At 36.6% G+C, this 71,863-nt stretch overlaps 5 protein-coding genes across 8 annotated transcripts in view; 2 read left to right on the top strand and 3 right to left on the bottom strand.

The window, feature by feature from the left end:
- Window positions 1–8,571: 8,571 nt before the first annotated feature.
- On the bottom strand, window positions 8,572–12,887 carry LOC136230738 (putative E3 ubiquitin-protein ligase XBAT34). The gene is made up of 9 exons (XM_066019904.1): window positions 12,450–12,887; window positions 12,099–12,213; window positions 11,900–11,980; window positions 11,687–11,775; window positions 11,489–11,580; window positions 11,210–11,291; window positions 10,450–10,552; window positions 9,867–9,952; window positions 8,572–9,560 (listed from the first exon to the last, which is right to left on the bottom strand). The coding sequence occupies exons 1-9, from the start codon at window positions 12,576–12,578 to the stop codon at window positions 8,799–8,801; spliced, it is 1,539 nt and encodes a 512-aa protein (XP_065875976.1). The 5' UTR covers window positions 12,579–12,887; the 3' UTR covers window positions 8,572–8,798.
- Window positions 12,888–37,085: 24,198 nt separating this feature from the next.
- LOC136229860 (rho-N domain-containing protein 1, chloroplastic) lies at window positions 37,086–40,085 on the bottom strand. The gene is made up of 2 exons (XM_066018737.1): window positions 39,856–40,085; window positions 37,086–38,554 (listed from the first exon to the last, which is right to left on the bottom strand). Exons 1-2 carry the CDS (start codon window positions 39,911–39,913, stop codon window positions 37,410–37,412), a joined length of 1,203 nt encoding a protein of 400 aa, XP_065874809.1. The 5' UTR covers window positions 39,914–40,085; the 3' UTR covers window positions 37,086–37,409.
- A 2,372-nt stretch (window positions 40,086–42,457) lies between these two features.
- LOC136230707 (mitochondrial ATP-independent inner membrane protease subunit 2-like) lies at window positions 42,458–47,097 on the bottom strand. 3 transcript variants are annotated; one of them, XM_066019868.1, is made up of 6 exons: window positions 46,933–47,097; window positions 45,734–45,906; window positions 44,368–44,551; window positions 43,062–43,168; window positions 42,848–42,973; window positions 42,458–42,760 (listed from the first exon to the last, which is right to left on the bottom strand). In XM_066019868.1, the coding sequence occupies exons 1-5, from the start codon at window positions 47,002–47,004 to the stop codon at window positions 42,892–42,894; spliced, it is 618 nt and encodes a 205-aa protein (XP_065875940.1). In that variant the 5' UTR covers window positions 47,005–47,097; the 3' UTR covers window positions 42,458–42,760; window positions 42,848–42,891. The 3 variants fall into 3 exon arrangements, with proteins under 3 accessions (XP_065875940.1, XP_065875942.1, XP_065875939.1); XM_066019870.1 differs by having other exon boundaries at window positions 42,858–42,973; XM_066019867.1 differs by having other exon boundaries at window positions 42,458–42,973; window positions 46,933–47,096.
- An 8,432-nt stretch (window positions 47,098–55,529) lies between these two features.
- Window positions 55,530–59,205, top strand: LOC136229792 (TOM1-like protein 2). 2 transcript variants are annotated; one of them, XM_066018682.1, is made up of 5 exons: window positions 55,557–55,675; window positions 55,831–56,069; window positions 56,239–56,771; window positions 58,075–58,359; window positions 58,603–59,205. In XM_066018682.1, the coding sequence occupies exons 3-5, from the start codon at window positions 56,286–56,288 to the stop codon at window positions 59,017–59,019; spliced, it is 1,188 nt and encodes a 395-aa protein (XP_065874754.1). In that variant the 5' UTR covers window positions 55,557–55,675; window positions 55,831–56,069; window positions 56,239–56,285; the 3' UTR covers window positions 59,020–59,205. The 2 variants fall into 2 exon arrangements, with proteins under 2 accessions (XP_065874753.1, XP_065874754.1); XM_066018681.1 differs by lacking the exon at window positions 55,831–56,069 and having other exon boundaries at window positions 55,530–55,675.
- Window positions 59,206–71,030: 11,825 nt separating this feature from the next.
- Window positions 71,031–71,863, top strand: part of LOC136228707 (structural maintenance of chromosomes protein 1) — a 13,868-nt gene continuing 13,035 nt past the window's right edge. The window contains exon 1 of the mRNA XM_066017160.1: window positions 71,031–71,723. Within this exon, the coding sequence (XP_065873232.1) occupies window positions 71,286–71,723 (438 nt within the window). The 5' untranslated portion in view covers window positions 71,031–71,285. The remainder of the gene's footprint in view (window positions 71,724–71,863) is intronic.

Raw genomic sequence — 71,863 nt, 5'->3', positions numbered from 1 at the left:
GTCCATTTTTTTTGTTTATTTAGAGTTTATAATTTTATTTCGTTGTTCATATCTATTATTTATTATTATTAGTTGTTTTTTATAGTCGATAAAAGTTATCTAATTTTCTTTCAAAATAACTATAAATAGTTAGTTTTTAATCTCGTAAACATTTTTATTTTATTATTTAGAATGAAAAAAATAAAAATAAAAATTACAAAAAAAAAGAACCAAACAGTAATTTAGTCCCAAACAAAAAAAACAGTAATTTAGTCCAAGATAAAGGTCAACCATACCAGTAAGGCACAATGGATTAATACACTCCAAAGCTTCACATACGTGATTTTTGCAGTTTGCAATAAAAAAATAAGCGAATTCTATCAATAAAAAAATACTGGTAGATAATTTACAAAGTCACGCTTTATATTTAAAATAATTTACAAAATTAATCTTTATATTTATCCCAAATCCTTTCCTTTAAGAGTAAATAGTTACACATTAAATTATAGTAAATTGTTTATGAGTTAATAAAGTTTATTGTTAAACATAGCCTAATTTTTCCACCCTTAGCCATCCGAAAGGATGAAAATGCCCTTTCAGGTATTGGGGTGGGGAAAGAGGTTATTTTTTTCCCGATATGCGAGCGTGAGGCTATTACGCCTCACCACAAAGTGAGGCGTATGTATATTACGAACATTAGATTCCATTATGATCAAATTCTCCAATATTTCAGATCTCTGGCCCAAAATTCTATTTTCTGGGTACGGAACGTGTGCACATTGTGCACATTGTGCTACACCACTAGGTGGGGTGTGTGAACATTGCTTGCGCCCCACCTTGAGGTGGGGCGTGTGAACATGTGGGACGCAATGTTCACACGCTCTGAACCCCGACAGCCATGATATTCAAAAATTTTTAACGAAAATATACCTCAAGTTCAGCGGATTGGTCGTTCTCATCTCTTCCCAGGGATGACAAATTACTCGTCATTATACGTATAATCAAAGGTTTAAGAATGAATTGAGATTTGAAAGAGTTAGAGAGGGTTTAGGGTTTTTAAATATATAGTAAGGGATAGTATTGTCTTTTTCCAAGATTGGGTATATGAATTTGGGGCTGAAAATAGTAATCCACTTGATAAATGGAATAAACCACAACTATTATTAATTTTATATTTTATCCTAAAAAAATTCAGGGTATCTATAGAATTAGGGTGTTTGAGTGTATTTAAGAGCAGGTCTCAAAAATTGAAGCGTTGTAACCGAATCAACCAACATTAGTTTTACAATAACACAACAAGCTCGACCACAATCACTAAAGCTCATTATTATCATCAACTTTCATATTCAAATTTTGGGGAATTTTTTATTTTTTTTAAGAAAAATTAAGGGAAAAGTTAAAAAAAAATAAAAAAAATTATAACCAATTTGTGAGTAGAAAAATATGATTTTTTTTAAAGGAAAATGTGGTTTTCTTTGAGAATACAAATATAAAGTAGACTTCGGTAATACTATTTGACATATCATCGAGTTAATATAATATATCATCAAATCAACATGTCTCATTTTATTAAAGCAACGTGTTGCATTAGTAAAAATCAATATTTACTATGTTATATCAGTAAGGCTAGTTCGAAAATTGACGAGTTCGAACTCGAGTTCAACATCTTGTTCTTGAACTACTAGTGAGGAGCTCGGTAATTATGTTGATGAGCTTCGCTTAAAAACATTTGAAATTTGTTTAACACAAAATTATATAGTTTTAAAACCTACAAAACTAATTAAAGTTTACACAAAATTATATTGTTTTACATTTTCCCTCTTTATAGAAATATCATTATTAAAAAAATCGAATTAAGTTTGTTTATAAACGTGTTCATGGACATTATCATCGAGATTGTTCTTGAACTTATTCACAAACCTATAATCGAGCTGATTGCGAGTTTTCGAGCCAAGTTTCTCCATACTCAAACTCAACTCTTTTATAAATCGAATCAACAGAGTCGAGTTTTTATCGAACCGAACACCGAACCACTCAGTTGGACTCATTTACAGCCTTAAAAGAGGAGTGGTAGCTTTTAGTGGTGGGGGTAATCCCCTGATGTGATGGAGGGGGGAGAAATAGATGAGAAGGACAAGTTAAGCATTGAGGTATTCTATGAAGCAAAGTAGCAAGGCATGTGATAAGTTTCAGTCTGTTCTTTCAACAAGAACAAAAGGTGGGTAGTCAGTCAATTAAGGTAAAAAGTATTTCCATCTGTTAGTTGTAAAGACTAAAACTAGACCTTCAGTTCTCATTAAAGCTGTGTAACAATTAGAATTGTTGCTTGATTGTTATTAATGTGTAGAACCAATATATATACAGTACAGTTTACATAACAGTGAAAGACTGAACCTATATTCTAGGCTAAAGAATAGGGAACTTAGTTAAGTGATATCTTTACAGATAGATACAGATACGGAATAAATACTATTCTAATACTCCCCCGTAGTCGATATGTTCGGAGGCCGAACATTGAGACTAGATCGAAAATCTTCAAAAAGAGGAGAAGGCAGTCCTTTAGTGAAGATGTCAGCTACTTGATGCCGAGACGGGACATGAAGAACTCGGACTTCACCTTTAGCAACCCTTTCCCGAACAAAGTGAATGTCCATCTCTACATGTTTGGTCCTATGATGCTGAACGGGATTACCTGTGAGGTAAACTGCGCTGACATTGTCGCAGTATGCTACGATGGATTTTTGAATGGGACAGCCGAGCTCAAGGAGGAGGTTCCGGATCCAACAAGTTTCGGATACCACATTCGCAACTCCACGATATTCTGCTTCTGCACTTGATCGAGATAGCGTGGGTTGTCTCTTAGCTGACTAAGATATGAGATTATCACCGAGAAATACACAGTAGCCTGAAGTGGATCGACGAGTGTCAGGGCAACCCGCCCAATCCGCATCGGTGTATGATGTCAACTGACTAGGAGAGGATGCGATGAGAGTGAGGCCGAGATCAAGGGTACCTTGAACGTACCGGAGTATTCGTTTAAGAGCTGCCATATGTGATGCCTTTGGATCATGCATGAATAAGAAGACTTGCTGAACGGCATAAGAGATGCCCGGCCTTGTGAGTGTAAGATACTGAAGAGCACCTACTAATTTTTTATATTCAGTTGGATCATGGTAGGTGGATCCTGAAGAAATGCTTAGCTTTTGTTTGGTGTCTACAGGAGTATTCACGGGGTTGCAAGGTTCGAGACCAGCTTTAGCAATTATTTCTGATGCATATTTGCGTTGAGACAGGAATAGAGACCCTGGTGAGTGAGTGACAGAAATACCCAAGAAGTAGTGCAATTGGCCCAAGTCTTTCATTACAAATTCTGATTTCAATTTGGAGAAGATTGAAGTTTGAAGTTTGTCAGAAGAGGTAACCAGGACAATGTCATCAACATACAGGAGGATATAAGCTGTGTCTGTGCCATGGTGATAGACAAATAATGAGTGATCTGATATGCTGTTGACGAATCCCATGGAGGTAACATAGGTGGCGAACCGTTGGTACCAGGCCCGTGGGGCCTGCTTAAGACCGTATAACGATTTCTGAAGCAAACAGACATGATCAGGATGTGTCGAATCACGGAACCCCAACGGTTGGTGCATGTAAACTGTCGCACTGAGGTTACCATGCAAGAAAGCATTTTTCACATCCAATTGGCGAAGATTCCACTTTTTGGAAAGAGCAATACTAAGAACAGCCCGAATGGTGGCCGGTTTAACCACAGGGTTGAATGTTTCACCACAATCTATGCCAGCCAATTGTCCTGACCCATTGCCCACTAGTCGTGCTTTATACCTTTCGAACGTGCCATCAGATTTAGTCTTGTGCCTGAAAATCCACCAACTACGAATAACATTAGCATTTTTTGGACGGGGTACTAGTACCCACGTCTTATTTTCTATAAGAGCCTCAAACTCATCAGTCATGGCTTGTGACCAATTTGGATCATGCAATGCAAGGGCTGGTGTTTTGGGGATGGGAGATATGTCAGTGGATACGGATGTGGATAAATTAAGCATGCGACGTGGTTTGTGGATTCCGTGCTGTGCACGTGTGGTCATTTTGTGAGCGGTAGGCTGGGGAATGGCGGAGACGGAAGGTGCGACAGTCGAAGCTGTGCGAGGAGAGGAATGAGTAGAGCTACTGATGGATTCTAGGGAATTTAGTGATGATCGTGGACTGTTGTAATTGGGGCCAGGAGATGAAGGGGACGACACGGGAGCGACGGACGACATGGATGGGGAGGGCGAGTCGCACTGTTTTGACGAAACAGAGGGGACAGAAGAGGACGGGACGCAAGGAAGTGACGATGTAGAATTAGGGGACGCAGGACTAGTATTGGACGAGATGGAAGGAAATGGGACTGGGGCGTCAGACGAAAGACGAGCTGATGGGTAGGAATGAATGGCGATAGGGGCTAGTAGCCCGTCGGACGGGTTCGGAGATGAGTGTGTCGAATGACTATCAGTCGGTGTATGTGAGAAAGGGAATTTAGATTCGTCGAATACGACATGTCGTGAAACAATGATTCTGTTTTTAGACGGGTCAAAACATTTATACCCCCTGTGATTTGACGGGTAACCGAGGAAGATGCACGGGTAGGAGCATGCCTCTAACTTATGACGAGACGGAGAGGGAATAAGTGGGAAGCATAGGCACCCGAATATACGTAAGTGTGAGTAAGACGGATCCCGTTGATATAGAATTTTTGTGGGTGAATCATAGCCTAAGACTTTGTGAGGATATATGTTGAGTAGGTAAGTAGCAATTTCTAGACCATGATGCCAAAAATTAAACGGGACAGAGGCATGATTCATAATTGTGCGAATAACATTGTTTATGGTCCGAATTGTACGTTCCGATTTCCCATTTTGAGGAGAAATGTATGGACATGAAAACCGAAATTGAATGCCATGATTTTGACAGAATTGACGGAAGGAGTTATTTTGAAATTCGCCCCCATTGTCGCACTGAAAAACTTTAATGTCACGTTCAAATTGAGTGCGTTCAAAGGTACGAAAATTAAGAAAAACAGAAAACACTTGTGATTTTTGAGCCAGTGGAAATGTCCATAGAAAATTTGTATAGTTGTCTAAAAAATCACATAATAACGATGACCACTAGAACTTAAGATAGGAGATGTCCAGATATCACTGTGAATTAGATCAAATGGCATGCAAGCAGAATTATAAGAGGGCTGAAACGGTAATTTAACTTGTTTTCCATTGACACAAGAAGAGCAAACAGAAACATTCTTATTCCTATTACAAGAAATCAAATCTTTATTCATCAGGGTATGCAAAATCGGTGGTCCGGGGTGGCCCAAACGACTATGCCAAATATCGGAAGACAAAGCAGTAAGTGCAGAATGAAATTTTGGTGAGGCGGAGGAAGTAGACATGACTGGATAGAGATCTCCCGTACTATTACATCTCATGATAAGTGTCCCCGTCTGTAAATCCTTCACAGAGAAACCCAAGGGATCAAATTCCACAGAAACTTGGTTATCAACAGTAAATTGACGGACGGAAATAAGATTTTTAATGAGTTGAGGGGCATGCAAAACATTATTCAATTTTAATGGCTGATATTTAGTAGGCAAAGTTGCATTACCAGAACCACAAATAGGAACACAATTACCATTACCGATAATAATTTTACTATTGAGGCTCGAATGAAAATAAGGAGTGAGCGTACCTTTGTGAGCCGTCATGTGAGATGTAGCTCCTGTATCCATGTGCCACTGATCAGGAGGTGGTGTGATGGTCATGGTGTGCATAGCGGCTGCTATATCAGTTGGAACATACGGTGGATTTGCAACGGTGAGATGTGCTTGAGGCATAGGAGGTCGTGGTCCAAGGATTCCTTGTTGAGAGGGATGTCCGGAGGTCGGTTGAGGAGCCCAAGACCCTGTCGGATATGGACATGGCGGTGTAGCCCAGGGCTGTTGCGGCGGCCATAGTGAGTAGGGAGTCTAGGAGGGACTCTGCGGGTGGCGGTACCCTGAGCCAGAGTGGCGCGATGAGTAACGCCCCCCGTGTCTGCCGCGGCCTGATCGGCCATGATATCGGCCCCCGCGATAAGGCTGAGCGGGATGGTAGTGAGGCGGCCTTGTGGGCTGATACGGAGGTGGTTGATTCTGGGAATCGGATGCCGCTGCCGTAAGGGCGATTGTGTCCGTGGTTGGGGCAGATTTCTTAGCTCGAGCTGTTTCTTCGAGTATTAGCATGGAGCGAGCTTTGGGAAAGGTGGGGAGATGATCTCCGTGCCAAATTTGAGTTCCAACAGTATCGTATGCATCGGTTAATCCAGAAATGAGCTGTAGAACCATCTGATCATTAGTAACAGGGCAGTCGACATTAGAGAGCTGATCTGAAATAGACTTGAGGTGCTGGCAGTAGGAGGAGATGTCTGAGAAATCATCCAATTTAATTTTGGAGAATTCCTGTTGAAGAAATAGAGCACGAGAGTGCTTGTTGTCAGAGAATATTTCTTGTAAGCGGGTCCAGGCTCTGATACCATGTAACAATTAGAATTGTTGCTTGATTGTTATTAATGTGTAGAACCAATATATATACAGTACAGTTCACATAACAGTCAAAGACTGAACCTATATTCTAGGCTAAAGAATAGGAAACTTAGTTAAGTGATATCTTTACATATAGATACAGATACGGAATAAATACTATTCTAATAAGCTGCACATTTTTTATTTTGCCAATTTGCTGTTTCTTCTTTTTCTTAAAAGATTCTACAAAATCTAATTACCTCGCAAATCAATCACAAGAAGCACCTCTCAATCACGCTGACAAACTAACTTTTTTTCCTTTGAAATCTATCCACTTTTGATATCTACAGATTTACCTCTAACATATAAGGTTTATGCTAACTAATGCGAAACCAGTCCTAGAGAGACCGGTTTCTAATTTGCATAGAAAGTGAACTCAAACAAACAGGTTTCAAAATCGCTTGAACTTGTCATTTTTGGTCATTTTGTCTCCTGAACTTATGAGATGACCTATTTGCCCCTTCAATTCTTTAAAAGTTGACAGAACCAATCATGACATGTTTTTCTTGTAAAAATTACATATAGTTTTAACTCATTCTAAATTATCTACATATATACAGGCCAGTTCCAATACTTCCATGAACAATTGTATTAATGTTGGAACTTCATCTTGTTTTCGGTATAATAAAAAGAAGGGGTTGCTAATACCACTTTTAAATAATTGAGGGGGCAAATAGGTCGTCCCGTGAGTTCAGGCGGCAAAATGACCAAAATTAACAACAAAAAATTTATCGACACGCTGAAATAGTTTCGTGCATTTTGTTAAGTTGTTTGCAATTGTCGAAACACTGAAATAGTTTCGTGCATTTTGTTAAGTTGTTGAACTTATATATGGTAGATTTATTTGTTGATATTTTGGCAGGTTATTTGTAATTGTGATTGTAACACTAAACATGTTTGATATAATTTATGTTGAAAATGTCTGATATAATAATTAAATGACCGGTCTACTCAAATTTTTTATTAGGTATTATGAGTAAAATTGAGTTTGACCAGAAAGGTTAAAAGTAATATTTTACTATTTTGTTCGTCTGAAGTAAATCTAAACTTTCCAAAAATAACAAAAGGAGCAAATTTAGACCTTATTCCTTTCCTTTTTGATATTGTTAATAGTGTGAGCAAAAATAAAAGTTTGGAAGCATTAATGTGTTAAAATTTATATACTACAAGAATTAATTTATACCTACATGCCTTCCACATTCCTTAATGTTGCCAAATTTGGTAATATTTTTTATACTTACAATATTTACACTGATAATCAATCCAGATTCGACTCGTGATTCGAAATCTCATTTTACGAATAGGGACTCGTGAATCGAATCATAAGATTCGGATCAAATTCAAAATGCTATAAAAAAAATAAAATATTAATTATATTTAACTTTATATACTAGTCCAAAAATTCAATTTTAATATCTAAATAGAAATTATATCAAATTATAAAAGAAAGTAGAGACAGACAGAACATGGAAAATAGAACGAATAAAGAGTAGAAGAAGATAATAATAAATAGAGTAAAGAGTCATCTAATTGAAACTATTTGTGTTTCATAACTTGTGTATGTTTTTTTGTTTTGTTTTGTTTTTGTAAAGTGAATAGTCATCTTCTTCTGCTCTACATTTTTTAGTAGTTAAAAATTGATTTTTTTTTAAATGGTGGCCTGAATTGACCGACTCGGGTGACTCGGTGACTCGATGAATCGGCCGAATCGGTAGTGACTCGGCCGATTCATGAAGCTTCCTAGTCGTACCATAGATATGACTCGAATTCTTCATGAATTGAATCGTACGAATCGACTCGTGACTCTAACAACTATACTGATAATGTTTTAATCAATGTTAAAATACTTGCTCAATCTCACTTCCATGAAGAAGTGATTCAAAGCAACCAAAAGACAGGCTCCTGTTCTCGTTCATTAGAACAATCCAGCCGCCTGCAAAAGTCACACTTCCTTCAGTTCTATGCTGGATTCCAGATTGCATAATAGTTTGTCACAGGATTCCTCAAAAGAAATATTTTTGTTCTTACATTTCTAAAGAAAAAAGGCCTCAAAAAATTACAGTTGAATCCAAAATTCCACACGATTTTTGCTTCTGTGTCGTGCAGCATTGCTAACCTAGTTTGAGTCTTCATATAAAACTTTATAGAGCATTTTGAACGAAATATCCACAGACCACCTGCAATTCAAGTACATTCCGGTTTTTCAAACAGCATACAGCCTTATAATCTGCTTTATTTTGGCTCGGCAAACTGGGCAAACGCCTTTATTCTTCTTGATCTCATTCAAACAAGCCATGCAACCAGCCATGTGACCGCAAGGGATGCACGCACCTTCAACTGGAGCTTCCCAACATATTATACATGAGGAAGAGCCACCTCCGTCGTCGTTCTTCACAGGAGCTCCATGCTCAACAAGTGGTACAGGTGAATCCACTAGTCCCTCGATTGAAGGATAGCGGATTAGACCTTCATCAATAGTCTCTTCAGGAATAAAGGGAGCTGATGGTGCCGGTGAAGCCCATCTAGTGTTTATGCCACTTGCATGAACAATATTAGTATCTTGAGTTTCGCTACAACCTTGATTGTTGCTGCTGCTTGCCTCTGACTGCGCCGAAGCAACAGTTAGGCCCCATCCGTTGTGACTTGCTTCTTGTGAGGAACTTCCCCATCCATTTGCGTTAAATGTTTCGGAGCCTTGGTGAGTATTCGGAGATGCTGACTGTGCAGCAGCAGCAGCAGCTGTGCCCCATCCATTGTGAGTCGCACCCTGCGAGGAACTTCCCCAGCCATTTGTGTTAAATGTTTCGGAGCCTTGGTGAGTATTAAGAGATGCGGGCCTTTCTTCTGCTGCAGACGCAATTGAAGCACTAATGGCCATTGCCAATTCCAGAGCATCTGCAGACTGTTGATGTCCAATGCGAGGAAATGTTGTTTGAGCATCATGATTAGCTGGTGGAGGCATAACCTGAAACAAATGGTACTGAAACATTAGGTGGTGATTGCAACTTGTAATACAAACTATAAAATGCAAAAGGCGAGCAAATGCCATTTTTTGGGACAAATCTATCGACTGGCGCTAGACATACAAAAGCAACTCGTTAGTAACTGACCAACCGAATACCACATTTTATGTGATGCTTCAAATGAGAGCGAAAACAAGTTTATTTTTGTTCCAAACCCATAATGATCTACATCAACCAATTCTTAGGACACCTATCAAATTTCAATTGATGAATCATAGATGCAGCAGAAAATGAGAATGGAAGAATACCTGATTAATTCCTCTACATGCATCATAAAATCTGCGAAGCTGCTCTTTGTCCTCCTCATTGTGTGATGCAAATTTGTATCGAGTTTCTGGTACATGAACAAAAAATTCTTCAGTTCAGAGGTTAATGAGCACTGGACATATCAGAGGAAGTGTCATACAAGTACAAATGCAGTAGAATTACACTGTGTTCATATGTTGAATTCTCAATTCAATCATCAGCCAAACATTCATTTTTTTGTACTAGGATAATATTTCAGAGATACAAAAGGCGTCATCTTTGAAAGAAACGAATGTCAACAAAAGAATCAACGAGTTCCCGTTTTCCTTCACATTAGAATATGCAAAGTTATCTAAATGAAAAAGAATTATTGCACATGCCAGTTGCAACTCTGCCCAGCCCGCCCCGCCCTCTTCTCCTTTCTTAGACATTGCAAGATGACAACTTTTGATTAAGATTAAGAAATCATGCATTTAAGGGAGAATCAGATCCAAACACAATGCTATCCAACATATTGCTACAATAACGAGAAGAATTTCAGATGAACAACAAAGATAAAGTGGAACATCTAACAGATTGACTTACTCGTAGAATTGTCAAAAATTATGAACACTGGATCTGTTCGTTGAAAATTGGGCTCCTCAATCTTTGCCTTCCAAAGAGCAATAAGACTACGAGGTTGACTGTCCTGTTCAATCCAGATTGTGATTGAAAGATTCACAGATTACTCGATACAGATATAGCTGAATCATTTAAAGAGCTTGAGATAGTCAATTCAGAATTTAAAGTGCACGGTGTTCACAACTAAAGAGAAAGAATTGTTAGACTAATATAGGTTGTCAAACCATTTAGCTGCCTCAGTGGCCTGATTCAATTATGATCAATTTAATGCCCGAAAGGAGTATAAAAACAATATTATGGAATAAATGTGTCTATAGAACCGCAGTGTACCAACGCAAAAAAGTAGCAATTCAATCACAAGCCAATAAGAAGACTGCCAATATTGCAAGTAGACACCGCTCTAGCATGTGAAAAAGAACTGCGCAAGCCGTCAAATCACTATAAAAATTTATAGAAAGAGTATATTTTCTCAAAATCATTTTCTTTCAAGGAAAAAATTTATTTGATGTAAAATGTTATCAAAACCAATAGCTACAAAATTTAATCTTATTATTTTCTTTTTTATTGAATTTTCTGCAGCAGGTCATCTAGTAGAGCTAAGGGTCCAAGCTTTAACTACAGCAATTTTCTAGAAAACTTGAAAACATTGTTCGACTAAACCATACAATAACAAGCTTACATATCTTCAGAAATATTTTACAGAATAATGTTGAGGTTAGCATACCTGCAAAGTAGGATAAATAGCAAGTTCCAACTTGACAGGCTTCCCGAGATTACTGGAACTACAAGGTGTAACAACAACCCAACTGCAAGCAGTGAGCCATAGTCAGCTTACAATTAATATCATGCTTCCTAAAAATGGTGGAAGAAAAATCACACAGCTTAAGGCATATATATGTACATATGATTCTGTAAAAGCAATTATATCAGAGCAGGGGGGGAAGGGGAACAAATGAAGAGTATAATGGAAATGAATTAATTATGAAGCAGAAATTGTACAAACATTTTTCTTGATAGCAATTGAGGAGCTAATGCTTCCAGAAAGCTAGGACCATGTAACTCTCGCAGCCATCCAGAGAAATAGCCAATATGATTCTAAAAGTGACAAAAAAAAAAAGAACTTTAGACATACCATTAACTCGTTTTCCAGTATAAATGAAGAAATTGGGTGAATTTGCAATACTGAAACTCTCAAGCATACCTCAATAGCACGGACAACAGTGGTATGGCCTTTTAATCTAGCAACATCCAAAGCTGTATGGCAATCGTCATTCCTAACTAGAGCATTCGCTGAAACATTAATAGAATAACTAAATCACATTACTTCCAGGGCTTATACAGGAGTATCAAACACAACTCCATGTTTTAGGATTATATAGAAGCCAAGCAAACTCAAATGGGCTAAAAGGCATACCTCCACTAGAGAGAAGTAAAAGAACAGTCTGCTGTAGGCCTCTTTTTGCTGCGTGATGCAAAGGAGTACCAGCATGACGCCCTGCATATTAGGGGTAGGGGGATGCGCCTTATTAGTTAAGCAATTGATAAACCAAAATATGAAACCAATCATATATATTATGATTACAATGCAGATAGTTTAAAAAATAGAAACTAACCAGGACGATAAGCATTAACATTAGCTCCCACTTCAATCAAAGTCCTAGCAACATTTAACAATCCAGAATCCATGGCAGCCACAATAAGAGGGGTTTTTCCTTCTTTATCAATCCACTGCACCCATAAAAAAATCTTAAAATCCTCAACTTTCTCCATAAAAAAAAAAAAAAAAAAAAAAAAAAAAACAGAATTTCGAATTGCAAAATCAACTAATCAAACACCTCATTGTAAATAAGAAACGTAATTTTAGCCTAAACGGTCAAAAAAGTAAATAAAAAAGAAGTATGAACATGTGAGCAACAAATTGAAGAAAAACGTAATAAAAAGTAAAGAATAAGTTATCTATATACCTCGAGATTGACAGCTTCTCTACAAAGGGCTTTAATGGCTTCCACATTGCCAGTATTAACCAACTGATACAACAACTTGTCTTTGGATTGGTTTTGGGTCATAGAATCAAGACTTTGATTCTGACCCATAATTACAATAAGGTGTCTTATACCTCTTTTTCTGATGATTGTTGCAGTTTTTTCTCTTTTGGAGAGAAATCAAGCAAGAAGAAATCAAGCGATATGAGGAAGATAGAGATTGTTAATAATAATTGAAATATAAAGATATTTATGGACGGCGATAGAGAGAGAGAGCGCAATGTTTGGATTGGAATCAAATCTTAGCTATTAAGGGAAGCTGAATCAATTTCTTTCGCGGCGGAAATTTCCAATCAGTTTCGCTAATGGGTATTTTATTTATATTTTGTGTAAAGTTATTTCTTGTTTCTATGGAAATTTTCCTTTTTTTTTTTTTTTTGGAAAGCTATGAAAATTTTCCTTGTTGCCTAAAACTGCCTACCAAAAATTCTCATCTTCTTTATCTAGATTTTGAAGATACGGATTTATGATATTGTTGATACGGATTCAATGTTCTCTAAAATACATTTACATTGTACTTATATCAATATTTATTATTTTTACTATGAATTAAACAATTATTTTTGTTCTAAAAAGATCTTTAATTGGAAAATTATTTTTGTTTGACTTAATTTCTTTTAAATCACAAATGTAAGAAAATAGGAAAAATAGGAAAAACATTTATAGTAGGAACCTACCCCTAGATTTGATTTGGATATATTTAGGGTCTGTTTGTTATTGTTTTATCTACTATTTGTTGTTACGATTTGCTGTTTCTTGTTGGAAAAATCTGTTTTTTCAAAAAACAAGATTTTCTGCTTTTATAAAATGATACTTTTCAAGAATAAAAGGCAAACACCTAAAACTCTCGGTTTTGAAATAGAAAGACAAAACATGAAAATCAGCTACCAAGCACTCTTATATTGAATTAGAAATCTATAGGTATTGAAATTGGGAGGTGATTTTATCAACATTTTGAGATTTTACTTAAATTTTAAAAAATCACCAAATAATCATATCTGAGTTGAACAGTAGAGGAGAGCCACACGAATCCAATGGACACCTTGCCAACACAATATACGCATACCATACCCATTCCATTATACCCTCCCTCCGACCAGGTTGCATCAACAGTAATCTTCATAAACAGATCACATAGTGGACTCTCTATGCTCGGAGGGTCCTGTTATTTTATGGTCCAGATGAAATAAGAGATAAATGATCCTTAATAAAAATAAAAAATAAAAATAAGGTACCAAAATATGTATATGGTTTTGGGAAATATCAATTTAGGCTCACGTACAAAATAACACTAATATAGGCTTAAAGTTTAAAAAATTGTACTAATTTAGGCATCGATAATGGAACGTAATATGTCATTCATATGACTTGAAGCTAATTCGCGAAGTGGTATATAACAAAAAATGGCAAACAACAACGGATTCTAACATTAAAATCATAACATTATCAAAATTTACAAGAAGATTGCCACAATAACAACATTCAAATCATAACATTATCAAAATTTACAACAAGATTGCCACAATAACAACATTCAAATCATAACATTATCAAATTTTACAACAAGATTGCCACAATGAACTCTCCTAACGAATCATTTCAAAGTGAACCTAACTAATCCTGTACCAATCTTGAAACGGATGAGTAATCTTGGTGGGCACCGTAAGACACATCCATCCCAAAAGGTCTGGACTTCCAGACCTTTTGGGATGGACGTGTCCCACGGTGCACACCAAGATTACTCATCCGATTCAAGATTGGTACCGGATTAAGTTAGGTCCACTTTGAAGATTGGCACCATGGGATGGACGTGTCCCATGGTGCACCCCAAGATTGACAAAACCTCTCCTAACCAACCACTTTAGGAGTGAATGTGTCAGTCTTGGGGAAGTTTATCCCTATACAGGAAGGAAAATCATCTCTCCTGCAGCCCAGTACGCCGCCTTCCAGAAAGGGATGTTACGTATTCAACCATCTACAGAAAAAATTAATCTTGTTAGGCAGGGAAAAAGACGATTTTGGCTTCACGAAATGAAGATTAGCGAAGCATGCGAATGTAAATGTGCAGGGTTTTACTTCGCATATCGATGCTTTCGCGAAGTCTACGAGGTTAGAAACGTGACTATCTACGTCGCATATCGATCCTTTCGCGAAGTCTGCGAGTCTGAAACGTGAGGATCTATTCGCAGACTTCGCGAACTAATCGATTCGCGAGGTATATCCATACTGTTGAAACACCTTTCCACATAATTTTGATTTGACAAAATTGTTTAAGTATAATATATATACATATTCTAAACACACTAAGTTTAAATGCTTTGATTTAATTCTACTAATGTGTTTGTTCAATGTTGAGTTAAAATATTATAAGACATAAGAATCAAAAGGCCCAAGCCCATTACGGAAGCCAAGGCCCAAGTCAAACAACTCAGTACACTCGGCCCGCGTATGTCAAGACGTTGCCGTTTTTGTTCAAAACGCAACTCAGCAATCGGAAGGATCTAAAAGACCTTCGGGAACAACTTCAAGATGAAGCTGCTGAGTAGTCTCGACAAAGCGTACAAGACAGCAGCTGGCAAAGGAAAACTTCCAAACAAAGTGTTTCCTCTTTTGGCAAAGTTCAGACGACACAGTATGCTGTCCAGTTGACTTTACCATAAAAGGAGAGACCATATGCTGAGCTGACCGATGACAGAAGATACACGATTGTGATTGGCCGAGAGCTCTGTGCAAGTCAGGGTGACAACGACACATAGCCGTTTCCCTCCAACGGTTATTTCGAAATTCGAAATGACCAATGACCCAGACGTCTCTATAAATAGTGCCATCACAAGCTTCACAAGATACAGAACTTTATCAAGCCATTACGCTGACCAAATCTCTACAAGTTCTGCAAGCAAAAAGCAAAGCAAAATTCTTACACTACATTTTCCATATCTGTGTAAAAGTCTAGAGTGATTGTAAATCGTCTAAAGTGTCTTAGCACATCTTTGTATTAGGACAAAACACTTATCATTTCTAGAGATAGAAAGGAGAGGCTGAGTACTCGGTTTTAAGTACTCAGCGGAGAGATTAGGATTGAGTAGAAGTATAGAGGAAGGTACTCTTGTCATACTCAATTGCTGATATTGTAAAAGGTTTGAGGCTCTACCTTTAAAGAGCTCAGTAGAGGATTTGAAATCTCAGAACGTGTTCCGGGGACAGGACGTAGGCTTAGAAGAAGCCGAACCTGGATAAATCTGCTGAGTGAAGTATTTCTAAACCTTAACTCCTTATTTATATTGCTTGCTTAAATAAACAAAAACTGACCAAGTAAAGTGGTCAAGTTGAGTTGTGCGCATTAAACGTAAGAACTCAGGAATAGACTCTAAGTGCTATCTCCTGACTCAAGCTAAGAAACTGACCTAGTCACCTGTTGACTAAGCCAGTATCTTGATGTTTACTCAGCGCCGCTATTCAAACCTTTTTCTTTAGAAAAAGAAGTCTGCCTAAATTTCAAAAAAGTTTAAATAGTTCCTAACCCCCCCCCCCCCCCCTTGGAACTATACTTGCAACTAAACAAGGGACCAACAAGTGGTATCAGAGCTTAAAACCTCACTTCAAAAGGTCTAACAAGCTTGAGCTGATCCCTACCATGGGCGAAAATAGCACTCGGTTTCTCCCTGGAAACCAGACAACTCAAATACTGCTTGAGGAGCTGTCCATTACTAGGCCTCCCCTATTCTTCGGGTCAAACTATACCTTCTGGAAGAATAGGATGAAAAACTTCATTCAGGCTATAAACATGAGTGCCTGGCTATCTATAGTCCAAGGCCCGTTTGTACCTGTCGAGGTTGTGGCTGGCCAAACAGTTATAAAAGTTGAGGCCAAATGGACAGAGGATGATCTTAAGAAGCTTAAAAACCATGCTTCGGCTATCAATATGCTTCACTATGCGCTCGATGATGTAGAATATAACAAAATCTCAGGTTGTGAGTCGGCACAAGAGATCTGGAAAAAGCTGGAAGTCACCTACGAGGGAACTGATAGGGGTCAAAAACCCCTATCTTTGGGTACGGTTTTAGGACGGTTTTTAGAGTTATTTGGTTAATAAGCGAGCAATTCTCGCATTTAAATGCTTTTGTGTGAGTTAGTTAGAAATTGGAAACGTTCTATTTACTTTTCGTCGTTTAGGCTCGTTTTGTGATCAATTTAGGCAAATACGGCCGAAATAGCATGCATATTAGAATTCTGTTATCTTTTGAAGCTAATTGGTCCGTCAAAAGTCGCACCAAACGAAGCGTTTGCTCAAAATAAGCGATTGACGGATCAATTTGGCTTTTGGACTAATGTTTTCTGGAGTTTTTATGCGTGTGCAGGTGTAAGTTCGGACGAAAAAGGGTATAGAAGTCACTCGGCACGGATCGAGCATGCTTCGGGCGAATTGAGCATCGGCGCGCAGCCCGGGCGCTGCTCAGCGAGCAGCCCAGGCACTGTCCAGGCACCGCCCAGGCACTGCCCAGGCCGCCCAGGCACCGCCCAGGCACTGCCCCAGGCAATGCCCAGGCACCGCCCAGGCACCGCCCAGGCACTGCCCAGGCACCGCCCAGGCACTGTGCCTGCTCGCCGAGCAGGCCCCTGGAGGCCTGCTCGGCGAGCAGGCCACCAGGCGCCTGCTCGGCGAGCAGGCCACCAGGCGCCTGCTCGGCGAGCAGGGGCTGCTCGTCGCAATCCTGCTCGGCGAGCAGCCTTTCCTGCTCGGCGAGCAGACCTGCGGGAATTGGTCAAAAAGACCAATTCCGCCCCCACGAAGCCACGTTCGGCCCCACATCTTCCTACACCAACAAGGACACGAAATTAGGTCAAAACGAGACCCGAGACGCGGCTATAAATAGGAATTTCCAATTGTAAATTAGATATCTTTTGTTTTTGTAATTTTCTTATCTTCCACCTCGAGAAATCCTCTCCACCTCCTCCAAAAACCTTCAAACCTCCATTGAAGACGCCTCCGAAGCTCCATTCACCGAGGATTGCTCGAGCTCCATCCTTAAGTCCTAGGAAGACGCCTGCATTGGTTGACAGGTTCCCTGAAAGGGATTTTTCTTCTTTTATAACTTGTTTATCCTATGATACATGCTATGAATCTTAGGCTTATTGTAACTTCGTGACAATGTTCTCCATCTTTGATTAATATAATAGTTTTGTTTCTTCAATTGTTTTAATGCTTTGAATCTTTGTCTTACGCTTTGTTTGATTGGTTTAACTCATTCGATAATCCCAAAATCAAGTTGGCACATATTGCGAGCTGAATCTGACCTAGTCAGTGCCTATAGGATTGACGACCCTATAGAAGATTAAGCCCAAATTACTGAGCCTTAGAGCTAGTTTCGGCCTTACAAGGGAATCACGAACTAGGAACTTTAGGAGGATAGGTCGGGTTAATCGCCTCGAGCACAAGTGACTTGGGTTTTAATTCAATTGTTTAAACAATCTATTTCCATGATCATCGTATCCCTCCATGATCCTTTAGATAATTGCATTGACAAAAGATCATTTAGGAGTAGTTTAACTTAATTAGGGGTAGAGTAATTTAGTTAGGGTTAGAATAATTTAGTCAGAATTAGATAATCTAGTTAGGATTAGTGCAATCCAACCTAGGAGTAGATTAATTAAACAAAACCAACTCAAACCCCTTAAGCCTAGATAACATCCGAGACTTAGTAATTCGGTACTTGCAGAAATAAATCCTGTGGACGATAACCTGGACTTAAACCCAGAAATTTATTACTTGATAACGACGGGGTACACTTATCCCTAGAGAGAAGTAAAAGAACAGTCTGCTGTAGGCCTCTTTTTGCTGCGTGATGCAAAGGAGTACCAGCATGACGCCCTGCATATTAGGGGTAGGGGGATGCGCCTTATTAGTTAAGCAATTGATAAACCAAAATATGAAACCAATCATATATATTATGATTACAATGCAGATAGTTTAAAAAATAGAAACTAACCAGGACGATAAGCATTAACATTAGCTCCCACTTCAATCAAAGTCCTAGCAACATTTAACAATCCAGAATCCATGGCAGCCACAATAAGAGGGGTTTTTCCTTCTTTATCAATCCACTGCACCCATAAAAAAATCTTAACCTAATATGTCATTCATATTATTCCGTTACAGAACTTAACAAAATAATATGAATGACATATCATATTCCGTTATCAATGCCTAAATTGGTACCTTTTTTAAACGTTAAGCCTATATTAGTGTTATTTTGTATGTGGAGTTTAAATTGACACTTTTCCAAAAACCATAAGTCTATTTTGGTACCTTATCCCTAAAAAAATCTATTTAAAAGTTTAAAATAAAAATTTGGATTCATTTTAAGCATAAAATATCATATTATTTGGTCTCTTTTAAGTCTGAACTCGAATTATAACTACATTTATAATAATAAAAAATTACTATATATATTGTAAAAAACATTTGGCTCTTTTTAACTTTAAGTTTTAGACCGCTGACTCCTGACCTATGCCCAAGACTGGTCTTGTATATGCTTGGGAGCTTTCGATGAACAAGCTAAAGAATGTAAGTACTGCTCGAGAATGAAGCTGATAGGAAATCCTTATTATTTAGTATGGTTTTAAGCTTTTTGGTTTACGTTAAGCTATTTTTATTTGTTATTAGTCAAATTTATGTTTTGTCATTAATTTATTTTTAATGTTGATTTGATATCTTTTTAGATTTAATTTCAGTAATTTTCAATCAATTTCGTATAGTTTCAATTTTTAGAATCAACTTTTCATTTTAGAATCAATTTCATGTTTTATGTGTTTTTAATATTTATTTTCTTTTAATTTTGTCTTTAAATTAGATTTAGGTGTTAATTAATTAATTGGGTAGGATATTTTTAATTTTTGTTTTAATTTAATTAAAGTTGTTTTTAGAAGATTTTATTTTTGAAATTTAAATTTGAAGAAACATTTAGTTTAAGGATTCTGAACTTGTAAGGATTTAAGATATCTCTGCAGATTTTTTTTTAGGAAGATTTGAAAAAAGATTGTTTAAAATTGCTTATGTCCCGCCCACTTATTTTCGATTCTTTAGTTCATAGTGAATCGTTAAAGGCTTGGGCAACCAGATTTGAACTTTTAGGAAAAGCTTAGCATACAAAGAACCTAACATCAGTTTTTAACCTAAAGAGCAAAAAAAAAAAACATTCATTAAAGATCGAATTTTTGTGATCTTATTCTCAATAAAAGATTAATTCCATTTCTGATCTTAAAAAAAAAAAAAAAAAAAAAAAAAGAAGTGGGTTACTAAACCCAGCCACTAATTTATACTTCTAGCCCCTGGAATAGACCGAACTACCCTTTGCACTAAATTTGAAAAAACTCAAAACCTCTCAAGAACCCTATACGATTTTTGCTCAAATCCGGACAAATTAGTGAACCGAATCATGGATGGTGACAGAAGCCGTAAAGGAAAAGCTAAAATGGTAAGATTTACCGCTTTATTTCGTTGATTTTTAGATCGAATTGAATGTGTTGGTTATTTGAAAAAAATCGCCGGAATCACAGTCGGGCGTATGAACATCACGTCCGATCTGCGGTTCGGGCGTATGAGTATCACGCCCGACCAGTGGTGCGGGCGTGATAGCCACATGCCCGTACCAGTGGTAGGGCGTGACACTCATACGCCCGAACCACTGATATGGCGTGATACTCATACGCCCGTCCAGTGGTTCGGGCGTGATTCCCTTAAGCCCCACGTTTTTGTATAAAAAAATATATTATTTAACATTTAGTGTAATTTTATAATTTTAGTTTAATTTTAGTATAAATTAAGTATAGTTTTAGCATGATTTTTATAATTTTATTAATTTAGGGTAATTTTATAAATTTAGTATAATTTAGTATAAATTGAGTATAACTTTAGTATAAATTGAGTATAATTTATTATAATTTTATTAATTTAGTGTAATTTATTATTATCATTTGTATTAATTTAGTAGTATTTTAGCATAATTTTATAAATTTAGTATAATTTACATTATTTACAATTTTATTAATTTAGTGTAATTTTTTTTGTAGACGGAGCGGCCTACTAGGGGTGGGAAATCCATCCCGTCATCTGCTCGTCGTCTAGATATGGACGACGAGGATGATACACCACGGCATACGAGATTGCGTGGTATAGATATATCTGGTCGTAGGCGGAGAGGGGCTGCGACGGAGCAGGTGAGGAGGGGGCCGATTGCGGATCAGCCCGATATTCATGGATCAGAGGGGGCGACTGATTTTGAGGACAGAGAGCATGATAGCGATTCTTTTGAGGACTACCTGGATGTGGCAGCCCGGGCAGTGCGACGGTCTGCAGTTGCACATGATCGCGAGGTTGAGGAGAGCGATGAGCAGCCGGCCCCGGGGAGACAGCCGACCCAGCGCGTAGGAGGTCGTTTTGCGAGTACAGGTATTTTTTATAATTTTAGTATAATTTTAGTATATTTTAGTATATTTATAATTTTAGTATAACTTTAGTAGTATTTTAGTATAATTTATAATTTTAGTATAATTTAGTAGTATTTTAGTATAATTGTACTATAATTTGGTATATTTTAGTATTTTTTAGGATACTTTAATATAATTTTATAATTTTCAGGGACAAGCAAACGTCCCAAAGCTAGTGAGGACGAGAGCTGGGTAGTTACTGCACCGGTTGATGGTGGTCCCGTTGATGGTTCCGTGATTCCTAGTTTTCTAGGACATGTTGCCTCACGGATGTTGGGAGGAGAGATTCGGTCGTTTCTGACATGCTACAACAGATCAACAGCATGCCGAGATTTGTGTCAGTGGTTTTCTGATGCATCACCCGAGGTAAGCATAATATAGTGTGTCAACATTTATTGTAATTTGTATTTTTAACTATAAACATAAAAAAACATTCAGTAATTGTATAAATTGTATATGTGTCATTTTACAGCTGAGGGAGATGATCAAGAGGACTGGTTTGTCTCACCTTCCACATGCCATGTTCAAGAACCTCGACACTCCGCTGTTGACTGCGTTCGTGGAGCGGTGGCAGCCTGATACGAACTCCTTCCACATGTCGTTCGGGGAGATGACTATCCAGCTGCATGATGTGTGGCAGATTCTTCGGATCCCGATCGACGGGGATAGCGAGCAGGAGAGACTGTTCAGGTATATGCAGATGTTTGACTCTACTGCAGGCATGGATATACGAGTATTTTCCGGTGTTCCGGCCGCATAGAGGAGCTCACTTGATCCCAGCTGACCATGCCGGTGCACTGAGATGGGAGGTCGGGGTACCAGGCAAGACGACCGCCCGACTAGATACCTTTCGCGGGCAGCTGGACCGTATGACGGCGGCAAAGGTATTTTATAAAATTTTAGAATTAATTTAAGTATTATTTATAGTATATTATTATTTTTTATTGAGTATTACTTTTTTCCAGGTGACATGGTTGTCTTATGGTCCTGTCCCCGATGATGATCGTCTTCGAGTGTCCTACGCCGGTTGGATACGGTGTAGAGACATCATCGAGCCGTATATGCCCGATCGAGCGCTGCGACAGGTCGGATATATTCAGCCTATCCCAGCTGAGCGTATTAGACCTGATAAAGCAGTACGACCATGGAGATCTATAGCGTATAAGCTCACGCATTCCTTAGTCACAGTTGAGGATACGTGGCGGAGATTTCCATCGGCTCGGGGCATTGATCGGAGGAGATGTCGACCCGTTGGATACGATCCCACTGTTGGTCCCTTATAACGTAACAAGTTAGTTCCAAGGGGGGGATAGGAACTATTTAAAATTTTAGTACGTTAAGGCTGACTTCTTTTTCTTTGAAAAAGGATTACACAGCGCGCTGAGTAAATTAAGACACTAGCTTAGTCAACTGGTGACTAAGTCAACTTCTTTCTTTGAGTCAGGAGATAGCACTTGAGTTTATTCCTGAACTCAGATACTCAATGTACACAACTCAGCGTGACCTCTTTACTTGGTCAGTTTTGTTTAAGCAAGCAATGTATATATTAAGGAGTTTAAGGTTAGAAAGATGTTACTCAGCAGATTTATCCAGGTTCGGCCTCTAAGCCTACGTCCTGTCCTCGGAACACGTTCCGAGCTTTCAAATTCTCTACTGAGCTCTTTAACGGTAGAGCATCAAACCTTTTACAACTTAGAAGCTGAGTATAACAAGAGTACCTTCCTCTATACCTCTACTCACTTCTAATCTCTCGCTGAGTACTATAACCGATTACTCAGCCTTTCCTTTCTAATCTCTAGAAATGATAAAGATTTGTCCTAAACAACAATTGCTAAGACACCTTAGATGATTGAATAATCACTCTAGACTTTTACACGAAAGATATAGAATTTGGTGTAAGTATTTGCTTTGCTTTTTCTCACAGAACTTTGAGTAGAATTTTGGTCAGCGTAATGGCTTGATGAAAGTTCTGTGTTGAATGAAGCAACTGAAAGGCCCTATTTATAGAGACGTCTGAGGCATCAGTCATTTCGAATTTCGAAATAACCGTTGGAGGGAAACGGCTTCCTGTCGTTGTCACTCAGTCCTGCTCAGTGCTCTTGGCCAATCAGATTCAAGTATCTTCTGTCTTCGGTCAGTGATGAGCAGCTTTTAGTCAGTCCAGTAGAATGTCTCTCCATTTATGGTAAGGTCAACTAGACAGCTTTCTGTGTCTTCTGAACTTTACCCAAAGTAGAAATACTTTGTCTAGAAGTTGTTCTTGCTCAGCTGCTGTCTTGTACTCTTTGTCGATACAACTCAGCAGCTTCGTTCCGAAGTTGTTCAACGAAGGTCTTCTCGATCCTTCTCTCGCTGAGCTGCGTTTTGTACACAACGGCAGCGTTTTGTACACGCGGGCCGAGTGGTCTTGATCTGTTTGACTTGGGCTTTGACTTCCGTATTGGGCTTTAAGCCTTTTAGTCTTTATGTCTTATAAACAATTTAACTCAACATTGAACAAACACATTAGTATAATAAATCAAAGCATTTAAACTTAGTGCATTTAGAATATATTTAATTTTACTTAAATAATTTTGTCAAATCAAAATCATGTGGAAAGGTGTTTCAACAAACTCCCCCATTTTGATGTTGGCAAAACTATTCAGCGAGGAACTCAGTGTTGAGCTCCCCCATGATAGTTGACCTAATATTACTTAGCAAACTCCCCCGTCAAGGTTGAGCTACTGACTTAGTTTTACTCTACACATTTTAAGGTTTAATCCAGTAAGTCTAAGGTCAGTTTTTAGATATAGGTCAGCTAATGGAATATATTCTATTTTACTCAGTGTTAAGCGGAAGATTTATCATTCAGAGAGCGCTGAGTATTTTATTGTTCAATGGGTCTTATGAGACAGTGTTTAATAAGCATACACGATAATGTCAAACATTTTATCAGCATATCATCAACAAGTATTATAAACAGTAAACACAGTTGATGTATTAGAAGATACATAATAAGATAATACTGAGTTAGCCTATTTCTATTTCTTCTTCTTATGCTTAGACTGACTACTTCTAGCAGCCTCCTGCTGAGTTCTAGCTTGAGTTCTAGCTTGTTCTTTCTCCCTCGTTTTGTCAGCATCGGGAGGAGGAGGAATTCTAAAGGAGTCGGTTAAGACCGCGTTGGTCAGTGTGGCGGACAACTCCTTAAGCTTGTCGGCGCTTTCATTGATGTCGTCGAAGACAACAACGCCTTCATCCAAGACCTCTTTAGGTATACCGAGTTCAGCTGCGCTGAGCATGCTCAGTATGTAGGCTTGAGACTTACCCACCCAATTAATTGTATCTGACAGTGCAGCAAAAACTTGATGAAATATCTTCAGCAAGGTTGAGTCATAATATTGATGCTGGATATTGTAGTGACGCACATGGGTGAAGGTCTTTTGGGTAGTGACCAGTATCTCATTCTGCTTCATCTGGTCAGTGTCCATCTCTTGCTTATTCAAGTTCAGCAAACGAACGGCTTCGCTAATTTGCTCCACCGAGCATTGAGAGTAAGAAGCCAGCTGATCATTGGTCTTGTTTTGCTCAGTGTGAAGCTGGGCAAATAGCATCTTAACTTCAGCAGAAGTGGCATATTGAGTGTTTGAAGTTGACAAGGTCTGGAATTGCTCTTGAAGAGTGTTGAGATGTTGAGCCATTGTCAGTTGGATCTCAGCCAGCTTCGTTATTGAGTCCTGCTTGGGCTGTTGTGTTTGAATAGAGATCATAACACTTAGCAGATCCTTCAGTCCTTTAACTTCATTTAAAAGCTGAGTGACTTGGGACAGCTGAGTTGACTCATTGTTGGTAGACCCAGTAGTAGGTTCAGCATTTTGATGAAGATCCTTGATTAATGACTGCACCGAGTTGATGAGTTGACTACCAAACTCAGTGGCATGAAGATAGCTGAGTGATCCTTCATCAGGTTGCCGAGTTTCCTCAGTATGACCAGTTGATGGAAGAGTAGGATTTTTCTCAGGGATGACATGGTCAGTGACTGGAAGGGGGTTGTCAATCTGCATTTGGTTCTCTTGTAGAGATGATTGATCGTCAGGAATGATTGTTGATGCAGAGGTAGGCTGAATGGGTTCAGTGCTGACAGGGGCAGGAATTTCCTTAGTCAGCACAGTGCTTGGAGCATCAGTATTGGCGAGAACTTGCTCGGTTTGGCTTGAAGGGTTGGTAGAAGCATTCAAGTCGGCTTATTCCTGTAGTGAAGAAACAGAGGCTTGCTTTTCAAGAGAAACTGGTCGAGAAGAAGAAGTTTGTTTACTGAAAAACTTTAGCTTAAGTGTAGAAGGGTCTTTGGTCGGCTTCAGGATAGGAAGGTCAATGACAGTTGTCTGACTTGTCTTTACTAGTCTCCTTCTTCGAGGAGGTGCAGTGTCAGCTGGGATAGACTCTACTGAGTGAGGAGGAGAAGTCTCTTCTTGATCAGCATTGAGCTGGTCAGTTTGTTCTTGTTCTTCTTCTGCAGCCAACTCAATATTAGTTGGGTCAGCAGCTTCCTCTTCACTGGCTGTCTCCTCAATGTCATCCTGACCACTATCTTCTCCTTCTTCTGCTTCCTTATCATCCTGATCTTCGTTATCTAATTCTTCTTCCACCTGAGTGATGAACTGATCATCCAGTTGTACATCGTCTTCTTGATGCTCAGCTTCAGTTCCTTGACATTGTGTGAAGTGAGAATCACTAGGATTAATGAAGTCGGTGGGGATAGCATCAATAGGGGTCAGTTCTGAAGACTTCTTCTTCTTCAGAGGTTGCTCATCAGCATCCATTCTTTCTTCTGTATCAGGCTCATCTTGCCTGCTTCTCTTCTGAGTTGACTTAGGTCTCTCCTGACCTTTTTGAGCAGCTGACTTCAGCTTCTTGGCCGGAGACTCAACGTCTTTTGAAGGAGTCCCAATAGCTTTCCTTTTGCGGGCAGCTGGAGCCTTTGTTCTTTTGCCCTTCTTTGGGACAGTCTCCTCAGCAGGCTGATCACCACCTTTGGCTTTCTTAACAGGTTGGTCAAACTTCAAGGCACGCAGCGCAGCAGCTGTGATCTCAGAGCCTTGGGCCTCAGTTTCCTCGAATAGGTCAATCTGATGGTCTATGAGGATTCTGGTTATGAGTGAGCCCAGCCTTAAAGTTCCAGTGCTCCTTTGGAAGCCAGCAATTAAGAAAACTGGCATATTGATGGGCTTGTAGGTCAGCATATGCCATATGAAGCACTGCTCGAATTTTGTCGCTAAGCTGGTGCAATTAATCTTAGGGTAGATGTAATTGGTCAGCAGGTAGTGTGCCATCTTTTGGTGCTGGCCCTTTGAGGAACTGGAGATTTCTCCAGAATGGCCAGGGGGCTTGCAGAAGGTGGCTAAGTACCCAGTTCCTTCATGATCACCAGTTCTCCTTAGTTTTGTCCCTTCATTCTTTAATTTCAGCAAGTTGGTAAGGTAGGTAGGGTTGACAAAAATTGTTTTCTCTTTTACCACAGTTACTAGGTAGTCCTGGTTATCGTCAACAACCCGTAGATTATGGTAGAATTCCCTTACTAAGTCAGGGTAAGTTGGATCTCTGATAGAGAACAGCTCTGTCCATCCATTCTTCGATATCCATTCACAGAATGGTTGCTCGGTTTCTATGAAAGCCTCAGAGAACCATCTTGAGAAGTCTATCTTGTACTCTCTAACGTCTTCGAAGACCTTAGTATAGGTTCTGACTTTGGTCGGCTTTCCTTTAGAGAAGGTAGCTTGGCCCGCTTTGCCTTTGCTCGGTGTAGTGGCCTTAGTCGTTTCAGGCAGAGTAGTATGCTTGGAAGGTTCATCGGAACTGGTCTTAGGGTGACCGACACCGGAGATGTTCACTGAAATCTTAGTCATAGTTTCAGAGAGGGGTTTGGAAGTTTTGAGAGTTTTTAGAGAGAAGTTGCTTATGCCAGAGAATTCGGTAAGTGTAAAGAGATAAATAATGGGGATTTACCCATTATTTATAGCGGTGTGAGGTGGATCTTATCGAATCCATGTGTCAGTTTAGCCTTGGGATTGTCAACCGACAAGGATCCTGGCACCTATGACACATTCGGCGCATACGTCATCCTAGGTGGCTATTCGCGTGCTTTAGCATTAAATGCAACGGATCTTGTACTCAGCGTTTAGAATTCTAAACGTTCTATATTCTGAGTAGTCAGTTTTATACAATTGGATGGTTCAAGTAGTTGGTTGCTTAGTTTGAGATAACTACTCAGTGCTCATATTTGCTCAGTATGTGATGTTCATTTATTTAGCATTAAACACTCAGCATACATCTATTCACTCAGCAAATAATATCATAAGTCATTCAGCATGGTAATTCACTCAGCATGAATCTATATTAAGAGCTGGAATTTACTGAAGAGGATTAAACATACCAATGGCTTCTCTCAGTATGCTGAACTGCTCACGAGCCAGTGGCTTTGTGAAGATATCCGCAAGCTGCTCATCCGTTGGGACATAGGTCAGCTTTATCTCACCCTTGAGTACATGGTCTCTAATGAAGTGATGTCTGATGCTGACATGCTTCATCCTGCTGTGCTGAATTGGGTTCTTTGATAGATCAATTGCACTTTTGTTGTCACATTTGACCTCAATTGTCTTTGTTTGAACACCATAGTCTTCAAGCTGTTGCTTAATCCATAGGACTTGAGCAACACAGTGTCCAGCAGTAATGTACTCAGCTTCAGTGGTAGACAAGGCTACTGATGCCTGCTTCTTGCTGAACCAGGATACAAGACAGCTTCCTAAAAAGTGACATCCTCCAGAGGTGCTTTTTCGTTCAAGCTTGTCTCGTCCATAGTCAGCATCAGTGTATCCAACGAGTGTGAAACCATGAGTGTTGGGATACCATAAACCTGCGTTCACTGAGCTTTGCAAATATCTAAGGATTCTTTTTACAGCTATGTAATGAGATTCCTTAGGGTTAGATTGATATCTAGCACAGTAGCATACTGAGAACTGAATGTCCGGTCTACTTGCTATTAAGTAAAGTATAGAGCCTATCATACCTCGATACAATTTGCTGTCTACTGACTTACCATTCTCGTCAGCGCAAAGGACAGTGTCAGTGCCCATAGGAGTAGATATTGGCTTGCAATTTTCAAGATCATATTTCTTCAATATCTCCTTGGCATATTTAGCTTGAGTGATGAAGATGCCATTTTTCCCTTGTTTGATTTGAAGTCCAAGGAAGAAGTTGAGTTCTCCCATCATTGACATTTCAAACTCAGTCTGCATTTGCTTGCTAAATTCCTTGCACATTGACTTATTAGTAGCACCGAAAATAATATCATCCACATATATTTGAGCCAGCAGGGTATCTTTACCCTTTCTCTTAATGAATAAGGTTGTATCAGCTTTGCCTCTGACATAGTTTCTGGTCAGTAGGAAACTGGTCAGCCTCTCATACCAAGCACGTGGTGCTTGCATGAGGCCGTACAGAGCCTTTTTGAGTTTATAAACGTGGTTTGGGAATTTAGGATCCTCAAACCCTGGAGGTTGATTAACATAAACTTCCTCGTTTATAACTCCATTAAGGAATGCACTTTTAACATCCATTTGGAACAGTTTAAAGTTCATATAACTTGCATAAGCGCATAAAATTCTAATAGCCTCTAGCCTTGCCACTGGGGCAAAGGTCTCACCGTAGTCAATACCTTCTTGCTGACTATAGCCCTGAGCTACAACTCCTTGCTTTGTTCCTGACTACATTTCCTTGTTCATCCAGCTTGTTGCGGAAGACCCATCTTGTTCCAATGGTCTTCTGACTTCTTAGATGTGGCACTAACTCCCATACATCTTTTCTTCTGAATTGATCAAGTTCCTCTTGCATTGCGCTCATCCAGAATTCATCTTCCTCAGCATCAGCGAAGTTCTTTGGTTCCTGAACTGAGACGAAGGCTACGTTGCTGAGGTATCTCCTGAGTTGGTTTCTTGTCATCAGGGTATTCTCAGCGGCATCAAGAATAGCACACTCTGAGTGTCCTCTTGGTATCCTTATCTCCTTTGGTAGATTGATGTCTTGTGCTGTTTGTGTTTCAACAATCTCTGCAGGTGTAGACTGGTCAGTGAAAACAATTTGAGGTTCACTTTTACCTTGGGTCAACCCTTAAGGGAATGACTCAGCGGCTGTATCTTGATCAGCGGGTACTGAGTGTGGATCATCCTCGGTCAGCGGCCGATATCTTCCTACAGGGTTAGTTTCGTCGAACTCAACATGTACTGACTCTTCTAAAGCCTGAGTTCGTTTATTGAAAACTCTGTATGCTTTGGTGTTTAAAATAAAACATTTACAGCCAATGGCACGAAAGTATCCAATGTTGGGCTTTCGTCCTTTCCAAAGTTCGTAGGGGGTTTTCTTTAGTATAGGTCTAACAAGAGCCCTATTAAGAATATAGCACGCTGTGTTGACAGCTTCTCCCCAAAAATACTTTGGAAGCCTATGCTCACTCAGCATTGTCCTGGCTATTTCAACCAAGGTTCTGTTCTTCCTTTTTACAACCCCATTTTGTTGAGGCGTTCTAGGAGCAAAAAAATTATGGTCAATGCCATTGGTTTCACAGAATTCAACAAACTGTTGGTTCTTGAATTCTCCACCATTATCACTTCGGATGTGAGCCAGCTTTAGGTCTTTATCATTTTCAAGTTTTCTAACCAAATTTGAAAATGTCTCAAAGGTCTCATCCTTGCTACTCAGCAAGATGATCCAAGTGTACCGAGAAAAGTCATCTACAATGACCAAGGAAAATCTTCTTCCACCCAGACTCAGCGGCTGGACTGGACCGAAGAGATCCAAGTGTAGTAACTCTAACGGGCGCTTAGTTGAGACAATATTTTTACTATGAAAAGATTGTTTGGTTTGTTTTCCCGTTTGGCAAGCGTGGCATAGTTGATCTTTTTCAAATTTAAGTTCTGGCAGTCCCTCAACCAATTGCTTTCTTGCTAATTTGGCCAGGAGGTCCATGCTTACATGACCAAGTCTCCTGTGCCATAGCCAGGAATTTTCTTCCTTTGATACTAAGCATACAGTTTTTGAAAACTTTTTCTCTAAGTTCAGCATGAAGACATTATCAATGCGAGGGGCAGTTAAAATTAACTCATTAGTCTTACCCTCGAATATTTTACATCCATTGTTATCAAATATAACTTTTCTCCCATTGTCACATAGCTGAGCTACGCTGAGTAAGTTATATTTGAGTCCGCTGACTAGGGAGACTGACTCAATAGTAGGATTACCTCCAACGGTTCCTGACCCTACTATCTTACCCTTTTTGTTGTCTCCAAAACTTACGCTTCCTCCTCGTTTACGCTCAAATGTGATGAACTGAGTTTCATCACCAGTCATATGCCTCGAGCATGCGCTGTCAATATACCACATTTTTTACTTCTCAGCACACCTCAGGCTTACCTGCAATGTAGCTAGTTGCTTTTAGGTACCCAATTCTTTTTGGGTCCTGGCTTGTTAGGTTCAACAGGTAAAGTATCATATTTTATTTTATGGCGACATACTTGGACAGTATGACCATTCTTTCCACAGAAGTCACAGCTGACTTTCCGTTTAGGATTTCTCACTGACTGGTCAGCACCCCAGTGTTGAGCGTGCCAGCACACCTTTGTGGTGTGTCCTTTCTTCCCACAGAAGTCACACTGGACATTTCGCTGAGGATTCCATCTCTGCTGACCAGTACCTCGGTACTGAGTATTCAGAGGAATATTTCTTTTGTTTGGAACCTTTAGTTGGTTCTGGATAGTTGTGACGTCCTTTCTCAGTTTCTTAGAATCTGATTGGACTTCAGAGACAGACTTATGTATGATCTCCATGTTATCATGCAAAGTTGAGTTGTCCTGAAGAAGGAATCTGAGGTCACTCAGCTTGACCTCTTCAACCTCGTCACAACGCCTGCTGAGTGCTCTAACTTTCTTATTACACTTTTTGACAAGTGTGTAGAGGTCACTCAGGGCATTAACCATTTCATTTCTGAGCTGGGGTAGTGATATTACCTCATTTGATTGCTCCTCATCGTCAGATGCAATGGAGGGGTCAGCATGCTCAGAGACGCACGGCTCAGCAAGTTCGTCAGCCATAAAGCAGATCTTTGCTGACTCAATGGCATCAGCTTCTGATGATGAAGACTCATCACTGTCGCTCCATGTTGCCACCATTGCCTTTTTGCCGTTCTTCCTTTCTTTCCTCAGCGTGGGGCAGCTTGACTTGATATGGCCAGTTTGATGACATTCAAAGCATGTAATGGGCTTTGAGTTGTCCTTCTTGTATTTGTTGTCGCTGGACTCAGCTTTATACTTATCAAACTTTCTGTAAGGCTTTTTAGAATATTTGTCATTCTTTCTGAACAGCCTTTTCATCTTCCTGGTGAACATAGCCATCTCCTCATCATCTGTTGAGCTCCCATCAGTGGAGTCAGCTTTCATGACAAGAGATTTTTGCTTATTGTCTTCAGACTTTTCCTTCACCTCGAAATTCTTCATTGAGATCTCATGGGTCAGCAGTGAGCCGATGAGTTCATCATATTTGTAGGTGGTTAAGTCTTGAGCTTCCTCAACAGCAGTCTTCTTTGCTTGCCAGTTTTTAGGAAGACTCCTAAGAATCTTCTTGACTTGTTCTTCCTCAGTGAAGATCTTCCCAAGTCTCTTGAGCTCGTTGACGATGTTTGTGAACCTTGCATTCATGTCAGAGATTCCCTCATCATCGTTCATTTCGAACAGCTCGTATAGTCTCATCTGCTGGTTCACCTTGGACTCATTTACTTTGTTGGTTCCTTCGTACGTGACCTCCAGCTTCTTCCAGATCTCTTGCGCTGACTCACAACCTGATATCTTGTTATATTCTGCAGCATCAAGTGCACAGTGAAACATGTTTATAGCCGAAGCGTGATTTTCTAGCTTCTTGAGATCATCCTCTGTCCATTTGGCCTCAGTTTTAACAACTGTTTGGCCAGCCACAACTTTAACAGGAACAAATGGGCCTTGGACTATTGAAATCCATGCACTCATATTTGTTGCCTGAATAAAGTTTTTCATCCTATTCTTCCAGAAGGTGTAGTTAGACCCGAAGAATAGGGGAGGCCGAGTAATGGACAGCCCCTCAGGTAAGATCTGAGTTGTCTGGTTTCCTGGGAGAAACCGAGTGCTGTTTTCAGCCATAGTGGGGATCAGCTCAAGGTAGTTAAACCTTTCACAGTGAGCTTTTAAGCTCTGATACCACTTGTTGGTCCCTTATAACGTAACAAGTTAGTTCCAAGGGGGGGATAGGAACTATTTAAAATTTTAGTACGTTAAGGCTGACTTCTTTTTCTTTGAAAAAGGATTACACAGCGCGCTGAGTAAATTAAGACACTAGCTTAGTCAACTGGTGACTAAGTCAGCTTCTTTCTTTGAGTCAGGAGATAGCACTTGAGTCTATTCCTGAACTCAGATACTCAATGTACACAACTCAGCGTGACCTCTTTACTTGGTCAGTTTTGTTTAAGCAAGCAATGTATATATTAAGGAGTTTAAGGTTAGAAAGATGTTACTCAGCAGATTTATCCAGGTTCGGCCTCTAAGCCTACGTCCTGTCCCCGGAACACGTTCCGAGCTTTCGAATTCTCTACTGAGCTCTTTAACGGTAGAGCATCAAACCTTTTACAACTTAGAAGCTGAGTATAACAAGAGTACCTTCCTCTATACCTCTACTCACTTCTAATCTCTCGCTGAGTACTCAGCCTTTCCTTTCTAATCTCTAGAAATGATAAAGATTTGTCCTAAACAATAATTGCTAAGACACCTTAGATGATTGAATAATCACTCTAGACTTTTACACGAAAGATATAGAATTTGGTGTAAGTATTTGCTTTGCTTTTTCTCACAGAACTTTGAGTAGAATTTTGGTCAGCGTAATGGCTTGATGAAAGTTCTGTGTTGAATGAAGCAACTGAAAGGCCCTATTTATAGAGACATCTGAGGCATCAGTCATTTCGAATTTCGAAATAACCGTTGGAGGGAAACGGCTTCCTGTCGTTGTCACTCAGTCCTGCTCAGTGCTCTTGGCCAATCAGATTCAAGTATCTTCTGTCTTCGGTCAGTGCTGAGCAGTTTTTAGTCAGTCCAGCAGAATGTCTCTCCATTTATGGTAAGGTCAACTAGACAGCTTTCTCTGTCTTCTGAACTTTACCCAAAGTAGAAATACTTTGTCTAGAAGTTGTTCTTGCTCAGCTGCTGTCTTGTACTCTTTGTCGATACAACTCAGCAGCTTCGTTCCGAAGTTGTTCAACGAAAGTCTTCTCGATCCTTCTCTCGCTGAGCTGCGTTTTGTACACAACGGCAGCGTTTTGTACACGCGGGCCGAGTGGTCTTGATCTGTTTGACTTGGGCTTTGACTTCCGTATTGGGCTTTAAGCCTTTTAGTCTTTATGTCTTATAAACAATTTAACTCAACATTGAACAAACACATTAGTGTAATAAATCAAAGCATTTAAACTTAGTGCGTTTAGAATATATTTAATTTTACTTAAATAACTTTGTCAAATCAAAATCATGTGGAAAGGTGTTTCAACACCCACTGCCTGTGAGCCTGCTTATATGGACTGGTATCGGCGACATTCGCATCCCCATCTCCTTCATGCACCACAGGCTGCACCGGTACAGCATGCTCGCGCCAACAGCGAATTTGTAAGTTTATTATTATTTAATATTATTATTTAGTATTAGTTTATATGTGTTTAATATTTATTTTTTATTTTTTATTTTTTTTGCAGTGGGTTAGCTGATTGTGGCGTGTCACCCAACTATCGGCTACCCACCGATCTGATAAGGATGTTCCACGCATTAAGAGGGAGATGGATGAGTTTATGGATGCGTGGCGTCGGGCGAGCTGAATTTTTGTTGTAGAAATTCATACATTTTAACACTTTTTGTTGTATATATTATATTTACTCTTTTACGTTTATAAATGTTTATGGTTATTAATGTTTATTTTAATTTTTATGTTTTTAAATTTTATTTGTTACGTACAATTCTGTAGTTACGGGCTTAACGGCCTATTTACGGGTTTAAAGGCCTATTTACGGGTTTAACGAACTATTTACGTGGTTAAAAAGCTAATATTTTTTGCCAATCCGACACGCGGGCGTGTGGATATCACGCTTCACCGCGTGGTCGGACGTGATAGCCAACTGCCCGACCTTGCGGTGAGGTGTGGGGCTATCACGTCCGACCACGCGGTGAGGCGTGTGTATATCACGTCCGACCACGCGGTGAGGCGTGATATCCACACGCCCGCGTATCGGATTGACAAAAAAATTAGAAATTCCCCTCCCAAAACCCATGAAAGAGCATTTTCGTCCTTTCACGAGGCTAAGGGTGGGAATTTGGGGCTGGGTTTAACAACACCCAAAAAAAATCACCCAAATTCAAGCACTTTCATTTCTTCTTTTTCGCTTGTTAGAAAAACAGTTTTCAATGCCATTGAATATATTTTTTGTTTAGTGCGTGTACCAAAATTTACAATTTACATACCTTAACCTAAGCGGGTTACAACCCAACTCCAAGATTATTTTTAGGGTTAATGCTTCTCCAGCCCCTTAACTTGTCCAAATTGGTCATTTTACCCCTCCAACTTATCGAATGTCCTATTTACCCCCCTTAACTCCATAAAAATGGTATTTCTCACCCCCTAAACTTGTCTAAATTTGTCATTTTACCCCTTCTCAACTCATCGAATATCCTATTTACCCCATTAACTCCATAAAAGTGGTATTTTTCACCACTTATGATCCTATTTGCCCTCTTAACTCTATAAAAATGGTATTTCTTATCCATTTATAGTAGTAAAAAAAGTTGAAAAGAGAAAGAACGAATAAAAAATACAAATAACAAGAACATTAATATAAACAAGTTAATGTATCAAAATAGGCCTATGATTTTTAGGGAAGTATCAATTTAGGTTCCACTTACAAAATAGCATAAATATAGGTTTAACGTTTAAAAAAAGTTATCAATTTAGGCTTCGATAACAAATTGTAAGGGGTGAAAAATACCGCTTTTATAGAGTTAAAGGGGTAAATAGAACATTCTATGATTTGGAGGGATATATGGACAAGTTGAGGGGATGAGAAATACCACTTTTATGAAGTTAAGGGGGTAAATAGGACATTCGATGAGTTGAGGAGGTAAAGTGACCAATTTGGACAACTTAAGGGGGCTGAGGAAGCATCAGGCCTTATTTTTATTTTGTTCAAATTCTGAGTGAAGTAGTGGTATTTAGATGACGTGTAAACTCATATGTGATGAGATAAGTTCCTCCCAACCAGAAAAAAACTACTCTTACGATCTTCAATCTCTTCTCATACCTTCAATTAATCTCCTCTCTATCTGTAAGTAAGAACCGCTTCCAAAATGACTAATCCGTTCTCCACATTAGACGAAAAACAATGTCAGTCACGACCAATCCACTAATGATCAGAAAAAGTCTCCATCTCTCAGAAATCTCGAAATCCTAAGCGTGAGTGAGGAGAGAGAAAACCCTCAAAGGGTCAATATAAGAGTTATTTTATTAGGTGTCTTCTATGCTTACTTTGTTTTGAGAAAGTAAGCTTTACTTTGTTTTCTCTACCATTGGATGAGCTTACTTTGTCAAAGTTCATCACCATCCAATGGTGGAAAAAAACAAAGTAAGGCTTACTTTGTCAAACACAAAGTAAGCATAATCTAACCCTATTTTGTTAGGTATAACTCATGGGTTAGGCTATGGTTACTTTGTTTTTGACAAAGTAAGCCTTACTTTGTTTTTTCCACCATTGGATGGTGATGAACTTTGACAAAGTAAGCTCATCCAATGGTGGAAAAAACAAAGTAAGCATAGAAGGCACCATAACTCATATATATTAGAATTAATTTGTAGTAATAGCTACAAATATGTAGGATATCAAAACATAACTATCATACTTTGTAAGAATGTTAAAACACAGTTATCATGATATAATTGTTAAAACACAGTTGTTGTAGTGTAATAATTATTTATGTGATCTATATATTGCATATAATTATATATAATATAAATGCAACAAAATAATAATATATAATATAAATGCAACAAAAATAATAAAGGGTGAATTACAAAAAACTACCATGTGGTTTGGCCGATTTGCGATGTGGTACCTGTGGTATTTTTTGTTACAAACAGGACCTCGTGGTTGTCACCGTTAGCAAAATCAAAGAAACGGCAGTTTGACTGTTAAATCGCAGGGGTATTTTCGGAAACAATTTTTTTTGACTTTTTTTTGACTTTTTTGTTGACTTTTCTCTCTCTCTCCTCCTCCCTTCTTCTTCCTCAATATCGATTTTCTCTCTCTCTCTCTTCAGTATTCATTCCACCATGTCCACTTCTCCTTCATCTTCTTCTTCCTTTCTTCTCTTCTTCCCCATTTCTTTTTCTTTTTCTTCTTCTTCTTCCCCATTTCTTCTTCTTCCTTTCTTCTCTTCTTCCCCATCTTCTTCTTTTTTTTGTTTTTATTCTGCAAATTCCAGAATTCTGGAAATTCCAAAATTCTGGAAATTCCAGAATTCTGGAATTTACCGGAAATTTAAAAAAAAAAAGAGGAGAAGAAGAAGAGAGGAGGAAAAAGAAGAAAAGAAAAGAAAAGAAAAGAAAGAAGAAAAGAAAAGAAAGAAGAAGAAAGGAGAAGAAGAGATCAATGAAGAAGATGAAGAAGAAGAGATCGATGGAGAAGAGAGAAGGGGTGAGAGAGAGAAATAAAAAATTTAAAAAAAAATTAAAAAATCAAATTTTCTAAATTACCCCTGTGCCATGTCAGCTTTTTAACAGAATTTTGACCGTCTCCTTTATTTGTGTAACGGTGACAACCACGAGGTCCTGTTTGTAACAAAAAAATACCACAGGTACCACATCGCAAATCGGCCAAACCACATGGTAGTTTTTTGTAATTAACCCAATAATAAATAATAGTTGTATAAAATGGATTTTTCTGTGAATGGTATTGTCTTGTCAGAAATATCCAGCACTGGCTATAAGCCACAATGAACTTCAAACAATTATGACACTATTGAACAAAAGCATATCAGTTGAATGCTTTGATGAAGAAGAAAAAAAATATATGCATCTGTTCTTTAGGTTCTCACAACACCTTCAACGTCAGAATTTAAATACAACATGAAATCATAAGCAAACACAAACAACAAAACTACATTATGAGGAAACAAAAAGGATCATCTCAAAACTGAAACTATCTAAAAGCGGCTCATCTATTGTTCCCGACCAGGCCAGACCGAATCAATCGGGCCACCACTTCATGGCTCTCTCTCTCTCTCTCTCTCTCTCTGCTGTTTCAATCAATATTCAGGCCTACTTGCTATTTAGCAACTCCACTAGATCACCTTTCTTCATCTTTGAAAACCCTTTTATACCGCGGGACTTTGCGAGTGCTCTTAGCTCTGGCAGCTTCAATGAACTCAAATCCTCATGTTCGATATGTGGTTCTTTATCATCGTCTTCATCAGTGTTCTCAGTATCTGAAGATTCCCCTTCAAGTAACTCATCAAACACGACACCATTAGGATAAGAGGGAGACTCCAACTCCGACTCCTGCTCCACTTCCAGCTCCGTCTCTGTCTCTGTCTCCTCTGTATCCAACTGAGGCTGCTCTTCATTGCCAGGCACCACCTCGAATTGCATCTTTTTCTCCACAGTCAAATCCAAATAAGACGAGGAATTAACAGGGCTTGAAATTGAATAAATGGGCTCGAATTTCACTTTAGGAACCGGAGATTTGCGTCGGAAATTTGACGGTGGTCTACTGATAGATGTAGAGGAAGTAGAGTTGGGTTCTGCAATGGCACTCCGTTCTTTGCTTTTTTGGTTATGGGAAGTTCTGCTTCTGTCCTCACTTTCCGTTCCATTCTGTTGTGGTGGCTGGTCCAACCCAAAGTCTCCACTGATGGTGTTGCTTGGTTTTTTCTTACCTTGCTCGATCGAATGTTTCCTAAGCAGCTTAAGGAGGGAATCCACAGTTTCGCTCTCTTTACCTTTACCTTTGGAGGCTTCAACCTTCTTTTCTTCTTTAACTGATGCTCTTTCACGGAGTTGAGCTTGTACCTTCCTGAATAGCTCAACAATCTCTCTCTCACGAGGCCCTGGGGCTGCAGTGGCTTGAAATTTTGGAGTGTTTGAGAGGGAAAGTAACGGTCCGTTCTTTGATGTTAACAGATCAGATTCATCAAGGTTTTCAAAGTTGTCTTTCTCTTCACTGTGTCTGTTCCTGTTTCGGGAGTAACTCTGTCTGTTTTGCTTTGAAAAGTCTGAGTTTCTTCTAGGGCCACCAGAACTTGCTCTACAGACGAAAAATGCTGCTCCAGAAGCACATTTCAAAGATCCAATCTTGAACTGGGAATAAGTTCTGTTATTACTGCACGAAGAAAGAGGCAATACAGCAACTGATTTTGAAGAAGTTCCAGAATGAGGGAGACACCTGCTTTCCGAAGGTCCATAACCTGCAAGGGTCCATTTAGGAAGAAAGATTATTTAAGACTTCATAGTCTGTTTCACTTGTTTTATTTGATGAGAGAATATAAAAAATTTAGGCACCGAATGCCCAACTCCTGCTCTGAGAGAATCAACTTAAAAAAGAGTAATGGCACTGCCTAACAACATTTACTACACATAAATGGAAACAAATACTCTTTACTCCTCATTTCCATCGTCAAACCTGCAATTTTCTTAGGTTATATGTATAGACCTATCTTTTACACAAATATTTTCTCCAACCTACTCTCAAATTTCGGAAATTGATTAAATAAACGGAACAGGCACGGCTTATTTATAGGGAATCATGAATCCACCTCTAACAAACCCCCACACAGAGGCAACCTTTAGTTTAAAATGTGAAGCCAATTAAGGAGCTGAACTTAGACAAGGACATATAGATGTCTAACAGTTTTCAACAAGCATATCTGAGTACATAACAGTTTTATTCCTTCCAGCTCCTTGCAATAGGAAGCAACAAAAACTTATTTGGTTCTCGTGTGCCTATATGTATATACAAACACAACAACAAGAACCCTGAAAATTTTGAAAAGAAGACAAGCAACAACACAATTAAGATAACTGTCATATAAAGTAAATAATAAGTTCTCAAAATTAAGAACAGAAAACCATGAAAAACACAAACTAGCACACAAAAGGAGCCTCTATTTCCATGCAGAACATAAAAGCATTTCATCAAATAGCTGGTGGGCAACAACCTCTTGAACTGCCAGCCAATGGAAATACAGATAACAAGCGATGAAATGTTCTAATGAAGTTCCACTAAAATGCACGCATCCAACCAAACAAATGCAAGCTTAGGGATTAAAGAGTTTTCACAGCAACAAACAATTTAAATACATAAATATATGCATGCTCTTTTGAAAAGTTCGCGACATTTTAACGGACTAAAAGGACTGGTCTTTACTAGCCAGTTGAGAATAGTTCAAACAAGGGAGCAAATCGCACAAGGGTGAAACCAATCTGCAAAAACTTCTTTCAAGCTACAGAATACAAGCACTACAGCATAAGGCTCGCCGTACGAATTACTGTAAATTAAACTTTGTTTGGCTGCTAGGACCTGCAGAAAAAAAAAAAAATACGAAACCGGAAATAGAGCACCCAAATTGAAATAACCTAAAAAGAGTCTCAGAGACCATAGTTCGCTCCATTTTCACTTCGGTTTCCCAGGAACCGAACAGAGTCTAAACACGCAAGAGGAACAAAAAGCGGTAAATAGAATAGAGAATGAAGAAAAAGAAAAATATGCCTGGAATGTTGTTGGAGAGGAGATGGAGATGGAGATGGAGATGGACCGCTTGCGACATAGCTCTTTAGCTTGAACCTGGTACCTAATGGCGCCTTTGCATTTCAGGGAGTTTTTTCTCTGGGTAAGTAATTTCGAAGCAGTGATTTTTTGAAAAGTTAATAGGGATTTAAATCAGATTATATATTAGCCATTGATAAGGGAGCTTTTGGGTGTTGTGAAAGGGTAAACACGGATGAGCTAGCGGAGTACCCAATTTATACGAAGACGGTGCCGGCGGGTTGAATACAAGTGTTTAAAGTTGGACCCAAATACGGGTTTGGTTATATTGGATGGGTCTTTCCTTTTCTATTACGTTTTTCATTTTTCTTCTTAATTGGTCACCATTTTTTTGAATTACTTGTTAATACTCGACTAGTTTTAAATTTAATCACATCTATAAACATAATTTATTTAAAATGTATTTAGACACCAGCTTTAGGAAATCTATACAAACCTCAAAAATTATAGTATAGAGTTTTCTAGCATTTAACTGAAAATAGTTAACGAGAGATTTTGATAGTCTTGCTTACGCCTCAAATTGGAGAGGAAACATGGTATATTTTTTTTCTTTTAAAATTACATTTGCCTTTTATTTTATTTACATAAATGAAAGTAAGAAAAAAAAAAATTATTTGTGATCTTGAAATTTTCAAGTACATTGGATTAAAAAATATCACACATGCTTCTAAATTTTGTCGACAAAATAAATAATCATCTCTCAACAAGATTAATGTCGTTTCTAGAAAAATAGAAATTATAATAGTAAGGATACAAGATTAATTTTATATATAACATTACCTTACATTACTTTACTATCAAACAAATACAATTACATTATTAAACCGTCATTTACATTTTTTCTATCTAAACACAACAAGTTATTTCATACAGCTCACCTTACATTACCTTGCTTAACTACACTCCATCCAAATAAGGTTTAAGTCCATCCCTAGATGTCAACATAGTCAATTTGACTATGTTGCCTAAAAACAAAAAAAAAAATAGTTACTATAGATTTTTACGTGTTTTAAAACGATTTTGATGAATACATTGATTTTATTTCATCAAAATTACATTTCAAACTTGAAAAAATGCATCACTTGTATTGGAAAACTACATATTTGAAAGGAAAACAATAAAGATTGAACCTTTTGGTTTCAAACACTTAGAATGGCATTTTTCTACCCTGGTTTTTAGTAAACTAGGTTAAAAACATCAATATCAGTAACCGGTAGTTGCTCATAAATCTATGGCAAAAGCATAATTAAGCCCCTAAACTTTACCTGTTTTAAGGATCAAGCCCCTGATCAATTATTTTTCCACATTGAGCCCCTGATCATTGATTTTGTTATGGATTTGATCCTTATTTAACTTTTCCATCGAGTTTGGACTGTATATATCGTTAGGGCGATTCGGCTTGTTGACATGGACAAGTAAAAATAAGAATTCCTTGACTAGGAGAGATAAAAATTAAAAACTAAAACGAAATTATGGAAATTAATTTTCAGTATATTCTTCCAAACTTAATTTTCTCATCTCTCATTTTGTGATTTTCAACATTAGAATCGTCAAATCGATCTTCTCATCTCCTAAACTCGACCGAAAAGTTAAATAAGGGCCAAATCCATAACAAAATCAATGATCAGGGGCTCAATGTGGAAAAATAATTGACCAGGAGCTTGATCCAAGTAAAGTTCAGGAGCTTAATTATGCTTTTTGCCTAAATCTACCAAACAGTATAACATGAAATAATGATATATAAAAAAGAAGGCCAAATAAAAGATCAAATAGACCAAATATAGTGATCAGCTACCGAAGATGGCCGACCGATCATGACACCTTGAGTAAATTTTAAGCTTCTAAACCTAATTCCAACCACATTTAAAGCAATAAAAGCATGTGTTAAAGCCTCTCAAAATTTACCTTTTGGGTGTGATGCCAAAACGATACATGTTGAATGACTCAACCATTCCCACGTCCCAATCTATGTACTAGGGAAGTCCAAATTTTGAATCCAGAAACAAAGTGAGAAGATCAAAACTCGGATTCAGGATAAGCAAAGATGTTTTTGGATGTAGATTGAAATATCCATAAGTTTTTAGTGTTTAGGACTTAAGTGTTTTTTGATAGAGAAGCTAAAACTGCCTTCAATCCAAAATAGAGAAGCTAAAACTGCCTTCAATCCAAAAGAGATGAGAGATAAGATTGCAGAGATTGACTATGCTGCAAATTGCACAGCAGATTTGAAATTTTAGCTATTTTTAGGGTTTTCTGATCATTTCAGTCTGAAACTTTCCCTTAAACCGAAACAACTAATGCAATCAAGCATCCTCATTCAGGGTAAATAGTAAACCTAATAAATTTCAGAACAAGGGATCGAAATAGTCTGTGCTCACAGGTATACATGTGCTTTTCTAATCGGAAAAAACCCATTGAACCAGGACCACTTCAGAACTTCTCCACACGAAATCTTAATGAATCTCTAAGTAGAAGCTCAACCCCATAAGAGCAACAATGAAGCATGTATTGGCCATTACTTTTGAAAATAAAGAAAATAGGAAAAGAAACAAATTCCCATGCATAAAGTATAAAAAGCCATATCCAAGTAAGTTTCATATATGGCAATGAGGAATCCAGCACAACTGCATCAAGAACCTGGCTATAGAAGGATTCAATTGATTTTCCTGGTCTAGATCTTCAGTTTACAATCCTGTTCTGATGCATGTCAAATAAAGTTGAAACTCAATTGAATAAAGGACCCTCTTCAAGATTTTCCGTGGCGAAGAAAGCTGCAATAATCACCAGTTGCCGCACCTCACCAGAAGAAACCATAATCATGCAGTCCTCTCTTAGTAAACATGCAAACCTAAACAATCATTTTATTCTTATACTTTGCAGTCCTATCCAAAACAGCATCTGGTGAAGTAAATGTGGGAAGAGAAATAAAAGTTACATGCACAAACCAAAAACAGTAGAAGCTTTTTTCATGTGCAAAGTTTATGCTTTGTGATTTTTTGCCAACTCCTCCACATCCAGTTCCACTTCCAACACCGGAATATCCTTGTGCATGCTGAATTGACTGGTACATTAACATAAGAATTCAGCTACACTTTGCCTATTTCAATTTACAGAAAAAAAAATCTACTATTTAAAGTCAAGTAGCTCACCTGTTCTGAACAGGACCATGATCCACAGCAGTTCGCAGACAATAAATCACTCGGCCAACTATATCCGACATAGGAACTGGACCAAAATTTCGGCTATCATTGGCTTCCTGTGCATCCAATAAAAGATGAAAAGAAACACATAAATCGCCTAGAAGCAGATACATATGACTCCTTGAATTTGGATAATTTATGATGAAGTTCATTAAATGAATAGGCAATTGGATCACTGATACTCAAAATACAAATACACACATCGATGCACTGTTTGATGCATATATCAAGGAAAAAACAGAACCTATGCCTCTAATTCACATGCTCGCACAGATGATGTCCGGAATAAATAACTGAAAAAGACTGCATTTGCATACCCAATTTTACAACATGCCACTACTTTTGGTCTAGAAAAGGCGAAGCAGAAGAAAGAAAAAGGGAGGTTATGCTACAACCATGGTGCTTTTAACACAGAGACCTTTAAATAAAATAGCAAAATAAATGAAGTGGCAAGCACGCACATAACCAAAGAAGTTAAGGTTCATCAGAAATTAGTCGATTAGAAAACATTGGAAATACAAAAGTAGAGTCTTCAGTTTTGCAGAATGAAAAGACATCCAAATAATATTGTTGTTTGAACTTCACAGTTTGGATACTTGCAAATTAATCTTTCCTTCAAAGATCAACTGAACAACAAAAAAAGATATAAGAATCCAGAACCAACACATGTATTAGAACTCCATAGTCGTCTTCTATGTTCCACCTCTCGTGTTCACCTGGACCTTGAATGACCAAATGAATTTGGACATTCACCATTAAATCTAGACTTATTAGAATCCTATGGTGGATATTCAAAGCATCCTAAGGCTTAGATTTAATAGCCTAGATCTAATGGTGAATGACCAAATTCATTTGGTCATTCAAGGTCCAGGTGAACACTACTGCACCACTTTGTTCATCAATGAAAAAAGAAAGGATGGCTTGCAGATAAATATCTTTCATGAAGAATCAATTTCTTCATAAACCAATTTCAAGTTATCTAACAAGCAAAATCACAGGTCGTTTATACCTTCTCATTGTAAGACTAGCACAAGTATTCGGATATTAAATGGTGAACCGGTAACATGACAAAATGGAACATAAAAGTAAAATCCACACGTACTGGAGTAGAATACGTACTGGAGTAGAATGTTGCCTTAGCTACTGTACAATTCATATACGTTTGTTTAACAAGTATACACAGAAAATGAAATGGATTTGATACAGATATGTCTGCTTTATGGATTAGATTTCATATTAGCAAGACAACACATACCTTGGCCTTCAACTTCTCGTTATCAGCCAAAACCCAACACTGATCATTCTCAAGAACAAAAGGTTCATCTTTCTCATCAGTAGACGACATTTCATGTCCTTCAGTAGCAGCTAATCTTCTAACTAAATATTTCTCCGAATCCTCAGGATCCTTCAAAACCACTACATCTCCAACATCAACATTCCTGCACGAAATATGTAGTCAGGGCTACAATATTTTTCAACAAAAGATAAAGAGCGTTGAGAAATATTCAAATATATATAAAAAAAATTGATAATGACCGCACGTGAATGAATCCAGATTTGCAATAAACAAGAAACCACAACTGGGCCTGGATGATGTTGAAATAGATTTTGTTTAACGAAAAAAGGTAGTTTTATCTTAAAGTTTGGTAAATAAGAACCCTGCAGCAGTAGGCCTAAGCAAGACCGATTAATTACTTTCTTGTCCATGTTCCCAATCTTTTGATTTACCTGTATTTAAGCTAAAAACATTTGACAATTGATCATAATATGTTTTCATGGATGAACTTAAGAGCAAAAAGAATGACTAAGAAATCATGTTAATAGCAGCAAACGTGTAAACACAACAAAAAAATTATATGAGCAAATGAATCACCTACAGTTGATAAATAAACCCTTATTGGCTACTTATAAGGTAGGTAAAATGCAGCCTCTAAGCCTAATAGTGTCTGTCAGCTTTAGACAGAATCTACAACATGATCTGATGGAAGATGTTCCATCATAACCTGGAGTCGCATAGAGCCCACAATGCAAGTGATAGGCTCTATGTTACATTTCCTCCTGAATCAAGTTATTTCCAAGAGAAGCATACACTGCAACCAGTTGCCGCAACTACCTAACCCATTCACAAATCAAATAATGGAACAACTCAGGAAATTGAATATAAAAAGCCTATTTTCTAAGTTTTTACTACTACTAGTCCAAATTAAACACACCCATAACCATGGCCTGATCATCTTAGGCAGAATATCATGCATCTCAAACCCCTATGCATCATATGCATCCATTGCCTGATCAAGTACATCCCAATACTATCTAAAACTTAGGATCTCTGATATACTGCTTGCTCTGCATCATTATATATTATAAGGCAAGGGTCTTATAAGCACAACAAACAGGTGTCACCAAAATTTATCCTAAACCTGGATATCACCTATTGCAGCCCAATCCAGCAAGGGTTTACGAATCTGAACAAATTAACTAACATTCAAAACATCTCATTTTCTGAGTCAGCTATACTATTAATCAATTAATAAGGTACTCGGCATTGACAGCATTAATTGTGAATCAAAGAGACTCCCATTAACTTAACACAATATAGTAAAAGGGAGAAGTAACATTACGTTGGACTAACAGCCGGTAATTTCCGAACAAGAAGAGTTCCCCCTTGATCTCCAATCGTAGGTGCCATTTCTTGTCCTTTATTCCAGTGTAAATATGTCAACTTCCCCTGAAATATATTTTTCAATATTGCATCCAAAGCTTCTATCTCGTTAAGTTGACCCTTCCAATAGCTCTGCACAACATTGGAGAACAACAATTATGCTGGAAAAATCAACCTAACAATAGGTTTCACATGACGAACCACAATTATTGGCATATATAAAGCATTACATGAGAGTTAGCACATTAATTGTCTCATGACTTTGAACATATACAGCAAGAGAAATTTACAAGATTGTGAACATCAGGAATTGAACATGAGCCTAAGCAAACTCATTACAACGTTTTGCTTGTTCTGATTGGAATTTGAAAACTTACATTTTAATTTGATTACAACAGCTTATCTTCCATAACTTTTTTTTAAAAAAATTACACAAAAAAAGTTCCTTCCAGTTTAAAAGATCACAAAAGTATCCCCTGAATGAAATCAAGAGTATAGAATCAACTATCTGTGAAATTTTGTTGCAAGCTGCTGTTGCCACACACTTAAAAAAAAAAAAAAAAAAAAGCAATTCAAACCAGATTTGTCAAGCTGAACAAAAAATTGTCTGATTGTAAAATACATATCAACTATGGTTATGCTAACTATCTACTCCAGAATGCTGATTTATATAACTTTAGCAAGTCACATAAGTACTAACAGTTTATAAGATCTAAAGCCGTCTGTACATCACATAGAACTTCTTAAACTCTTTCTATATTGGTCAATGACTATCCAACACCTTACAAGAAGATAAAATTCACAAAAAAAAAAATTAAAAAAAAAATAAAAATCAGTACAGGGCTATGCTAACGCAGCAGTGTTTTGACTTGGAAAATTTCATTAAAATTCATCAGAAGTAATTTTTTTTTTTTTTTAAGTAGAGATAAACTAGCATCAACTGTGCTCCTAACATCACTAGAGACACCTGTTCCCGAAATCCCTAAATTCTATGAAATCGAAGCATTAAAATCAAACAAGCCCGATGCCAAAAGAATTCCAAAAGAAAATTACAGAATCAAAACTACCACATAGCCATTTACATAAACCCTTTGTATTAATCCAATACAAAATTCGCAAAAACAAATGTGCTGGTTAAAGGGAGCACGAAACAAGAACCTTCTGGCAGATAGAGATTGAGTAGTCGCATTTGTGGGCGAGGTATCGGAACCAAGTCGTAAAAGAAACCATTAGCGCTCACTCAGTGCTGTAACAATGCTTGTAGTTTGAAGTTCGCCACGCTCTGCATTCCGTTTTTGTGCGCATATGATTTGCGCCTTTTGTTCGTACCCTTCCTGGCCGGTTCGGGTCGAGAATACATTAAATTTGTGGTTGATTGTAAATGTTCACGGGTTTGGTATTGCCGGATCCATCTTTAAAAAATTAACAAATTTACCACAAAAGTTCTGTTTTACCATTTTACCATTTTATTTCACTTATACCATCAAATCCATAGTTATTAGATCCGGAACAAACCGGTGGTTCAACCGGAACCGGTACGGATAGAGGTAGTTCGATTTTTTCATCGTCAGAACGCTCAAACCATCCCGGTTAACCGTGAACTGAGTCTCGGTTGAGCGGTTTGATCTAATTAGATTTAAATATGAAAAAATGTAAATTTTAAGTAGAAATTTAGACATTATTGGAGATGATGTGTTTCGTGTCGAGTGGAATGGTTAGAAAGCAGTTGTTTTCTCTCAACACTTGCTAATACTACGATTATGTTTGTACCTAAGATTGATTCATCTATGGGGCAGGAGATTTGTTGGACAATAGCCCTATGTAATGTTCTTTATAAAATTATTTCTGAGATTCTTACAATAGGTTGAAGGCGATTCTCCCGAGTATTATTTTTGAAGAACAGTCAGCTTTTGTTCCAGGTCGGTTAATTGTCGATAATGTTATCTCGGCTTTCGAGATCATTCATTCGATGAAGTGTAAGAAAAAATGGAAAGGGAGCTCGGGGACGATAAAAATCTATTCACAAAGCTTATGATAGTGCCCAATAAGGCTTTTACATGAGATGTTATTGAAACTGGGGGATTCATTGGATGATAAGATGTATCTCGTTTATGGCTTATATAGTAAAAGTTAATGGCAACAAAGTAGAGCACATCGTTCCTAAACGTGGTATTCGGCAAAAGGACTCTTTGTCCCCGTATCTCTATACCATCTGCGTGTATTACATATGGCATAATCTTCTGGTACTCTGTCAGGGTGTAAGGTTTTGTGGAATGCACCAGTCCTTTCTCACCTCATTTTTTTTGTTGATGGTAGTCTACCGTTTTGTGGAGCTCGAGACTATGAGGCTACGATTTTAATTTTTTTATATTTTTCAAAGAAAAAATTTTTTAATGAAAAAATTTAACTTATTGCTTTAACAACTTGAATTCATCAACTTAGTTATTAATGAAAAAAATAATGAAGGGCTTGTTGTACTAATAAAACATTAACTAATAAAATAATTTCAAATTTTTATGTATTAAGTTTTTTATTTTACGTTTTTTAAATTTTAAAAATAATAACAATTAAATCGATGTCATTTTTTCCACAAAAGTGTGACAATAACTTTTTAAAACATAGTTAATTTCAAATAAAACTTATATGGTTTTACGTTTTTACAAATCGATATATGTGGTTTTTTTTATTGCAAAACAAATCTTGTGGCTGGCATCGTCAGTCATTTAGGGTTGACTTTGCCAAATTTGACCGATAATGACCTAAAGATGAAAATTTTCAAGAATTAAATTATATTTTAAGCAACTTCAATTCTTCAACTTTTTAGATTTGAGGCCATTTAAGTATTGTTTTTTTAGGATAGATAAAATTAATGTTTAGAGAGAGAAAACTCAAAAAATGATGATTTTGAAAAATAAAAAATGTGATTCCATAGTAAATATGATACTAAACAACTTTAATTTTTGAAAATTTTCATTTTGAGGTTGTTATTAGCTAAATTTGACAAAGTCAATCCAAAATTACTAACAGTGCCAACTACATGGTTTGTTTTATAACAAAAAAAAATTACAGATACCGATCTGTAAAAATATGAAACCATATGAGTTTTATCTGAATTTAACCATTTAAAATATAACTATGTTTTCAATAAAACTATTTTCTTATTATATAAAAAAAAAAGAATTTTTACCTCTATTAATTTTTTTATTTGTCTTTTTCTGAAACATTTATCTGTTCTACCAGACTGTTCTTTGTAAATTTCCTACATTTTGTTTGTATTTTCATTTTGTTATTTTGTGTCCCTTTTATATAGCTTCTTGTGGGAAGTTATGGGACACAATTCAATCTATCTTTTAGTACTTTTCTTTAACTTAAAGTGTTGTATTTTGGAAGTGAGATCCTCAGTGATCTCACACCCTTTTAATCCAGTTCTTGTCTTATGTTTTCATTACATCTTTATTTTATTTCAAGTATGAGTATGAGTGAGTAGTCACTCTACGGGCCGAAGCCGGCCTAAGACTAGTTGATGCAAGTAGTAGTCCGCCCCTATTGTATGCAAGATCATTTTTAGATGATGGTTAGGTTGGGTGCTAAATTCATGATAGGTCTAGCTAGCCTATCCTTTAGTTGGATGACTGCGGAGGAGACTCGGGTCAGATAATAGAAAATGCAATCTAACACATACTAGTTGAGGATGGAGACACGATCAATTGATGTGCCTAACATTTTTAGTTTTAACGTTAATTGCTTTCTTTTCTTAATACATAAGAGTTTTTGCGAGCCCACGTTTTATATTAGTTTGCATGCTCTTAGAAGAATCTCTGGAACATGGGAGACCTGGCCTTAGTGAGATTAGTGAGAGTCACTTGGGGTCTACGTACATAATATTGCTCAATAGTGGAAAATCTGCTTGTTCACCAGCCGTCTGGTTGTGCTTCCTGCCTGTTCTATTAAATTCTTGAACCAATCTTGCTTTAAGTTGCATGGGTAGCCACTGTTTAGATTAAATTACCTACTTGTTAATTTTAGAGTTAAATCATTAGTCACTTTCCTCACACTTATAATCATAACTGATCCACTGTTCTAAGAACCATATTGTTCTATAAAAGAACTCCATAATTTCTAGTCTTCCTATCCATGAGGAGACGATAATATACTTTCACTTTATTACTTGGGACCTAGTGCACTTGCTAGTGTCATTCCATTTCAGAGACAACACAAACACTAAACCTCTCAAAATCCATATGGAAAGGAATCTTAAACTCACCCTTAACAAAGGAACTCGTCTATCAAATCCTACACCATATCAAAGATTGCTTGGTAAGCTTATATATCTCACTATAACAAGACCAACCATATCATTTCCAATTCAGATTCTCACCCAATTCCTTCATCAACCTACATCTCATCATATGCAAGATGCAAAGAGAGTTCTTTGATATTTAGCAGGAACTTTATCACTGGGTATATTGCTTGCTGTATCATTTGTTGCCTCTCTTACGTTATACTGTGATAGTGACTGGGCTAGCTGTCCCATGACCAGAAGATCTACAACTGGGTTCTGTATCTTCTTTAGTGATTCACCTAATCATGTTCTCTACGAAAGAACTAAACATGTGGAAATAGACTACCATTATGTTCGAGATCAAATCAAAGCATGAATAATTACTCCAGTTTATATTTCATCTGCTCAACAAGTTGCTGAGTTATTCACAAAAGTTCTCTCAGTCAAACAACATTCTTCTCATGTTTCCAAGCTGGGAGCAAATTCTTCCTCTACAATTTGAGGGGGAGTATTAATGACCATTCAACTCAATTTTATTGCTTTATGTACTGTTGTTGCTATTTTCCTTTATTATTGTTTTTATATCTTTTGCCTCAGTGTCTATATGTAATGAGGCCATTTTCCTATTTTGTTGTTTTATGCTCCTTTTCCCTTTTTAATTGTTGTAAGGTCATATTTTTCCGATCAATGAAGAATGAATTATTACTGAGGTCATTTTCTCATAAATTCTTCCTTAAACAATCTCTGAATTTTTTGTGTTTATTCCTAAAAAAATTCTCTTTAGTTGAAAAGAGTAACAAACATCATCTTTATATTGGAATCTTATCCCACTACTCCTTGTTTAAGCATGATAATTGAGACCTTAATTTTGTCCATATCTTTTAAGAGGGTAATTGGACAGTTGACCAGATGACTAAGATCGCAAGAAAATATATATGTTGGGTTTATAAAAATGGATTGAGCCTCTCTATGCATCTAGAGTATTCTATTTAAGGCCTAATACATCACCAGCTCTCTGAACTTATCAATAATAGTAGATTGACTCCATAAACTTTACAAGTGTCTCACCAGCTCCCTAAATTTGCTTATTTCGTATCATCAACTCCCTAAACTTGTCCATAAAAATTTGTTAGCTCCCTAAACTTTGCAAATGTCTCACCAGCTCCCTAAACTTGCTTATTCCGTAACAACTAAATACAAAAATCATAATACTAACTCGGATTAAGGTGCAAAAATACCCCTAACGTTTTGGGTCATGAGTAATTTTACCCCGAACGTCTAAAATGAAGCAATTTTACCCCTAACATTAGTAGTCAAGAGCAAATTTATAAATTTTGTGAATTTTTTGAATTTTTTTTGTCCAATTCGTGCAAAATCAGTATATTTTTTTTTCACATCCCAACATATGTTTGTGATTTGTTACTGATAAAATGATGCACGTGTGAAGTGTAGATAACAAGATTCATGACCGAGAAGACAGTTTGATGAATTATTTCTCAACTTAACCAAATTTATTAATGTTAGGGGTAAAATTGCTATTGGCTTCCATTGTTAGGGCTAAAATTGTACCATTTTAGACGTTAGGAGTAAAATTACTCTTGACCCAAAACGTTAGAGGTATTTTTGCACCTTAATCCGAATTAGTATTATGGTTTTTGTATTTAGTTGTTATAGAATAAGCAAGTTTAGGCAGTTGGTGAGACACTTGCAAAGTTTAGGGAGCTAATCAATTTTTATGGACAAATTTAGGAAGCTAGTTGTAATACCCCAAATTATATATATATATAAGCTATTTGCTTAATTGAATTAATTAGAAGGAGTTAAAGCTAAAGTATAATTACTTTTGAGAAATTTTTTAAAAGATATTATAAATGTAGGGACAAATATGTAAATTGACCAAAAATATCAAATAAGAACACTGCATACATACGCGCAATCTCTTCTTCCTCATACACTACATTGAAGCTTTGTTTCCATTCCTCCTTCTCTAACCTCAATTTTTCTCATTTTTTCACCGTTTTTGGCGTTCTTTATATCAAAACGAAGCTCTTAACTCTAGCTACAAGTGCACGTAAGTTTTATTGTGAGATTTTGAGTTTTTCAAAATCGTTTAGAGAGAGAAAATTCGTCACTTTTGTTATTCTCTCTATTTCTCGGTCCTATGTTCATTATTTTGCAATTCTAACACAAAAAAATGGACTCAGGGGGTCGATTCACCTATGGATACACTAGATTTTGATGCATGCAAGGAGTTTTGAGGGGTGATCGGAGCTACACCGAAAAAAAGTAAGAAATCTAACCAAAGTTTAACTTTCCAGTCGAATTTGAGTGGTTTGAGAGTGATTATAGACTCTTGGAATCATAAGGAACAAAGTGGTATAATTAGTTTCTCAAAACAATCAACTTTAATTTTTCCGATAGGCGGAGACCACCGATGATGTTTTCTAGTGACATACAAAATAAGTACAGAAAAAATAGTTGGTTAACTTCAGAATGTTCTAAATATTATTTGAAGCAACATTAATTCTTGGACCTTGGTCAAATTCCTTACCGTTTAGTCTATATAAATTACAAAAGTATATTCTTAAATGAAATTAAGGAAAATAAATTAAGTTGGGTTAAAAATAATTTTTGGATCCTCATTTAAATAAAAATTCAGAATATATAAGTTTAAAAATAAAGGTTGAAGGGAGATTGGACTAAGCATAATTAATTAATTAATTATATCATTAAGATTATTGATTAGTTAATTTGTTCGAAATAGATATTGTGAAAATGAATTACAAATATATATGTTTATATGTTGCTTGATGATGAGTAATTTTGGAAGTAAAGTATTGAAATTACTGACAGTTATGAAATTGTCGGATGATTGATGTCCAATCGGGTTGATAAATTGCAGTCTATGGAGTCCCAATTTGGATTTTGAATATTTTTTAATATAGAAGTGTATTTTATTGCAGGATTGACCCTAGTCATTACTAGGAGGATGTTCGTTTTATAGGGGGACTCTGCCGAATTTTCGGTAGAAAGTCTATAAAACGTGACGAAATAAATTTCAATATTTTCCTAAACCTATATAAATTCTAAAAATAATATTATCTCTTTTAGATACTCAACCGATAGGAGGAGGAGCAATACCTGAAAACTATAACAGTCAGCTAGGAGCAATTTGTGAGTTAATTATATGTTATGCATTTTTAATTTAGCATTTGCGTTCATAATACATTAATTCATGATATTTCAAGTAAAGTATTATTTTCACTTTTAAAAGTATCTTATTTTTTATAATAATTTATACGTAATTATTTGTGGATAAATACGTGTTATGGACATGCTTCATGGTGAGCGGCATCAGGACCTTGTACGTACGGGTACTATCGAGTTATTCGATATTGATGATACTAATATTGTGAATGTTATGATATATAGATAAGCTCGGTTGAGATATTCCCGGGCTATATGATATGTGAATTTTGGATTTAAGTGAGGCTGGGTACGGAATCAGTTGAGTTATTCTCAGTCCTCCAGCTACTGGGTGCGTGGTCGGTTGAGTTATTCTCGGTCCCCCAGTCATTGGATATAAGTGAGCTTATTGGTTATATTTAGATGATGGATAATTTGGGTATTGAGGTTTAGGGTCCAACACGTATTAAACCACTTATCTATTTATTTATAAGACAGTTTTATAAAAAGCATATTGTGTGATCATTTATATTATATATTATTATTATTATTACTGTGTGTGACATAAATGTTAAATTACTCATGAATTGCATATAATTAATTTATGGGAGATTTGACTCCTTTAATTTTTCAGGTGACTAGAAGTCTGTTGCAGTCTAGTTTATTTCGTCGGACAGCACATCTATCTTACTATGTATGACTATTTAAGGATTATGTTAAAAATTTATATTTTAAACTGCAGTACCAGTTTGAGGATTATGTTGTGTGTTTCTTTTTTAAGGATTTAATATTAAATTATGTTAAGACTATTGGTAAGGTTGATCGTATATTATATTAAGACTTGCTACAGGTTTCGGTAGCTGAGCTTATCCGTTCCCTAGCGCTGGTCACGGTCTGTGGGATGAGTCGTGACACTAATAATATAAAATAAGCAAGTTTAAAAAGTTAGGAAACTAATCTATAATTATCAAGTTGAGGAGCTTGTAATGTATTACTCCCTCCATTCCATTATATAAGTCATTCTAGGGTATTTCATACAAATTAAGAAATATATTGGTTAACTAAAAAAAATTCTCTCTCATGTCACTATTGGGCAATAAGCATTGGAATATTAAAAAACACATGTACCAATACAAAAAACAATTCTCTCTCATATCACTATTGGGCAATAAGCATTGGAATCCTACAGTGACTTATATTTAGGGGAAAAACTAATTTGCTAGAATGACCTATATAATGGAATGGAGGGAGTAAGTCTTTAGACATTTATGTGATAGGGATGACTTCTCGTTATTTGTTTATTTATTTATTTTTGGCTCTTTGGAAAAAAATCTGTTGTCCCCAAATGCATGTCCCTCTATCTGTCCCCCATTTAATTTTTGACATGTGTCAATTGTATCCTAACCAGTTAGTTGCACTTTTAACGACATTAACTCTAGTCCCAAACAGAGAAATCGTCTTCTCTTTCAATCTCTCTGGTTTTACCAATTTGTTTGCAATCTTTATATAGTTTTGTTTTTCAAACTACTAATCTTCAATCAGTCATTTTCACATAATCGATTTTCTATAGTTCTGCAGACATAAAACAATAATTCTGCAGAGTTTTGCTAAAACAACCCTTCCTTTCTGTACCTCTTTTTCCTTATTTTCGCACTAACTCCAACAAGAATATAAGCAAAAATCTTCAATCAAAATTAAAATTTTGAAAGCTCAACCTCTCAAATCTTCATGTCTCTGTATGAAAATCTAATAAGCTAAAATGCAGAAATGGATGAACAAACAATAATTGCAAAACACTTAATTCCAAAGAAATATAAAGAAAACTTCTTCGATTAAAATTTGATGGAGGTTGATCATCGAACAAGCAAGTTTATGATTGTAGGAAGCAAATCTAATATGCAGATGATGGGATGATCGGAAGAGAAAGAAAAAGTCGACTACGGGATGATCGGAAGAGAAAGACGATTGCGAAGAAATCGTGATGTGTATTCTCTTACTGCTGAAAGAGGTTTACTTAATTTGGGACTCAGTAAGTTAACGTCAGTTAAGAGTACAAATAGTTGATTTGGATACAATTGACACATGTCAAAAATTAAATGATAGAGGGACAGGCATTTGGGGACAGCAGATTTTCTTCCCGGCTCTTTAGCCCTCAACTGTAACCAAAAAAAAAAAAGAGTATTGGGACAGAGACACGACTTGTGTTACCATATTTATGGTAGGCAGTTAAAGTGTCTGTGGGATCCACCTTTTGCTACGTGGCAGTTTATTAAGCCACGCGTATCTTAGATTTTGACTTTCCCCTCTTTAAGCTTTCCTTTTTCCCCTCTCATCGGCTAACGACTCAATTCTCTGTTTTAGTTTTAGATTCGCACTTGTTTATATGCGTTAATGGCAACTCAAATTCTCCGACTCACTACTTGCTGAACTCAGGTTCGTTAACTTTCCATTTGTACCCTCTTGTTTGGCTGCCCAGAAATTAGAGGAAAATCCACCCTCTATTTCAATTGCTCTCTCTCCCTTTTTCTGAGATCTTGATTTGTATTTTTTCTATTGCTTATTTCATTTCTATGCTGTTTCTGAGGTAGATAACTAGATCGTCTGCAGTAGGCCTTTTTTTCCCCTGATTTCGCTATCAGTATCAATTTTGGGTCTGGTTGGAGCAAGTCAGCTCAAATGAATGATACGGGGGAGATGTATGTTATGATTTTTGTTTCCAAAAAGGGAGAGCGGGACTGTTTTAAGCGTTTATCTACAGCTGATTGAGGTTTCCCAAAAAAATGATCGAACAATTTGATCACTGTCTCAAGAACGGCGGTTAGAAAATGTCAGAAATAGATGAATCTTTTATTTGCCTTTTTTTTTAATTATTAATTTTAAGAATCGGTTCTGTGGTGCCAAGTTATGTTATGTGGTGTATTCATCTTATGCTGTAGTTTTGTATTTTACTGCATAAGAAAAGAAGCTTAGTCTGAGTTTCTGTACTATTTGATTAGGGTTTGTTGTTGCTTCTGAAGTCTGCGATTTGGAAATATTATACAAAATGGACAAGTCGAAAATATCCCAATGGGGTGAACGTTTGAAGATAGGAGGAGCTCAAATGAGTCGACTAGTAAGTGATAAGATGAAGGAAATACTCCAAACCCCTACGCCTGAATCTAAAATGGTTGACGAGGCCACAGCTGAGACTCTAGAGGAATCAAACTGGGGTTTGAACTTGAGGATATGTGCAATGATCAACAGTGAAGAGTTCAATGGCACTGAAATTGTTAGGGCTATAAAAAAGAAGCTTGCAGGCAAGAGTTCGGTGAGCCAAACACTGAGCCTTGATTTGTTAGAGGCATGTACTATGAATTGTGAGAAGGTGTTCTCAGAAGTAGCATCAGAGAAAGTCTTGGATGAGATGGTAAAGATGATTGAGAATCCACAAACGGATCAGGGAAATAGAGATAGGGCTGCACAGTTGATTAGGGCTTGGGGGCAGTCTGTGGATCTCGAGTATCTACCCGTTTTTCGGCAAACATATATGGTAAATCCTCTTCCTGATACATCTGCCTCCATTGCTCTAAAATAGACTTTGACATAAAACCTGAAACTCAATAAGCTTATTACTATGTTGTATAATATGCATGAATGTTGCAAATAAATTGTCATGTTGAACCACAGCTCTATCCTTTAACTGCTTCCAAAATCAGTGTGATGAGGTGCTGAAGCTTGTGGAACGGTCATGCTTTCCTTAAAGAAAGAAAATCAACAGTTATTGTCAATTGTGGTGTGGCATAAATTCTAAGCTCAGTGCTAAACCATATCTCTGACCTTACTGATGTTCAGAAGAAGAAAAGCACCTTGACATGCTAAGGGTGACAATTCGCGCTAGGGTGTCATAACCGTGTTATGTTATATTTCATGCCATATATGATGTAAATGCATCATAAATGAAAATCATGTCAACTGGGGGTCATGTTAGTTGGGATGTCTCAATAACTCATGTTATTGTGTGAGAAATTGCCACCTTAAATTCCTTTCTCATTGAGCAGTATATTTCTGACACGCAAAGCCTTTCAATCTATGAAGAACCGATATTTCTAAGAGGTTGACGTATGCGTATCAGATACTCTGGGGATACGTGGGGATACGGAAAAACAAGTATGCCTTTTTTTCTTTTTTCTTTTAATTATGGGGATACGTTTTAGAGTTAATTAGGTAAAATTTAGGGTTTCTTATATTATAACTTTACAAAAATAGGGGTTAATATATAAAATCCCTGATATAAATAATTAATGAAACCAGCCCGCACCCACCCTTTTATTTGCAAAAAAAAATAAATAAATAAAAAACTAAAAGCTAATCATTATTAAATGTTTGTAGATGAAGATCATGAAAATGTCTTAAAATAGTCTTTAGACTTGGTAGTTTAAATAGTTTGAAGTATTAGATGTTTTTTTTTATGAATTAATGACTTATTTGCTATTATGAGTGTTATTTATGATATTATAATGACTTATGAATGTGATTTATGGTTATATATATATGGCATATCCCTGCCATACCCGTATCTCATATTTTTCAAAAATGTCAGTTTGCTGTACATCAATTTCAGTTGATGAACTTGTATTCTTCTCTTCTTATTCTAGGTGATAAAATGGTGCTAGAAATATATCATTCTTTGTTTTTCAATTTCTTTCAGCCAATATATTACTAGTAACTTGAGTTCTGCTGATTACAACATGCATCAGTATTTCACCTTGGTGTTTCTGTTAAATAAAGTTATTGAAAGCACTATCCATCCTTTATTCTTTTTCAATTTTATCAACCTTATGCTGTCATGGCAGAGTTTGCAAGAGAGAAATGTGCCTCAGGCAGTGGAAGACGGGAATTCGTTGCCCATGCAGCATTCCTTGGAGTCATACATTCATCAGCAACCACTTCCTCCTCCTGAAAGATATCCTTTTCCTGAAACAGAATTTGATGCAAACAGTACTGCTTTTGGGTATGAGTCATATGACATCGGAAACCAATCTGTTGAAGAAAAAAATGAATACCTTGTAACAACTAGGAACAGCATTGAACTTCTCTCTAGCATTTTGAATGCTGAATCTGAAACAAAGGCAATTAAGGTAATCTCTTTTCTTAGTGTCCCTCCATCAGAAATTGTTATGCAAACGTCTTTTATTTCTCTATCTTCATTTCTTATTTTCAGTTTATCATCTTGCTATCAAATTTGGCAACAGCTTATTACTTTATGATTATAGCCAAATCTATAGACTTGTGAAGAAGTATATACTTAAATCAGAAAAGGATTAAATTGGCAGAAATGCATTAGGATGAATTGATTGCAACTATGACAAATGTGGGTGCAGGAGGATCTTACAGTGAGCTTGCTAGAGAAGTGTAGGCAATCACAACCTGTGATACAGAGAATCATAGAAAGCACAACTAATGATGAGGCAATGCTGTTTGAGGCTCTCAATCTCAATGATGAGCTGCAACAGGTAGTCTCCAGATACGAGGAGCTGGAAGCCTGTCTAAAATCCGAAGAGCAGCAACCTGAGAAACCTGATGATACTAGGGATAATGTGCCTGTTGTAGTTCAACATGACAAAGATATGATCCCAGAAGATTCCTTGAAAGGATTGAGCATTGATGAATCTAGTAAGAATAAGGGAGATGAATCCAGCAGCAAGAATAAAGACGAATCCAGCAGCAAGAATGAAGACGAATCCAGCAGCAACAGTAGAGATGAATCCAGCAGCAAGAAGAGAGATGATGAATCATAAGTATGCAGTTAGTTGTCTTTCCTTTGGGCATTTTGTACTTGTGTTTGGATCCCTAATTTGTCTCAAACTTTTCATCTTTTTCTTATCTTGGCATGAATTAGTGATCAACTTATCAACCTGTTTTACTTATATATTTATGCCTGCTAGTGGATATAAATAATATTTGAGATACTTGTTGGTTGGTTATTAATGTTCCAGCAGTTTTGGATGATTGGATTTTCTGGAAAATATTGTGCTATTTGTATGTTTCCCTTTATATTTTCTTGAATATCCTTTCCCTTGTGCTTATCTGTGCCCGGAAAGAGTATTTTCTTATGGTCTGCGGTCTCAAGTTGATTGACCGTTTAGCCAGGTAAAGTCGCAGAAATTTGGGAGTTGAGCATCCACAATGGTTGGTAAAAACCATTGTGACTTAAGGAGGAAAAGTAACAAGGTTTAGTAACAATCCACTAGAGGAGAAGAGTTTTTTAAAATTTTATGGGGTAAAAATAAAATTATTAATTACAAATAGGTATCAAAAATGTAACTTACCGCGTACTGAATGGCACTTTTAACAACTTTTTCAATATGAAAAAGCGGCCACAAATGGCTCTATAAGCGCCAGATATGGCGCGTGTAATCCACGCGCCAAATCTGGCGCCCATAAAGCCATGCGTGGCTGCCAAACTTTGTGTTTTTGGATTTTAGGGACTTTATATTTCCTTGTTACTAAAATCTGTAACAAACAAAATATTATAACAACTAATATACTGGTTTGTTACAACCCCATGTAGGATTATAACAACAAAAATCCTTCCATTAGAGTTGGTCTAATATCACTGAATTTTTTTTTTTTAATTTTTTTTTTTTGCAATAAGATAATTGAATTTTTACATTTTATTTTAATGGCGCCATTTCAGTCGAAAATTTACTGGAATATTGATGTGGCATAATGCCATAGTTGACAATTACTTTGGATTTTGGATTAGTGTCAAAATGAGTAAATACTAATCCAAATTAACTCAAAAATTTGGGTGACAATTTTATGTCAATTGAAAACGACACATTTTAACATTAACTTGTATGTGGATTTTGTGTTGTGTAATTGGGTCATTTCTGCCACATCAGCCTTAAAAGTTAGACATGTTTAGTATAACATTTAGTGGATAACTTGATATATAATCAATTGGCATTTTATCACACATCAACACTCTGGTCATTTATACGTTATATGTATCACCTTATTAGTTTTTTTTATGCATCTTAATAGTGAAAGTCATCATAAATTTACTAAATACAGTAAAATCTTGATAAATTAATAATCTCAATTAAATAATAATTTTTTCTGGTCCCGACTTGAACGAATGGCATAAAATAATAATCTCACTAAATGCAAAAGATAATAACTTTAAAATTTCTTTGAGACCCACTAAAAATATAAAATAATAATTTATTAAATATATTTAAAAATTACATATATAATTCATAAAGTAAAGCACTTCGTAAACATTTTATTTCAAATTTTATGTTTTTCTAAAATATGTGTCTATAACCAATTGTTTCTTTTTTTTCATGTGAATTGAACTCAATTTCGTCTTTTACATTTTAGAGGGCATAAACTACATTCGAAGCTGGAAAAATTGGCATTTGAGGTCGTAACCACTGGGCAGAGGCTACGACATTACTTTCAAAGCCACTCAATCGTGGTAAGAACGGACATGCCTCTGAGGAAAGTTGTAGACACTAGGGTCGGAGGACCGATGAAGAAAATTTATCTAAAGGAATCCAAATCAGTCAATATAGATAAACGATGAGTCGATAAAAATAATAAATAAAAATTTCATTTGGAGGAACCATTAAAACCGGCTCGATTGAATTCTAAAATTAAATCGAGGTGACGGTTGAATCGGTTCCGCGAACGGAATTTTAATCCCCGCGCTCGGGTTTGGTGTCACCTCATTCCAATTTATTTCAATTTTAATTTAGGTAGAATTTTAGGTCGTTAGTTTTAATTGAATTTCGAAAATCGAAGCAACATTTAAAAACCAAATTTAATTATTCCTCCGAACAAAATGGCGTGTTCATTCCTTTTTTATCAAAAACAATTGCGGTTTTGTTATTTTTTATTTTAAAATGCGGCCCCATCGAGGGGCAGCTAAATTTCTTCACGGGTCTTTGAAAGACCCGTGACAGAGCTAGGCCAATGGCACTTGGCTTCGGCGAAGTGCAATTTACTGCAATTGGCCGAACTCAATTGCATTTTTATTAAAAGAAAAATTAATTCAGCTTGCTCTCAGCTCAACTGAGGGCAACCAACTTGCCCTTGGCTGAGGCAATGGCAAGTTGCCCCTTAGGTTCCGTGCCTATAAATAGCACGGAGTCCAATGCAAAACTGGAGGACCTGGAACCGCTGTGGAATTTTGGCGAGACCCGAATCTACACTAAACACAAAAAAGATGACTCAAACGTTAATTAATCGACTCGATTTGGACTCCGTTACCCACCAGAGGTAACAATCCGAGGACTAGACCCATTTTATTCCGTCTTTTACTATTTTAATTTATTGAATTAATTTCTATTTTTTATTTAATAAATTTAGGTGTTATATTTAATTTGAAAAACTTCGTTTTGATAATCCTAATACGAACCGTAGCCCACTAAAAAGTTTGTAAAATTTCTTCGAGTTAATATAGATGGTTATTAATTTGGTAAAATAGTGGGAGCAATTTACACTGCAAAATCATATGTTTAAATGGAATACTTAAAGCAAATGAATAACACCCGTCACTCTTTTTTACTCTCAAGTTATAAAAGTAATACTCGTAATCATGTCTAAAACGGATTTGCGTAATATCATTATAGATAACAAACTAAATGGTTCAATTTCACCGACTGGTTTTGCAACCTCAAAATCGTTTTGAAGTTTGAAAAGATTTGATATGTATTAGATACGTTGATACTCAACGTTCCGGCTGATGATGCTCCTATCGAAGAGATCGATGTTTATCAGAAGCATCAGTCGGATGACGAACATGCGGGATGCATCATACTTGCAGCTATGGCACTAGAGCTATAAAGGCAACGTGAGAACATTGATGCGTATTCCATGATTGTGCACTTGAAGGAGCTATTTGAGAAGTATTCCATGATTATGCATTTGAAGGAGCTATTTGAGAAATAAACTTGATGCGAATGCTATGAGATAGTGAAGTTGGTGTTTCACTCCAAGATGCAGGATGATGCTTCTGTTGTGGCATATTGTGTCAAGATGATTGGTTTCATTACCATGCTTTCTAATATTGGTTTTGTGATGGGTCATGAATTAAATATTGACTTAATTCTACAATCCCTCCTAGAAAGTTATTCACAGTTCATCACGAACTATCAGATGAATGATATACAGACCTCTCTTGAAGAGTTCTTGAATATGCTAAGTTTATTGAGCCCAATATAAAGAAAGACAAGGTAGTGTATACACTTGTTATTGAGGGATCTCACAAGAGAAAAGGGAAGTTTCCCAATTCTAAAGATTCCAAGCAGAACAAGAGCGTGAAACCAAGTCAAGCCAAAGGAAAGCAAGTCAAGAAGCCCAAAGGAGAATGCCACTTTTGTGGTAAAGACGGACATTGGAAGAGAAAATGCAAGGAGTACCTGGATTCCCTCAATAAGGGAAAAGGAGGTGCTTCAACATTTGGTATGTTTTATATTGAAATTAATTCAATTTCATAGTCTGAGTCTTGGCTATTAGATACGGAATGTGGATTTCATATTTGTACAAATATGCAGGAACTAAAACGGACTAGGGACTTGAAGAAAGGAGACATAAACTTTCGGGTTGGAAACGGGGAGAGTTGCTGCACTCACAACTGGAGATTATGTCTTAGCTTTACCATTTGAACTTGTAATAGAATTAAGGAACTCTTTATATGTTCCTGAGATGTCTCGCAGCATTATCTATGTTAGTTGTCTTGTTGATAATGGTTTTATTGTTTCAATAAAAAACCCGAATTTTGATTTCTATAGAGATGAGATTTTCTATTTTTCAGGAATATCATTGAATGGAATTTATGTATTGAATGATAAAGTTTTTGTTTTCACAATTGATACCAAAAGACAAAAGATAGATAAATCAACTTACTTGTGGGATTATCGTCTAGGCCATATAAATAAGAGACGCATGCTTAAGCTACATCAAGATGGGCTTATTGACTTAATGGATTGTGAATCATGCTTGGAAGGAAAGATGACGAAGACACCTTTTGGCAATAAAGGATAACATGTATCCGACACTCTAGGATTAATACGTTCAGATGTATGTGGTCCTATATCAGCATAAGCAAGGGGAGGATTTAGATACTTCATTAGCTTCATAGATGATCATACTAGATATGGTTATATTTATTTGGTGAAGTATAAATCAGAAGATTTTGAGAAGTTCAAATGTTTCAAGAATGAAGTAGAAAATCAAACAGGAAAGACTATTAAAGTACTTCGATCAGATCGAGGCGGAGCATATCTTTCATATGATTTCTTGAATTATCTAAACGAATGTGGGATTCGCTCATAATGGACTCCTCCATATACACCACAGCACAATGGTGTATTTGAAAGGAAAAATCCTACTATATTAGATATGATACGATCCATGATGAGGATGGCCACTCTTCCAAAGACATTCTGGGGCTATGCCTTAGAAATCTCAATGTTTACCCTAAATCGAGTACACACCAAATTCGCTAGTTCCACACCATTCGAACTGTTCATTGGTAGGAAACCCAAGTTCTCTTTTATGAGGATCTGGGGGAGTTGAACATATGTTAAACGCATTGTATCAGATAAATTAGATTCTAAATCTGATAAATGCTTCTCCATTAGATATCCCGAGGAAACTTTGGGATATTACTTCTATCATCCAGATGATCAGAAAGTAATAGTATCCAAGCACGTTGTGTTTCTGGAGAAAGAGTTTCTAGAAGAAATACGAACAGGAAGCGTGATTGAGCTTGAAGAAGTTCAAGAAGAAGCATCAACTAAAACATCGGAAGCAATAATGGAACACGAACCAGTCTCATTAGATGAGACTCCAGTAGCATTACCACCTCATAGGTCTGAAAGAGTTCATCAACTCACAAAGAGTTTTGGATTTATAGTGGGAGGTGATGAAGAGGTTCTTGTGTTAAATGACGAACTCGAAACCTATGAAGAGGCTATTGTCAGTCCGGATTCCAAAGCATGGCTTGAAATCATAAATTCTGAAATGGACTCCATGTACACTAACCACGTGTGGACTTTGGTTGATCCACCCGAAAGGATAAAACCTACTGGGTGCAGGTGGATCTTCAAGAAGAAGACAGACGTGGATGGAAAGGTTAGTACCTACAAAGCTAGGTTGGTAGTGAAAGGTTATTATCAAAGGCAATGAGTTGACTATGACGAGACTTTCTCTCTGGTAGCCATGTTCAAGTCCATCAGAATTTAAAAGGAGAATGGAGAATGAAGGAGTGGTAGAGTTAGAGAGAAATGGGGGAGTTGCAAACTAAAAATGGAGAGAGAAGGATAAATCATAAAAAAAGTGATAGCTAAAAATGGTTTTGAGAAAAAAAAAATGAAGGGTAAAAAGTAATTCAATAATGGTGGGGTCTGCAATTTATTTTAAAGGAGTTGAAAAATGGTGACATGGCACATTGACCGATAATTTTTCGTTCACGTGCACTATAGTGGGAGGTCACCATTAAGTTGAAGTATTTTTGTGTGAAAAAATGAAGGATGTACACCAAAGTGTGAAATTGAATAAATGTTGTATACCATGTATGTGATTTACCCAAAGTTATCCAAGGAGTTCTAGAGTGAAACTCTAGTTACAATGTAACCCCCATCCCGGGTCACATTGAAAACACTGGTAAACCAAACAATTATCATAATTAAGCACAAACACCAACATAATTACATAAAGGCTCCCAATTTATTAATACCTATCAAAATCTCATAACCAAAGAATTAAAGAGTAAATTACACCAATAGTACCTGAACTTTACCTTAATTCACACTTTGGTACCTAGATTACATTTTGTCCCGAAAATATACCTGAACTAACGATGACCGGACAATTTAATACATTTTACTGGTCAATAACCGGTCAATGCGGGTTTGATGAGTAAATTACACTAATGGTACCTAAACTTTACCATAATTCATACTTTGGTACCTAAATTTCATTTTGTCCAAAAAATACACTTCAAGTAAAGATGAATCGATAATTTAGTATATTTGACCAATCAACGTGAGTTTGACCATTTTAAATTAGAAATTTAGACTCATCATACACTCAATTAACATATGCAATACTACCCTTTAGCTCTACATATATATTAAAGGGTAGTATTATAATTTTATGTTAATTGAGTGTATTGAGTTATATTTTTAGGACAAAAAAAATCCAGGTACCAAAGTGTGAATTAGGAAAAGTTCAGGTACTATTGATGTAATTTACTCAGACAAACTTGTATTGACCGGTCATTTACCAGTAAAATTTACTAAATTGTCCGGTCATCGTTACTTCGAGTATTTTTTTGGGACAAAATGTAATCTAGGTACCAAAGCGTAAAATAGGTAAAGTTCAGGTACTATTGGTGTAATTTACCCAAGAATTAAATAACCAACCAAATAATTTAATCTGTCAATAATATTCATTTAAATTTAAGTAAATAATTCAATCCAATAATATAATAAATCCTAATGAATGTCTATGAAATTGCTAATGGAAATGAGACGCTTGTGATGGCCAGTCTGAATGCAGGATAAACTCGAAAATCTAGCAAATAGGAGAACCTCTGAACCTAGCCTAAAAATTTCAACGTGGCAAGGGGTGAGCTGCCTACTCAATAAGCATAATTACCTCTGTTTATATATATAAGTTTATATATATATAATTCCATACATCTTCACATTTAATAAATCAATCAATCAATCAAGCATGAGATATACACATATCATCTCGTATGTGACTCGATTTACTTCGAACAACAAAATTATAATTTATTATCTTTATTTTTAAGGGCCCAGCTAGACCTAAGTGAAATATACTCAATGGTCTCATGGTTAACAATATTCCAATGTATGTGTACGCTATCGCCCCCAGTTTCAGGACACGTACCCTTTTAACCTCATAATGATTATTTTTTCGTCTTTTTTTCCCAATAATACGGTACTGCTATTGCCCTTAGTTTCAGGACACAGTACAAACTCAATCAGAGTAAAATAACACCCTACTCAGGTGCCTGTGATCACAGTATCAACAAACCTCAAGACCATTGCATATACCCACCCAAGCTAACTATTTATGTTTCGTTCTAACTCAAACATAAACCAACACAATTTCGTAATTCATAATCTTCTGAACTCATATGCATTCTCATTTAACCATGGTATAATTTCACACCTAATTACCTCAATAGGTAAATACATGAGCAACACGATTTTAAAAGAAATAAAACATTATTTCAATAAATTAAACCATACAGAGAACATTTGAAATTCCAATCTCAAATCACCATATATATATATATATATAAATCAAGTAACAATTAAATGATAATCAAATATTCAACATTCATTCAACGTACATTTAATTATTATATGACAACATATCAATAGCCACTCACATGAATAAATATATATATATATATATATATATATATATATATATATATATATATAAACGTATATATAAACATAAGCAATTAAGTTTACCTCTCGTCCCAAAAAGCTAATCAAATTATTCGGATTCTAATTGACCCATTACTGTCTCCCCGGAGTTTCGCCGGAGCGCGGTGGTCGGCCGCAGGAAGTTCGCCGGAGATACCGGAATCGCGAACCGAGACTATCACTAGATAGCCAACGATCAGGAGCGTCCAAAAGTACACTCATTTCATTACCAAAACCGATTAAAATGCCGATATCTAATATTTCTCCGATGATAAATATCCATCCCGGTAACCATATTTTTCAATTAGAAAAATATCAATATTGGTTTCAAAATGTTCCTCATGGAACAAGAAATTTAATGATAAAATTTTCATTTGAAGAGGTGGTCGAAATAATAAGTTACGAAAGAAAATAGAATAGAAAACGAAGACGAAAACGAAAGTTTGCTGAGCAGGTATAAAACGATGGTACTAGAAAAACCCAACAAATACTAGCTCTTTCCTAATAATATAATAATACTAATAACAGAATATATTAATAATCATAATAAAAATAATAATTAAAAAAAAATAAAAACAATAATAATAATTCTTTATGATCCATTAAGATTTTAATAATTTTATAATTTTATAATATTATAATATAATTACAATATATATTAAAAAATTTATTTTACAAAACACCCTTTTTATAAAATTACGGATGTTACATACAACATCTTATATTATGATATTTTCACCATGTTTATCTTTGTATCATGATATTTCAAAAAATATGGGGTTTGGAAATGATGTTTCCTACAAACATCTCCGAGTGTTTGATTGTAAAGCTTTTGTCCACATTCCTAAAGATGAAAGATCTGAACTTGATGTAAAGACATGACAATGTAGTTATCAGTTATGACTAAGATGAATTTGGCTATAAATTATTCGATCTAGTTAAACAAAGATTATAAGAGGTCGTGATTCTATATTTGTTAAAGATTTGATTATTGAGACATTGAGAAGTCTGAAAAATATGCTTTTAGATATGACACTAGCTCGACATGCCTATAACTAGTTCTTTCAACACTGGTGTTAGAACACGTTGTAGAATAAATTCAAATCGATCAACGTGAAATAGTTGATCAAGATGTTCCCATTGAGAATGAACCAAATAATGCTTGCAAAGAAGCCCATAATCAAGCATCAGCTCCATAAGGTTCTTTAGTTTGAACAAGATTTGGTAGAGTTGTTCAGAGATTTACTAGATACTCCAAATAAACACTTCTTAGTGATTGATAGGGGAGAATCAGAGAGCTTTAAAGAAATGATAGATGATAAACACAAGAACCAGTGGACCAGAAGCATGCAATATGAGATCAAATCCTTGCACGAGATAAAATTTTTTGAGACGATGAAGTTTCTTCAAGGTAATAAGGCTTTGAAAAACATGTGAATGTTCATGATAAAGCATGCATAAACTACTCACAATCGAGACTCAAAGCCGGGTTGATTTTGAAGGGATATAGTCAAAGAAAATGTAACGACTTTGATGAGATTTTCGCACCAATTGTGAAGATGACATCCATTTGTACTATTTTGGACTTAAGAGCAAGTCATGACTCGAAGGTTCAACAAATGGATGTGAAAATTGTCTTCCTTTCATGGTGATTTGGAAAAAAATACACATGTAACAACCATAGGGTTTTGAGAAGAAATGAATAAATGATTATCTTTACAAGCTAAACATGACCCTTTTGTAGCTTGAAGAATCAAAGCAGTGGTACAAGAACTTCAAGTTAGTTATGTGGGAGCAAGGGTACACGAAAATTACTCTAGACCATTGCGTCTTTATTAAAAAAATTCGCTGGTGATGATTTCATTATTTTATTACTCTATATGGATGACATGATGATTATTGACGGGGATATTTCCAAAATTAAACAATCTGAAGAAATAACTAAGGAAGTCTTTTTCCGTGAAAGACTTAGGACGATTAAAATGGATTTTTGGTATGAGAATAATTTGAAACAAAAGATCTAAGAAAATATGGTTATTACAGAAGAATACATTGAGAAAATGCTTTAACGTTTTAATATGGGCATCTTATAATTTTAGATCTAGTTTCAAGTAGAGCCCTTCAATGGATAAAGAGAAAGAAAAAATGAGCAAAGTTATTTAATGTATGCCATGATATGCATATGATCGAATATTACACATACAATTAGTGTTATGGGTAGATTCCTCTCCAATCCAGGAAAGGAACATTGGACCTGTCACATGAATATTCAAGTATCTTCCTTCCAAAACATGTTTATGTTTTGGAGATACCAAATTTGTGTTAATTGGTTAGATGCAAATATGGTTGGATATGTTGACATGCAAAAGTCTACATTGAGTTACCTAATTAGATTTGTAGAGGGAGCTATACCATGCCCAGTAGTATTCACATGGACCCTGATGACCACGGTGAATTTGGTCATTCACCGTTAGATGTAGACTGATTAAAATCCTAAGGTAGAGATTCAAAGCATCTTAAGGCTTAGATTTAATCAACCTATATCTAACGGCGAATGACCAAATTCACGTGATCATCAGGGTCCATGTGAAAAATACCGATACCATGCAAGTTAATATTATAAACACATGTTATACTTTCCACACCTGAAGCAAAGTTTATTACAACAACCAACATGTGTAAAGAATTATTGTGGATCAAAAAGTTCTTTGATGAGTTTGGTTTCCATGAGGAAAAACATCAACTATTTTATGACAGTTAGAATGTTATTCACCTTGAAAAGAATTCCTTTTTCGATTCAAAATCAAAACATATCAATACGATATATCACTGATGAGGGATGTGTTATAGGTAAACCTACTAAAGCTTGATAAGATCCATTCAGATAAAAATGAACCTGACATGTTAATAAAGATCTTATCAAAGGAAAAGTCCAAAAACTGCCGTATGTTTACACAGATAACAAAACTCTCATATAATCGAGAGGGGGAGAATTGTTCAATATAAAATTACTCTCACATGAGGGAACCTTTATATTTTTTTAAATATAAATGTTAGACGAAAACGCACCAATCACGATGCTATCTCACTTTGAAGATAGAGGCAACACTAATTATCGTGTTGTCTTATATGAAAAATTGCGACAACAATATAATTAGCGTTGTCCCATGGGATTATGGATTTTAGATGTCAATTAAGCCAAAATCCATGGCATATGATACAAACAGATAAAATAAAATTGTATTTAGAGAGATATCTTTGAATTTTCCATTGTGAGATCTGAGAGACATAATTTTTAGAAAAGGTAGTCTAAATGTTTTGGAAGTGATAAAATAGTAAGATGAATATCTTTGGGTAATTCGTGTAAACTTGTAAGTGTTACTATTTTAATTTTAATTTTTGTAATTCTAAAAAATTAGTTAGAGAACACCATCTTTACCTTCTTAACATTTTGTAGTGAAATAATTAATTCTTGAGCTTAGTCGTGGAGTAGATCCACATTAAATTATTTATGTCATTTTTATTGATGATTTTTAATTTTACTATATTCTTTTCTCAGATTTAGTGTCACAATCACTTTGTGACTTTTTTTTTTCCCAGTAAAGAGTTATTTAGTTCCAATTTGATTTTTGTCAAGAGTAGAGCTTTAAATAAACCTTTGGCTCGATAAAAGTTTGATTGTATTCAACTCGATTTATAAATGAGTTGAGATCGAGTACGACGAAGCTCTTTTCGAAACTTGCGAACAGATTCCATTATATGTTCATGAATAAGCTCATGAACAAGTTCGATTATAATGTTCAACAATAAACTCGTGAGTAAGCTTGATTCCATTTTTTTTTATAAATAATAGTATTTCTATAAAGCGCGAAATGTAAAATTATGCAGTTTTGTGTGGAACTCTAGTTTTGTAAGTTTCAAAACCATGTGATTTTGTGTTAAACAAATTTCAAATTAACATAATTAATGAATTTTTTCCAAGCAAAGTTCGTAAAATAGAATTAACGAGCTATTAAACGAGCTTTTCACGAATACCCCACGAACAAAATGTTAGAGCTTGCACCCAACAAAATTCAGCTCGGTTTGATTACAGCCTAGTCCGGAGTTAAATAGTTTGTTTAAGAAGCTGAGGAGGCTAAACGACTATTTTATTAAAGTTCAGGTGTGATATATATATATTATGCCATCTTAAATAATTTGGACGAGTTAGGGGGTGTTTTCATTCAGCGAGAACTAGAAGAAGAGAAGTTTCAAACTGTCGGGGCAGAACTGTAATAAACGGAGAACTTATGAATTAAATTTTTTTAAAAAGCCCAAAAAGAACAAAAAAATTTCAGTTCCTTTCGTCCTTTCCCGACTACAAGCTTCGCAAATGGAAGCCCACGCACCTTAAAAATTCTTCCAAAAAGAAAAGTTCCCCTCCCGCCAATTCCATTTTCTCAGCGAGCTACGGCTCCCTCCATAAAAAATCCATACTTCTTCAGTGATACATCCTACCTACCTTCAACACTTCCAGTGTCTCTCCGATTTCCTTTTCACTTTAAAACGAAACCCTAATTTTCGTCTTTTCCATTTACCAAATTATGCCTTCGATGATTTCTTCCGGGAAAATTCTCAAATTAGAGATGGAGAATTTCAAGTCTTACAAGGGCCTTCAGACTATTGGCCCTTTTAAGGACTTCACCGCCATAATTGGCCCTAATGGAGCTGGTAAGTCCAATTTAATGGACGCAATTAGCTTCGTTCTCGGTGTTCGAACGGGTCAACTTCGTGGGGCTCAGCTTAAGGATCTCATTTATGCGTATGATGACCGTGAGAAGGAGCAGAAAGGTCGTAGGGCTTTTGTGCGACTGGTATATTTGTTGGCTAATGAGTCTGAACTCCAATTCACTCGTACTATTACGAGTGCCGGAAGCAGTGAGTATCGTATTGATGGGAAGGTTGTTAATTGGGATGAGTACAATGGGAGATTAAGGTCGCTGGGAATTCTTGTTAAGGCTAGGAATTTTTTGGTGTTTCAGGTGATTAATTTTTTATTTTTTGTTTGAATTTGTGTTCTGATTTTGTTCTCTGTGGATTGTGATTTTGATGCTTTAATTTTGCCCCATTTTGTGTGAACGTATTTGGTGCTGTAATCCTTTCAATAATTAATAATAGTTCA

Source organism: Euphorbia lathyris, chromosome 5 (assembly GCF_963576675.1).
Source record: "Euphorbia lathyris chromosome 5, ddEupLath1.1, whole genome shotgun sequence".
Taxonomy (NCBI): Eukaryota; Viridiplantae; Streptophyta; class Magnoliopsida; order Malpighiales; family Euphorbiaceae; genus Euphorbia; species Euphorbia lathyris.
The sequence above is the reverse complement of the archived record's forward strand: the minus strand, read 5'-3'. Positions and strand labels throughout refer to the sequence as shown.

Excerpts from the sequence above, each read along its gene's own strand:
- LOC136230707 (XM_066019868.1), bottom strand. The coding sequence starts at position 47,004 with ATGGTTTCTTTTACGACTTGGTTCCGATACCTCGCCCACAAATGCGAC. Across the intron at positions 45,907-46,932 it reads CAATCTCTATCTGCCAGAAG|AGCTATTGGAAGGGTCAACT; the intron begins GTTCTTGTTTCG and ends AATGTTGTGCAG. Across the intron at positions 43,169-44,367 it reads ACGAGAAGTTGAAGGCCAAG|GAAGCCAATGATAGCCGAAA; the intron begins GTATGTGTTGTC and ends TTGGATGCACAG.
- LOC136230738 (XM_066019904.1), bottom strand. The coding sequence starts at position 12,578 with ATGGGTCAGAATCAAAGTCTTGATTCTATGACCCAAAACCAATCCAAA. Across the intron at positions 11,981-12,098 it reads TGTTAATGCTTATCGTCCTG|GGCGTCATGCTGGTACTCCT; the intron begins GTTAGTTTCTAT and ends CCTAATATGCAG. Across the intron at positions 11,292-11,488 it reads CAATTGCTATCAAGAAAAAT|TTGGGTTGTTGTTACACCTT; the intron begins GTTTGTACAATT and ends CACTGCTTGCAG.
- LOC136229860 (XM_066018737.1), bottom strand. The coding sequence starts at position 39,913 with ATGTCGCAAGCGGTCCATCTCCATCTCCATCTCCATCTCCTCTCCAAC. Across the intron at positions 38,555-39,855 it reads CCTCTCCAACAACATTCCAG|GTTATGGACCTTCGGAAAGC; the intron begins GCATATTTTTCT and ends GGACCCTTGCAG.
- LOC136229792 (XM_066018681.1), top strand. The coding sequence starts at position 56,286 with ATGGACAAGTCGAAAATATCCCAATGGGGTGAACGTTTGAAGATAGGA. Across the intron at positions 56,772-58,074 it reads TTTTTCGGCAAACATATATG|AGTTTGCAAGAGAGAAATGT; the intron begins GTAAATCCTCTT and ends CTGTCATGGCAG. Across the intron at positions 58,360-58,602 it reads CTGAAACAAAGGCAATTAAG|GAGGATCTTACAGTGAGCTT; the intron begins GTAATCTCTTTT and ends ATGTGGGTGCAG.